We start from the raw sequence: 54,000 nt of genomic DNA, 5'->3' as shown, positions 1-54,000 counted from the left end.
TCACAGTTATGTGTGGGAAACTTACTGTTCGCTTTCCAGTGGGAACTAGTATTGAACATGCCATTCTTGTGTTTGACCACGCACTTCATCCTCGGCCTGACATACCCCAATTCTTTTGGCCAAACTTTGAGATTGTTTCAAACAGTACTCTGTGAAAGTCAGCCAATTGAGATATGCCTCGAGACTCTAAAGCTTATATCTGTTTTGGAGAAACTAAATCTACTCTGGGTGCGAAGTCGGTGCCGTATACGAAGCCTTCAAGTGCCACTGAGGCATTATTGTAAAATGTAGTCACAAAGTTTTGTTGTGAAGTTAAATGTTTTATTTATTCAAGGTCTCCAAACTTTACAAACATTGACATGCTCTTTGAAAGGTACAGATTGCTTTTTGAGCCACAAAATGGACACTAACGTCATACCTATGTAAGCAGTTCCTGCAGTACATTTTTTTTTTTTTTTGTTACCATAAACAAGATAGTTTACTGCTTAGTTTGCAAGACCAGTTTTTGTTGTGTAATGGGGCAACCTTTAATGCCCCTCTGAAATGCGTGACTAAGTCGCATGTGACGAGAAATTTTTGAAAATGCTCAAGTAATCAATTCATACTTGTAACATAACTTGTCACCAACTTCAGTGTCACACACACCTTTATATTCTTACTCAAATTGTTTCAAGAATAGCTACTTTAAATATTTCATGCCGCCTGCTTGTTCAGAAGTGCATAGCGAAGTATTGAAGTTAACAAGAAAGAGGGACGCATACATAGCTAGCACTGTGTTTGCATTCCTCTTTCTTCTCCCTGCCACTACTGCACTGTATACTTCAGTATCCTAAACCAGCAAGCCAGCCACTACATACTATCTCTATTGTTTCCTTAATTTTCATGTTTCCTCATGTTATTCCTTTAGTGTTACATCCCCTCACGGTTAAGCCACTAGCCAAGCTGCCCTTTCATTGATATCACATGTCATTTCTTGACATCACGAAGGACACAGTGAATATCACTGTATCGCTTAGCAAAAATAAGTAATGTAATCTAACGATAAAAATATTTCATTGAATAAAAATATGGGCATTTTATAGTACAAACCCCATTTCAAGGTTTATTTCTGGCGCCACCTCTTCGTTCCTCTTGCAATTCATGGAGATCACTAACATTTATGATTGCGTTCATTCAACTGATTATTCATATTTGTTATCATTCACATGCAAGCATTTGCAGTCATATGACTAAAATGTTTGTGTCCGCATGGCCTTTAATGAAGGGCGCACTTTGGGCAGCTTTAATTATTTCGAACTCGAGTGCCTCAATGCACAAAAGGGTTGTAATTTCCAGTAGTTGTGCGCTTTGGTCTTTTATTATATAATTCAAAGCTATAGAAGGCATAATTTCTCAGAAACTGGTTTCCAAAAACTATTACTTCAACTTACGCAAGGTGAAGGATCGGATTACCTGAAATGAAAAATAAAAAGGCAACAGCAGCAGGGAATTGTACAGTGTTTTCGGAATGTGTAAAACAAAGAAAACCCACATTTATTTCCTGTATTTCAAAACATCATTCAGGTCCAGGCTGTATGCTTAGATTTGAGACTATTTATTTATTTATTTTTAATTTTGCCATTCTGTAAGCTTCTATGGGTGCATGTATATAGCATTGCACTTTTCTCTCTTCCGGCTGTCATTTTATTTTATTTTTCAAGTTATGGAATCACGGGTTCGCAGTACTGAGAATCCCATCCCCAAGAAAATATCCTTTCATTTGGTTTTTGTTTTTTGCCCTGCTCATCTGCCCTCGACCAAATTTCTTTGGGAGACAAAACCTAATAAATTCTGCCAGTGATGCTGGTGATGCCCAGATGCAGAGAAGTCTTGTTAAAACTTTGGCTTGCGAACTGAGGCCCACTTTGAACCATTGTTCACGTTTCTTTGATACTGTGTACTATCTTCTGCTGATCGCTCTATCTGATCTAAATAATTGTAGTTAATTAATTCTGCTATTCACAAAACCCCTGCAGGTTCGTTTTCTGTGATTGAAAGTGCTTCAGCAGCAGCTAACATACGACAATTCTGAGCAAATGTGGGGTCATGTATATACTATACCTCGCAGTATCCAATCAATTTCATTGGCGGAAACGTTTGTCTCACATGTACAGCTCTTGTAATACAGTTAATTTCTGCCCGAGAATGAATTAGTATCAGTCGCCCCCGCACAAAAAAAAAAAAAAAAAAAAACTGCAGTGTGAATGCACTCAATTGCCAAGCACGTTTGGCTTCCCTATTAGGCACTGATGTCGAGCAGTCATCGAGAAAATCAACCACAAAAGAAGTTGGGCACTTCTGCCGGTCAGCGGCTTCGAGCAGTGAAGCCATAAAAGAGCTCAACCACAAAGCAAGTTGGGCATTTTTGTTGGGCAGCGGTGTCGAGGAGTGAAGCCATCAGATAGGTTGAAACAACGCCGTCCAGAATATGTGGAGCGGTATTTCAGTTACATGTCTGTTTCGCAATAAAACCTTTAGAAGTTCACGGGAACGTTGTCCCAAATATACAGTTTACTTTTATCTGGAGCACTGCCCCACATATACCTATAAGCGGTAGTTTTTTTTTTTTTTTTTAAATTCCGCTTACTAACCGGAACTTTATGTGGAAACAGATTAAGAGTGTAATTGAATGATAGATCCCAGGTATAGCACAACAACCTTCCAGTAAGGCATACATTATGCGTAGCACCTGCTCGCACTTTGAACCTTCAAGGAATAGAATTAAGCATTCGGAGATTTCGCTGCTTGTTAAAAGTAGCGGCCTGGGGAATCTGATCCAACGCACCTCAAAGGGACCCTTATAAGATGTTTGTGGTCGTATTCGAGTGGAACAAATCTTTAGAGCTGGCCTTTGTGAGGATATACTTTAAAGCTCCTGGCGATCGCCTGCTGCCGATTAGGGAGACTCTTCACCGTGTGTTATTAGCTTTTCTTTCCCGATGACGTCAAGTGGGTGACTAAACTGGGTCATCTAGTTGCGCCCTCTCTTTAGGCGCGCACAAATGACTCGAGTGAGACGGGGCGCGTTGGGGGGCCGCCGTCAGGACATGTTGTGTTTATTTTTTGTTTGGGGTATCAGCTTGTGCTGAGAGTAGGGAAGAGGAAGAGCACCATTTTTGATCGCTGATTTCTTTTATGTTAGCCAGTGTAACTTAATTCCTTGGTTGCGGAGACAACTGCTCGTGCTTATTTTCTGGTCTTTGTAGATATCATTCCATAGACCCTATAAAACGTGAGAGCCAGAGATGCTGTCACATTTAGTGGGATGGAATTAGTGGGATGGAAACTAATGGAATGGCAGGGTTTTAACGCGGTTAAAACGAATTGTTCAGCGAAAGCTGTTTAGCTCGATACAGTTGCTTTGAGTCAGCCCCCTTATGTTAATGCATTCTTCCTCATAACGTTCGGTTCTCCAATATGTTGGAAACGAATTAGCGTCATCTATGCAGCATTGACTGAACTTCATGGTTCAAATCCCCTATGCCAGCGCATTGATCCTCGTAAATCTCGGTTGTCCAATATGAAAGGAACCTACTGGCGCCATCTATGCAGAATAGATTAAACTGCATGCTTCAAGTTCTCGTCAGCGCCGCACTACAGTTTGGTTTAAGACACGCTGTTGCTACGATAGGCTCACAATGTTAAATAAAGGTCAGGTTTCGGCTATGACCCGACTTCTAAAGCTTTGGTCGCGAAGGAGAGCTTTCGATCTAAAGCTAAACTATGCCTATATTTCCGTAGCTCTTAATACAGAGCGGTCAAATGGCAGTTAAGTCACACACGTGTCTAGTCCTAAAACTACACTGTTTTGGGTATTCGAATAGAGGGTGATGGATGTGTCCAAAGCAAATGGCTTTGCGCACTGCATGTTGTCTGCGCGGACGATTTTATCAACTGGCACCCAATGACACTTCAAGCTGAAAGAGCCGCTATTCTTGAAACAAAAACATAGATGCGACCAAGAGTCACTTGGGACGTGAATAACCTGGAACAGGCTAAAACCGACGCAGGACGTAAAATGTGCTCTAGAGTGTCTTTGCTCTAGGTGCATTGAGGACAGATGTTGGTTATAATGGTGATACTGTGTCTCACAATTCATTCGCTCTGAAGTGCAAGTTACAGCTCGTGCCAGCGAACTGAGATTAAGATCTGACTGGTAAAATTTCCAAGGTCCCGCTTTTTGGCTAAATAAAAGGCGCTTGAAGTGCCTTTAAGATAATATCATTATTATAGGTTAAAGAAAATCACAGCACAACTGCAGAGGTCATCACAACATATCTTTTTATGCCCCCCGGTAATAAACATCGAAAACATTTTCAGAAGCGATAGATACCCTGATGAACATCGGGCGTACCACGCCATCCGTATCATTTCTATGGCTCCAAACACTGCAGAAATATATGTACGCGGGTGAATGGGCAGGAGAACAAGTCCAGATGCCAAACTGCGAACTGAACGAGGTACTCTGAATGTATTCAAAGCATTGTGTATCAGATTACCCTGTTCTGCGGGAAGCAATACATTGGTCAGACCAGGTTATGCGTCAATAACAGCATTCAAGAGCACGGCGCAACAATATCGGAGAAGTCTGGCACCAACGTTGCAGTTTACTGCAAAGACTGTGTTATATGCAAAGAAGAAAAATGTCCAGCCGATCCAGAGTGGTCTAGAATAATTCAGTTGTCAGTGCAGCATCGTCCTTTTCCGTGTGCGTCTCATCCGTGTCATTGTTTGCTCTTCTGTGTTTCCTATCCTGTTTAACCAACTAGCAAAAAAATACCAAAAAGCTAAGCATTGGACGTCAAGAAGCGGATCGTCCAGCTAGCCCACGAGACAGCTAGAACCAGCTGAACCCTGGCCTAAGGAAATGAACCGGACTGCTCGTAACACCTCGATCCCATTTTCCTGTTTCTATAATACTGTTTTTCCCACTAATGCGCAAAACTAACCACGTGTCTTCTCCCCCTAATAACCATTGAAGAGGAGGCTGAAGAGGAGAACTCCTTAACCAGAAAAGATGAATAGCTTTTGATTTGATTCGATCTGATTTGGTGCTTGATGTCTCTGGTGTGCAGTGCTTGAAAACCCGTTGACGACACAATGCACTGGCCGAAACTCATAAAATACTGTTCGGCAAGGCTTCTTTGCAGAACTGAATCGATATTATCATCATCTCCACCGTAATGTTCGCCTCTTTTGCAACTCACTAATTCATATCGTGGAAATTGTTCGGTTCATGAATGTGCAGTATATTTGCGATTCTCCAATGAGAGTGACGTTGAAGTGTCCGGAAGTGTCCACGTTGAAGTGTCCAGAAGTGCAGATACTCAAGATTTAAAAGAAAGATGCTGACCAAGACTTCGGTTTTCATCATGTGCACAAAAGCCGAAGTACGCCAGCGTCAGTGCACAGTGCATTTAAAAGCCAGCTAACCCAACGTATGTATGCGACCGTACTAGCAAAGGCACATGTCATGGGGACTTCTGTCCTGGCCCTTCAGAAGCTTCAACTCCCAGAGGGTAGAACGAATACGGAGAGTAAAATATTTTATATTTGTTCTGATATATATCTCGTGGTAGAGTGAAATCTGCATTCAAGAATCCACTTCTGGCGTGTGAAGCTTTACGACGTAGGCCAATGTTTTGCCGTTCACCCAGCTGTAGCTGTTGTCGAACTCCAGGACATCTGCAACGAGACATGAAATTCAACACACGAGGAATGAATGAATGAATGAATGAATGAATGAATGAATGAATGAATGAATGAATGAATGAATGAATGAATGAATGAATGAATGAATGAATGAATGAATGAATGAATGGTGCTCACTGCAAGCATTGGACTACTTTAGGTGTGAAGAGGTTACACACATTACTATTTCCTGCTATGAAGGAAGCTGCATTACAACCATGACCGTTTCAGTCCAGTTTTCTCATATATGCGTTTTCGATGCTCGCATACATTCTCGGTTGACCAGGTGGTTTGCATGCTTGACGAAGTGACCAGCGTAAAACAGTCTTAAAGTATTCCGTGTTGCGGGGGCCATTTTATCATCTGAGCTATAAACAGGAATTACGTCATGCATTTTCCTATAATAAACTACCTAAGTGAGCGGAGTACAAACCGTCATGCCTTCCATGTGAGTGACGCTTACAGCAATATAAGTTCAGAGAGTGGTTTGCATATCAAAACGAGCAAAATTATATACGTGATGCACAAGTGTATTCTGCCTTCTCGTAAATGGTAATGGCATTTTAGCATGCCAGCGATAATGAAAGCATCGGTTGGGACGCTGTTAAATGGTCTCTAATATTTTTTTTTTTGAAGGTTAAGTGAACGTTGATTAGTTTGAACATTTTTACAGAATACGTAAAGATACTGAGGAGGGTCCCATAGTCAGAAAGCTGACTATGGGACTATTACCGAAACGGTTACAGTGACACCCATGCAGTGACATCGAAACGCTGACTTTAAACTAACACCGAACTAGTGACACTTAAGCACTGAAATAATTTTTTTTTTTTTGTGGTGCAGAACAGTCGTAAATAAAATTAAAGTTTTGTGAATCTCAGCACGTGAGGGCTGCAGTACGAGTGGACCTGTCGAAACATCATAACGAGGCTAATGCGCTTGGGTAAATGGCAAAAGTTAAAAACAAACCAAACAGTCAAAGACAAAAACGGTAGAGCGGAGAAGATATGTGAGTTCATGATATCTAAAGTTGAAGAGAATACGATCAACATGGGCGAAACGCGTAATTCAACCAACTGACAACAGCTGAGGCGCGCGGGTAGAATGCTGCTAATTCCACTATAACGAAAGCATGCACGACCGGAAGCGGTGCAGACTAAGTTGGAGAGTGTAGAGAGAGAGATAGAGATACAAATAATCAGAAGGTGGGGTCTAACTATAGTCAATTCTTTATTCGAGGTCAGGGATTTAGCGACACTTCTGAAAACGACGTAAACTTGAAATATGAACCCAGGACGCAGTAGGAAACGTATAGGGGAGTGGGGAGGTGCGTACCCAGAGATGACATAGGCTGTACCTCGAGCATGTGATTTGGGAATGTGGATAGCACCTGTGTGGCGTTTTTCTTAAAGGAAGGTTAGGGCGAGGGCCATGGGAGTTTAGCTTCTGTTATGAGGCGAGGGTACAGTCGTCATTATCTTCGATTTCTTTCCCTTTCTTATTTTGGAATCGTTTTCGCTTATCCTCTTTCTAAACTTGCTGGTCTCTGGACATTCTTTTTTTTTTTTTTTTTACCACAAAGCAGTTTTCATTCGGGGCTGAAAGTGTTACGTAAGAAGAGCCCTTACATGTTCCTGGCTGTGCGCAATGCCAGCTCCCTTCCTGAGGTACATGGGCGCAGGCTTGCAGGCGGCGCAGGGGCACCAGGGCCTCCCCGGTGTGAAAGCGCAGTCCGAAGGCAAGGTCTCCGGCAGCGGTCTGGAAGCGCCAGCTGATGCGCACGCCCGCTTTTGCCACGTCCACCGGCAGCTCCCACCGATCGCGACGACCGATGGTGCGCTGCTTGGCTCCGTCTTCCCCGAATACGGAGCTCTCCGACTGGTCCGCACCTTCCTCGAAACGACCGCCGTAGTTCACCTGTTACCGAGTCAGCAAGGCGTCATGACAGGCCTTTGGCTAAATATCCATATGCAGTGTCTATAGCAGCTGCAGAAGGGAGAGGGCCTGAATTCTAATATGTGAAATGTATGGTGACCATCGGTCCCGCGCTAACTAGATCCCTTGAATGGGAAGAGGGGGGAAGGGGAAACTGTCACAGCAACACAACCCGATATGGCCATTTTCGTATATTCAAGTTAACAGGCTTGCGCAGCATTCAGTGACCGATAGGCTTGATGAGTATTTGGCTTTGTGTGTACATTGCATTAAACGATACGCTATACAGCTCATTCGGTGGAAAAGCTCCCGGGGTAGTAGTAGTAGTCGGCACCGTGTGTCGGAAATAATCGGGGGCTGCGTAAATGAATCGTGACATGGTGATTTGTAGTTCTAGCGATTGACGAGTGATGATGACGAATCAATGAAATCATTGTAATTAACTGATCAGTTGTTAGATTAAAGATATGAGAAAAATTAAAAAGGAAATGCAAAGGTGTCAAAATTCTCAGAATGAAAAATGGCAATGTTTGACGACGCCTATTAAAAATTAGATTTATGAGCACTTATCATTAACTTCATCCACATCTGTGATTACTCATCATCATCCTTCTTTTCACGTGAATTGAAGATTGATGAGGAGGGATCACAGATATGGATGAAGTTCACGATAAGTGCTCACACTTTTCCGCCCCGACGACCCAGCACCTCGACCACTTGTAAGCTGGCGACCGGGCTTTATTAGCACTGCCAACAATGGCTCAAAGAACGACCACCCACCCCGTTAGTGACGATGATTCACCAATAAGGATGAAGTTCACCTGAAACGAAGGGTGATGATGAGTAATCATAGATAATGAATTTCACGATAAGTGTTCACAGATTTTGCAGTTGATCCATTGCGGGATTGAAATAATTGGAAAATATGACAATTGCGTTGAAAGGTATCAACTGCTCAGAATAGAAAGCCATGTTTGCTGCTAAGTTCAGCGTGCAAAAATTAAAGAAAAAATAGAAGTAGTGAGAAAACATTGATCTATGTGTGTGAAAAGCTATAGAGTCATGCCCTTAATTACGGAGGTTAAGTGTGTTCCTAATTTTTTCATGCGTGTGCTGTGTGACTGTATGATCCTCCTTTCATTCCTTAGCTCTCATATATTTCCATATTTTACCTACCGCCTCCTTTCTGGGTGCATATAGTGGCAAGCCGCATACTTTGTTCTCGATAACCTGTCTGGCTTCTCCCCGTTAGAATAAAAGGAGTAAAGCATAAGGCACGAATCAGGTGCGACGAAACGAAGACTGCATTCACCGTGACTTCTCGGCCTTTCCTGATTACCATAACAACATTGCGCCTAAAATGGGAAATTGGTTAAACTCGAGTGACCTGCATTCCTGCTAGCTGATGCCTCATGTGAGTATGAAAAGAAAGGACGCAATAGGCTGTCACACGTCCCAACTTCAAGTTATGCGTCACGTCACAAATGCTGCGCGTATGAATTAAATCTAAGTATAGCTTCTTCATGTGAGGAATGCCGGAATATGAGGAATTCTCTTTTCGTTCCAAAGTCCTTTACAGCTTCAAAAGCTGTGAACACGGCCAATAAAATGCTGTCTGCTCAAATTGATTTCCCGGAAAGTCTGCTCTACTCTTCGATAAGCCCATTCGCTGCCGTAGTCAAGAACGAAAGCTCACTACAAGAACTCTAGAAAATGTACTGTTTCCGTTTCTTGCTTCTCTAGTTAAACTCATTCCTCGTTTTCATTTTTTACGTATACGACAGGGAAAAGAGGATCGATTCGTCATAAGAGAACCGTACATGCTGCTAACGTTCTTAAACATTCATCTTGAGCAAAAATCGTTCTGTACTGACTTCAGAGCTTTTTTATATTATTTTTATAAGAAGAGTACTCGGCTTTAATATAGGACGTGTTTCTTTGTGTGCCTCTGTCAACCTTCCCATTGGATTTAAGTGCAGACCCTTTGATCTGTGCTACCTACTATCCGAACCATATATAGCTGTTAAATAAGAGTGGTTAAAATAACGATATTCTTCGGCTCTATGTTTTCTGCCGGAACCATGGCCGTTTGATCTCATGGCCGAAGCACACACACGCAAAGAAAATCAAATCGTGGAGCTGTGAAACCGCTGTCCCTACCAATTGTAACAGCAAGTGGTCAACTGCAATTGATATGTACAAACCATGTGTCGGCACTCTGGATCGTTGCCAGGTCCCACTATGTTTCCGCCCCAGTGTGCTGGAAGCTTGTCCGCGTCCACGATGCTCAAGAGGTGCTCCTTCCACTCGTCTGCTGTGAGGAGATTCAGCACATCGTCAGCGCAGAGCCATTTTTTTTTTTTTCAACATGACTCTTGGGCGCACAACGTTTAATAATGGCTGGCCTCTTGTGTTCAGTGACGGGGTCAGTAATGACGGGTTACGAGCAAGCCCACCTTCATTTAATTCCGTCATGTAGTAAAATAAACATTGTGTAACCTTAGATATTTACCTTCCAGCTGATAAAGTTCGTAAGCGAAAGATCAGCGTTATGAGTCATTTCATCTAAATTGCTCATCCTTTCATCCCTTAATGTTCTAATCACATTATGTAGACGTTAACGTTTGTTTGTCCTTCTGTGGCTTCCTTTCGACCGAACATTCTGCGGTCGCTTCAACCTACTGTCCCTAGAGAGATCAGCAGTGACTTTCCAATACTCTCCCGCAACAGAGATGGTTCACTCAGGTTAGGATAATTTCTTCAGCTATTACGGTGCGAGAAGATGCACAGATGTGGGAGGATGGTTGATGCAACTTTTAATAGGGCTCATAATATGCTAATGCGACACTTTCATCGCGCGACACATGGGAAGAATGACCATACGGCGATGGATTCCGCCATCGTAATACCCACCTTTACCGAAAACTCGCACTTTCTCTGTAGTCCTCGCGGTCAAGAAGGGCCGCATAAGCTTCCACATGATGGGGAAAAAGTACGGCGCTGCAAGTGTCAATCAGTGAACGTATCAGTCAGCTTTATTTCGCCTTATATTTTTATCATATCATCATCAGGCCCCACTAGAGACATTACAAAAGGGGGGAGGAGGATACCAGGGTATTCAGCAGTCATACACGAATATGAATATAGAAGGGAGAAAACAAAGATTAAAAAGTAAAAAAAGAAAGAAGAGTTACCAATTTAGGTAGTAAAGTCGTCACATAATGTGGCAAAAATATACAACAATACAGATTGCAGAAATGGAAGTAGAACAGGCTGGCCAGTTTGCAGATCTTGGTGGCTGACAAAATTTTTATTTTGATAGGCAAAATTTTTATTTTTCGTTGAGATGGTCGATTAAGAGCAGCCTCAATCTGGAAGGATCAGCCTCAGTGACAATGTGCTCGGAGCGGTTATTCCAGCTTTCTATCACACGTAGAGCAACGTTTTTAGTGAGAGAATTTTGAAAGACCTTTACATCCCACCCTTCCTCATAACCTACCCTTGCTCCATCTTTATGACTCTCGGTCAACTGCAGGAATAGTTAATGGGACTATGACTCACCGTTTGCTGCTTAAGAGAATACAACCAAACGAAATTCCCGCCCTATTCTTGGAGGCACATATGGCTCTCGCGTTGAACCAGGTCTATCATGGCAACTACAGGTTTAGGTCATCACTGTATCTATTAGTGGAAGTGACTGCGCGCGAAACAGAATGTAGAGAACACCTTGCTGTGACGGTTGACACGGTAAAATTGAAAATTTCAGAAATTTCTATAAAACGTTTCGGCAGTATATTGCGCAAAGGCCCGCAAGTCAAGCAGCGTCCATCCCGCTTGTTTTTTGTTTGCCGATCTCACTGGATTCAATAATTCGATTTGTCGGAAATTACACTTTCATTCACTAGAAAATGATCTATTTATGTGAAATAAAATACCAGGTGATTTGAATGCACTTGCGTATGCAACAGTGAACCCTATCAGACCACGCAGCCGATCTACTTCAACTGTGAGTTTAACACTACAGAGCGTTGAGTCATCAGCGGACACTGCGGCAACCTCACGACTATCGGGACGACCTGCAGCGAGACTTCGTCGTTCTATACTTGTCGCCAATTCTGCTCCCTGCGCTCCTGCCGCTGCCATAGCATGTCAGGCCGTCCATCGCAGCTCTTCGGCAACCTGCTCCATTTTTCCGCGCACCTTCCAGGGCGGGGCGCAGCTGACTAATATCGATACGACAGGGCATTGAAGCACTAGGGGCGTGAGCTTGGTGCCTGCGCTGTGCTAAAGATCTATGGCTTGCACTCAGTACACACCGGACGAGTTCGCACGAAAAGGTCTTGCGCATGCTGTCGTGTCCTCAGTGTGTTACCAACGGGACATGCTTTTACCAAATCCTCATTTGTAATGGGCTTCCACATTTCGAACTCCAATTAATAAGGACGAGCTTTCGGCCTTCCTTCGACATCGTACGTAGAAATTGGCCTGATCTACTAAAATCGACATTATAAGGCAGCTCGTATATGTCGGTTGAGTCTATGATTGGCTAAATATAAAAATCTAAGCTTGAGCTGAGCGCTCTCCTACGCTCAGTCCACGCCAGGGGCTTCAAACCTCTGATAGTCAAGTATTGTGCTCCAATAAAAATTGTTCTTATAACGTGCGAGTGCGTGGATAACAGGAATATTCACCAACAGTTCACGCTCGTTAGTCTGGGGACTGAAACTTCGACCTCTGTGTTTAGTCGAGTGAACCACGAGCTCGTCCCCCTTCCTTTTTCATCGCCCTTTACTGAGTTGAAAAAGAACCTGTGGACAATAGAATACACGTTTCCACAGTATGTCTAGAGTTGGGCGGAGGCCACAAGCGGAATATTATGTTGGGTTGCGAGCGCCGAAGAGCAGTATGTTGGCAGTCGCCTTGAAAACAGTAGTTTTCATTACACTGCTAATGAACCATGAAACAGAATATATAGCGCTGAATCTTCATGTAGCATAGAGGGTTTGTCTCAGGACGAAATCTGTCGGAGCTGCATTCTTGCACAAGGGCATTGGCGCAAGCCTATATGGTGTCACATGTGGGAGCATGGTCTCGTTCACACGTATGTTGCACTCACCTGCACCTTACGCCTATATCTATCTACCTCATTCCCCTCCCCTTTTCACTGCACTGTCATGGACTAGCAGAAATCAAAGCGGGCAGTGGCGCGGGATGAAGCGTCATAAAATCCTGCCATATCACCATTCGTCATGTAACTCTAATCACTGGTTTGCCGTCCCGTAACTATATCGATCGTCCCTCATGACGCAATCTTGGTGTGTACGTTGAGCGATAAAGGTATCGGGACCCCTTTCTCTCAATGATTCCTTATTCGCACTTTGAGACTTAAAGATGCTCAGTATTCCGGTCAAGGGGCAAATGATGAGGACACCCGATGCCGGACATTTGCTGTATTGGTTTCAAATCACTTCAGGCCGAAACATATAGATTGCCATATAAGAGCACAGGCGGCAGCTCTTGAGTATCGTGAGAAACCGTGTGACGTTTGACCGCGTGCTCATGGGTGACAAAAAAAGAGCTCACCATTAATGATGATGCACTGCTCCAAGCACTCGGGGAAGTGGTCCTCCATCATCTGCAGCATGTCCGTGATCGCCTTCACGGCTGCTCTGCCAAAGAGTAAAAATTCGCATGATATCAAGTGTTCTGCGAGTGGCTATGGTGGCGTTCAGTGAGGGAAGATATCCTTACGCGTTTCAGCGCGGGAGCATTGAAGGCTCTGTTCTTGAGAAAATCTAGGAAATATATGTGAGGGAAAAACTACGAGAATGCCTCTGGCGGGTGATAATTGTTTGGTATGTGACTTGGGGGGGCCTGAGGGGTCGGTTGGTAGTGGTCATCACGAGACTACATGATAGGGCTGCGAAGGCAGGAGCTGCTGACTCAGCAAGCTCCTTTGATATGGAAGGAGAAAATGAGAATCTACTCCCCCCATTCCTAGAATCCCTTGTCAGACACGATACTTCTTGTTCACGGGGGTATATTCGTGTGGAGGGCCTGGTTAAAGGGAGTCTTTACATCTATGTATCATGAAATATGTGAGATAGTAAGGGCGCGTAATAAAGGATTAATGATTAAGCGAGGTTATGTACGCGAACAAAGTTCTACAAGGGATGCCGGGTACGGGAATCAGTACTTGTCATACCTTTAGAGGCGGAGTTGAAATGTACTTTTCTGTTTTCCTCGTCAGGCAAAGTTTTGTGAAGGTTGCCAAAAATAGCATTAATAGTACCTTGTGCACTGATATAACCAACACGCGCGTTTGGATAACAAGAATGCAATTATGACCCCGAAACGCGAGGGTCTCCGATTGAACGACCGCTCAGACAAAATTTTCAATGCTGCTCTATTTTCCTCTGACTAACTGTGTTAAACGTCTTCTTACGGTAGGTGGAAATGCGAGGTTTCGATCTCAGTGCCTATCGCAAAACTATACAAAGGCATAGCACACCGCGCGGTTTCTTCATGCTGATTCTGCAGATATTAACAAAACCAGCAAAATTAGCAAACTAGATGAAATGTCACGCCCCAAAAATGACACATTTGTTCATTTTCATCATGGTTCGTATTTTCGAGGATATCTGTAGATTTCTCTATAAAGAGATCTCTGCGCATAAGTTCCAGCATCTTCGAGTGCTTAATAAGACAGCACGTACTCAACTCCAGTGCTTCCACATCAACCGAGTCTGGAAAATCAATCCCTCTTATTTTGTGTCTTATCCCCTCACATTTGCTGGCCTGCGTGCGTTCTCTGCGCGTCCATTGAGAATAGCGCCTCATTTACGGACATGTAACACGAAGACAAAAAAAAATGTTTTGTTTACTACCAGTTCGCGCATTTGTAAGCCATACCAGCAACTCGTATTTGGACGTTAGCCCCCACCCGACCGTTCCGCATAGAAAAACGCCATAACACGAATAGTTAACGAACAAAGACATCTTAAAGAACAAAGGGGGCGATGATAGTTGCACCGACTGGCATAAGGAGGCTTTCGTAAGACTGAACTGTGTGAGCCACTTTCTCTGCGACACATTCACTTGGCAATCACCTATCGCTATGCATGAACAGCCAGATTATCGGGCGCAGCGCTAGCAAGTTGCGTAAAACACGAGATATGGATAAGTGCCTGCCGGCTGTCGCAATTTTCGCTGCTCCCTTAAGTTTCTTGGTGGCAATATGTTGCCGCTGGACAACTATATAAAGGAGCGGAAAACGTATTTTTTGTCCTCACAGCACGACTGCAGCAAATGCCCAGTAAGCATTCATCCATCCGCAACACAATAATTTCAACAGATCCTTACGCTTCAATTTACTTGCACGAAGCGACACCTGTCATGATAGAAGTACTTGCTGTAGGGCGAGTTGGTTCATGCTATTCATTGGAACGGCGCAGGAACATGATAGCAGAAAAAAGACGGATAGAAGGAGCACCTACTACCAACTGAGTTTATTGCGGAAGACACCACCTTTCTTATGACATATGTACATCAGAGATAGAACTTTGCAAAAGCAACAAAAGGAAACCCAGGAAATTATATTTCAAAAAAGTGCACATCGCATTAAAACAAGGCACCAAGACAAAAGAATTACGATAAAATTGCTGAATTTGAGGAACTGCACATTATTGTCAAAGCCAGAATAAGGCATCAAGAAGAAAGGGAAACACGATAAAAAAAAAAAAAAAAAACAATCTCAGTATCTACACGTGACCGTTTAAATAACCTGGTTACTGGTCGCTGAATTTTACAGGATTGGAGGAGGTAAGTTTACATTCCCATTCCAAAGAAAGGCAGTGACAAAGATTATTCCAACTACCGCACGATCGCGCTTATTTCGCATGCTAGCAAGGTGATGTTGAAAATCCTTCAAGGTAGGCTGCAGCAGTATGTGGATCGGGAGCATCCAGACATGCAAGCTGGGTTTCGCAAGGGCAGATAAACTAGAGACCAAGTTGCCAACCTTCGCTGGATCATGGAAAAAGCAAGAGAGTTCCAGAAACCCATCTACTGCTTTATTGATTATGCGAAAGCGTTTGACTGCGTAGATCACAGCAGATTGTGGCAAGCTCTCCAAGAGATGGGAGTTCCAATTCACCTAATCTGTCTCCTCAGGAACCTGTATGAAGGGCAAGAGGCCACAGTCAGAACTGGGCATGGTCTTACTGATTGGTTTCCGATTAAAAAAGGAGTGAGGCAAGGCTGCATACTGTCGCCCTGCCAATTTAACCTATATGCAGAGTGCATCATGGGGAAGGCCGGTCTGCACGAGTCTTCAGCTGGAGTGAAGATTACTGGAAAACGTATCAACAACCCACGTGGTTCCAGCTTTATGCATATTGCCGCATAGAAGACGACGCAAAAGATGACAAGCGCGAGCCTGGAAGTGAAAGAAGCTTGAACACAAGACTTGTTCTGGTCGACCATTCAAACCATCTATCGCTAGGTTCTCCTTGGTCTTCTACCGAGACGTGACACTGGTGGAGCGCGCTGGGGTATGCATAGGACTCCTTCCGGCAGTCCACAGCGGATCCCAAACATCGACTCGCCTGTCCATCGTGCTAGCCGCCGCCTTCTAGGCCTAGCGCCGGAGTACACTCATCTGCCGAACGACTCCTCAAACGCCCAAGTTCCTAAGACCTCTCAAGCCATGGCACATACCAATCCTACACCGGTGACTCTACAGAACACCAAGGTGCCAGAGTGCTTTCGCGGGGAAGCGTTTGAAGATGTGGAAGACTGGCTCGACCAGTTTGAGCGAGTGTCAAAGATCAACCAGTGGAGCGCAGACCAGAAGCTTTGTAATGTTTATTTTGCCCTTCAGGATAATGCTAGAACGTGGTTTGAAAACCATGAGGCCAGCTTATCCACATGGGATGACTTCCGCTGCCAGCTGGTCGACACTTTCGCGAGAACTGACCGACGGGACAATGCGCTGCGCCTGCTTGAAGTGCGCATCCAGAAGCCAAATGAGAGCGTGGCTATGTTTGCGGAAGACATGGCTCGCCTTTTTCGCCGTGCCGACCCTGATATGAGTGAACCAAAGAAGCTACGGCATCTCATGCATGGCGTCAAAGAACAGGTGTTTGCCGGCTTGGTCCGCAACCCCCCTAAAACCGTGAGTGAGTTCGTTAAGGACGCTACGGCTATCGAACGAGCCCTCCAAGACCGGTGCCGCCAGTACAACCGACCGGTCAACTGTGCCCCGACGACTGCGGCGGCGCTGACTGCAACAGATATGACCACTCTTCGAGACATCATTAGAGGCATTGTCCTTGAGGAGCTGCAGCGAATTACGACTACGAAGGCTCAGTCGTCAGGGGCCCTCATGGAAACAGTGAGGAATGAAATTCGATACGCCCTATCACCGTCCACACCATGCAACGAGTCTCATCCAGTCCACAACGCGGCACCCCTTTCCGAACCATACCACGCTCCAAAACCGATCAGCTGCACGGCCAACATTCCTGCAGCTTACCTCGAGCCGCAGCCCGAGAGCTATGCTGCGGTCCTTCGTCGCCCACCTCCAGACCACGCCCCACCGAGCTCACCGAACCGTCAGGAGATTCGGTTCCTCCAGGGGCCTCAGTGGGCGCCTCCCAGGCGCTCTCAACTGCGCCGAACTGACAGGTGGCGCAGTTATGACAGCCGACCACTTTGTTTCTACTGCGGACAACCTGGCCATGTGTATCGGTACTGCCGCCACCGCGAAGAGGGGCAGTCCTTTCCGTTTGCTTCTGCTCGCCGCCGCTTCGACACTGATTCTGCCCAAATCGACGACGACCCTCCGGTCAGCAGGGAAACCGAATCCCCGGGCTTCCGCCGCCGCTCCTCCCCATCGCCACAGCGTTATTCGCCGACGCGTCGCAACACTACTGGCGTTAGCGGACGGCGGTCTCCTAGCCCTCACCGGGGAAACTAAGAGCTGCAACCTCGCGAGGGGAGGTTGCAACCAGTCTAAAAGTGTCGAAACCCTCACCACCGCCGCAACTGCCGACAACCCGGGCTTCTGACGCCGCCGCTAACATTGACATTTCCGCACTACCGCCGAAAATGCCGTACCAGATGATCAGCCATGACGACGAAGCTAACAGCGCCGACCTTGCCGCGCTTCCGCCGCAAATGCCGAAAGGGACGATCAACCCAGATAATTTTGTTAGTGCTGACCTCGCCGTTTCCATTGATGGGCTGGCGGTACATGCTCTGGTGGATACCGGGGCAGATTTTTCAATTATTAGCCAGAAACTGGCCGACACCCTGCGCAAAGTAAAAACTGAATGGACTGGGCCAGTAATAAGAAGTGCTGGGGGTCAGCTACTGGCACCGACAGGGAAATGCACTGCCCGGATAGGAATAGGAAACGCGGTGTTTGTTGGCAGCTTCGTTATTCTCCCTGACTGCTGCAAAGACCTCATCTTGGGCATGGACTTTCTGCGTCTTCATGGGGCTGTAATCAGCATCCGTGACAGCATCGTTGCCTTCACCAATAACCATGAAGAGCTTGGTTATGCGCAAGTACCACTATTGCCCTTACGCGTCGCCAATGAGACGGTGACATTACCTCCGAGATCATGTTCTCTTGTTGAAGTGAAATGCGACGTGGCGCATACAGGCGATGGCGTCGCCGAACGGGCAGTTACCCTGGTACTCAGCCGAGGTGTTTCTATAGCTCGAGGGCTGGTCAACTTGACCAATGGGCATACCGAACTGCTGCTGACAAACTTCAGCGACGAGCGTCAGCAAATTCCGAAAGGCACAACTGTGGCCTTTTTCGACAGCCTCCCAAATGCGCAGCACTGTTGCTTACTGCAACAGAGAGGATCAGTGTGCAAGACACCCGTAACCATCGTTGATGTGAGCCCAAATCTGTCTTCTTCAGAGCGGGACCGCCTTTTGGATCTCATAGATCAATTTCGAGACTGTTTTGCTTCAGAATCGCGGATCGGCCAAACGCCTTTGACAAAACATCGAATTATCACGGATGACTCGATTCGCCCGATTCGACAAAATCCTTACCGTGTGGCTCCGAAAGAACGTGAAGCCATTCAGCGCCAGGTGGCCGAAATGCTTAGAGACGACGTTATCCAGCCGTCACAGAGTCCCTGGGCTTCCCCCGTGGTACTTGTTAAAAAGAAAGACGGCAGCTTACGATTTTGCATAGACTATCGCAAGCTCAACCAAGTGACCAAAAAAGACGTGTACCCTCTCCCTCGCATCGACGACTCCTTGGATCGCCTACGAAATGCACGTTACTTCTCGTCGATGGACTTGAAAAGTGGATATTGGCAAATCGAAGTGGATGAGAGGGATCGGGAGAAGACAGCATTCATCACTCCCGACGGATTGTATGAGTTTAAAGTCCTCCCGTTCGGTTTATGCTCGGCGCCAGCAACATTTCAGAGACTGATGGACACTGTGCTTTCGGGACTTAGTGGCAAACATGCTTGGTGTATCTTGACGACGTGATAGTGTTTTCGGCTACATTTGAAGAGCATCTACTCCGTTTGCTAGCTGTGTTTCAGGCCATACAATCTGCGGGCCTCACATTAAAACCCGAGAAGTGCCACTTCGGTTACGAGGAGCTGCAGTTCTTAGGCCACGTCGTCAGCCAAGAAGGTGTTCGGCCGGATCCTGAAAAGCTCTCCGCAGTCGCCAAGTTCCCAACACCTACGGACAAAAAGACATTGCGGCGCTTCTTGGGTCTTTGCGCCTATTACCGTCGGTTTATTGCTGGCTTCTCACGAATAGCCTGGCCATTAACTTCACTGACTCGTGACAACGCTGTCTTTCGCTGGGGTGAAGAACAGCAACAAGCTTTCAATGAGCTGAGGAGGCGTCTACAGACACCACCTGTCCTGGCGCACTTTGATGACGACGCCCCTACACTGCTTCATACGGATGCCAGCAACGTGGGCTTAGGTGCTGTGTTAGTGCAGCGCCAGGATGGTGTGGAAAAGGTAATTGCTTACGCCAGCAGGACCCTATCTAAAGCAGAAGCGAACTACTCGGCAACCGAAAAAGAATGTCTTGCAGTGGTATGGGCGGTTATGAAATTCCGCCCTTATTTGTACGCTCGCCCCTTTCAAGTCGTCAGCGACCATCACTCTCTCTGTTGGCTGACGAACTTAAAGGACCCTTCAGGGAGACTCGCGCGTTGGAGCCTTCGATTGCAAGAATTTGACATGGCAGTTATTTACAAATCTGGAAAGAAGCACACAGATGCAGATTGCCTTTCGCGAGCGCCGGTCGAACCTTCCACTATGACCGATGAAGACACTGCGTTTTTAGGTGTCATAGATGACGCAACGCTTTCCCAACAGCAGCGAGAGGATCAGGAATTGCTCCCTCTTATTGATTTCTTGGAGAAGCGAACTACGGTTGTGCCGAAGATTTTCGCCCGAGTAATCTCTTCATTTTTTATTCGCAACAACGTCCTTTACAAGAAGAACTTCCGTCCTGGGGGAAACAGTCTTCTGCTCGTCGTCCCATCGGTTCTCCGCACTGAAGTTTTGCAAGCGTGCCACGACGAGCCAACCGCCGGTCACCTAGGCTACACCCGCACGTTGGCTAGAGTACAGCACGGATACTACTGGCCAAAACTGCCGGCGACAGTGAAACGCTATGTACGTACGTGCATTGACTGCCAGCGCCGTAAATCACCCCCTGTAAAACCAGCTGGCCTACTCCACCCTCTTCAAGTGCCAGCGACACCTTTTAAGCAAATTGGCATTGACCTCCTGGGACCATTTCCGACGTCTACAGCCGGGAATAAATGGATAATTGTCGCCACTGATTATCTGACCCGCTACGCGGAGACCAAGGCTCTGCCAAGGGGTAGCGCCGCCGAAGCAGCTAGGTTCTTCGTTGAGAACGTTGTCCTGAGACATGGCGCTCCGGCACTTATTATAACTGACCGAGGAACTACATTTACGGCCGAACTTTTGGAAATCGTTCTTCGCCTCAGTGGTACCAGTCACCGTAAAACTACTGCCTATCACCCTCAAACCAATGGGTTGACGGAACGCCTCAATAAGACCCTCGCAGACATGCTTTGCATGTACGTCGACGTAAACCACAAGAATTGGGACGAAATACTTCCCTACGTTACTTTCGCCTACAATACGGCCCGCCAAGACACCACTCGCATGACACCATTCAGCCTCCTTCACGGGCGACCAGTAACAACTATGCTGGATGCAATGTTGCTCCCGAATGCCGACACCGATGATCTCGACCAGGACGCCGAGGAATTCGCTCAGCGTGCAGAGGAAGCTCGCCAACTAGCTCGTGTGCGGATTCAAAATCAGCAGGAGCACGATGCACAACGCTACAATCAGAGACACCGGCATATAATGTACGAACCTGGCGACAAAGTGTGGGTCTGGACACCTATTCGCCGCCGTGGACTCTCCGAAAAACTATTGCGACGATACTTTGGACCCTATGTTGTTCAGCGACGTTTAACCGACGTCACTTATGAGGTGATGCCAGACGGGGTGTCGACATCAAAGCGACGCCAGCACCAAGCTGACGTCGTCCACGTCGTGCGTATGAAGCCATACCACTCAGTCTGACCTTAACCTCCTACTACCTTTTGTTCTCATCGGGACGATGCTTCCTAAGGAGGGGGGCAAATGCCGCATAGAAGACGACGCAAAAGATGACGACAAGCGCGAGCCTGGAAGTGAAAGAAGCTTGAACACAAGACTTGTTCTGGTCGACCATTCAAACCATCTATCGCTAGGTTCTCCTTGGTCTTCTACCGAGACGTGACAATATGATAAGCCTCAATTATTTCCCTTTAAACTCAATATATGCCTTTGTCGATAAACTTTACCCCTTCCAGCACAGGTTTGCAGTTTTTTTAATTCTGTGCATTGATCGGAGAGGTTCCTACTTTCAATTTTTTTTGTTAACCGTTAGTGCTCGCTCGCTGTATCGTTGCAACAACGATCAGCCTGAGCGACGCTGCCGCGCCCGCATTTCAATGGTGTTAAGTAGATGGTTTCAGACTGGCACTCCGACTGAAGCTCATACTTCGATTTACTGAGTGCCAGTCTGCTGTGTGAGGAAAAGCCTTCTATGAATCCGCCTTTGACATAAAAACTTAGAGATGCCAGTTTTTCTGTAATTGAAGCAGGCAAAAAAGCAAGCTTTGTTGTCATTCCTAACGACCCAATGCACGTGAAATCGAAACAGGCTGTTGATAAGAATTTCAAGGCCATCGAATGTCGTCCTAACAAAGAAACCAAGTTGCTTTGAAATTACTTGATAATCTGCACTTAAAATTCTTGCGCAAGCTCGTAAGCTCATCAAGAAGTGGTGTTTTAATAGCTTTCTTTACTGATAGGACCCATAAACCTGAGTGTTCCTTGCGAGTCATTGTGTCAGAGAAGGATTCTTGGCAATGCCAAGTGTCTCAGTGTCTACAACGATCTCTTAAATATCTTATTGTAGATGACCCGTTCTTTATTAGGAACTCGGGCTCGATTATCTCTAAAATGGAAGCTGGATTGGACAATGCCTTCTGTGCGTTCTCAATATATGCAGAAAACCTGTATTCGTCTGTTCTCACGACTGCCCTTTACAGCCATTCTCATCATCATCATCATCATCATCATCAGCCTGATTATACCCACTGCAGAGCGAAGGCCTCTCCCATATTTTTCCACTTAACCCGGTTCTGTGCTAGCTGCATCCACTTGACCCCTGCGAACTTCTTAATCTCATCCGCCCACCTAACTTTCTGCCGCCCCCTGCTACGCTTTCCTTCCCTTGGAATCCAGTTTGTTACCCTCAGCGACCATCGGTTATCCTCTCTTCGCACTACATGTCCTGCCCATGTACATTTCTTCTTCTTAATTTCTACTAGAATGTCTGTAACTTGAGTTATTTCTCTGACCCACTCTGCACGCTTTCTATCTCTTAATGTTACCCCTACCACTTTTCGTTCCATAGCCCTCTGGGTTGTCCTAAACTTAAGTTAACTTACACTTACAGCCATTTTTGAAAGCCTAAATGATTTTAATGAAGCTAACTTTCAGAACATCATCGGGACAAACAGCGATCATTTCGTGTCCCTGCTTGAATTTTATCTTCACTCTTCTGTCATTGATTTTACCCAGAGGTTTTATTTGCAAAGAGCTTGAATCTGCATTGGTTCGTCTATCTTCCCTATTTTGACCAACATCGTTTTATCTTGCAAGCGCATCTGTGTGCAGTTAAACGGGACACGTGTCAGAAGGGTTTTTTTTTTTGCTTTGTTGATGATTATTTTGTTGTTTTGATGGTACCACACCTTTTATTTTAACGAAGTGGTTGCTGATGTTTTGAGAACTTTTAGAGAGAATTCTCAAGAGCTTACTGATGCAGCTCTTAGGAACTGCATCAGTAAGGCAAAATCCAGTTTCTGGATGTTCAGTTTGACTTCTTTAGTAAAGATCATTTGTGCTGGGTGTACAAACCCAGGTCCAAAAAACGTATCATGCCATTCAGCAGTGCCCATTCCAAAGTAGTGAAATAAAGCATCGCCATGACCTGCCTACAAGCCGCTTTGTCAAAATCCTGCAAATATGTATGCAGGCTGGCTTTGACAATCAGCTTCACAGACTGGACAGTGCTGGCTACCCGTGCCTTTTCGTAACAGCTGTGTGGATATCTTTGCTGCAAAGAATCAAGCTTACTTCCAACGGTGAGCTTCCACGTAAGCTGAATGACAAGAGGCATTTGGCGGTATTCCCGTATGTGCAAAAATTAGTGCACAAAATCAAGAAAGCATGCGGACGACATGGAGTGAACGTGGTGTTTTCAGTGCCACGCAAGCTGGGAAAAATTTACTCTGTGATATACAGACGACCCCTGCAATGTGCTTAGAGCATCAGCTTCGGTTTAATGAGTTCCAGTCTGAAGTCATATACCAGATACCGCACAAATGTGGACTTGGCTACATCGGTCAGATTGGCCGTTGTTTCAACGAGACAGCGAACTAGCACTAACGGTTAATAAAAAATAATGAAAGTAGGAGCCTCTCAGACCACTGCATAGAATGCAAGGACTGCAAACCCATGCCGGAAGGGGCAAAGTTTATCGACAAAGGCAGAGAGTGAGGTAAAAGGAAAATAACTGAGACTTATCATATACATAAAGCTGGAACCCATGCATTTGCACAACGTCGGTAAAACTCGGCGATCAGGAACTTGGTTTTTGTGCGGTCACGTTAGATATTGAAAATGTAACTTTTTCAATTTTTTTTGCTGCTCCCTGCCTGCCTGCCTGCCTGCCTGCCTGCCTGCCTGCCTGCCTGCCTGCCTGCCTGCCTGCCTGCCTGCCTGCCTGCCTGCCTGCCTGCCTGCCTGCCTGCCTGCCTGCCTGCCTGCCTGCCTGCCTGCCTGCCTGCCTGCCTGCCTGCCTGCCTGCCTGCCTGCCTGCCTGCCTGCCTGCCTGCCTGCCTGCCTGCCTGCCTGCCTGCCTGCCTGCCTGCCTGCCTGCCTGCCTGCCTGCCTGCCTGCCTGCCTGCCTGCCTGCCTGCCCGCCTGCCTGCCCGCCCGCCCGCCCGCCTGCCCGCCTGCCTGCCCGCCTGCCTGCCCGCCTGCCTGCCCGCCTGCCTGCCCGCCTGCCTGCCCGCCTGCCTGCCCGCCTGCCTGCCCGCCTGCCTGCCCGCCTGCCTGCCCGCCTGCCTGCCCGCCTGCCTGCCCGCCTGCCTGCCCGCCTGCCTGCCCGCCTGCCTGCCCGCCTGCCTGCCCGCCTGCCTGCCTGCCTGCCTGCCTGCCCGCCTGCCTGCCCGCCTGCCTGCCCGCCTGCCCGCCCGCCCGCCTGCCCGCCTGCCCGCCTGCCCGCCGCCGCCGCCGCCGCCGCCGCCGCCGCCTTGTTCTGGCTTTGACAGTCTTTCTGTTGGTGCCTTGTATTACATGGGATGTTTACTTCCTTTGAAACATCATGTTTCTGGCTTTTCTTTTGTTGTTGTTGTTGCAAAGTTCTATCTTTAATGTACACCGGCATATAAAAGGTAGTGTCTTTCGTAATAAACTGAGTTGGCGGTAAACGCTCTTTTTATTCGCCTTCTCTCCTGTCATCGTTTCCTTGCACCGTTTCAATCAAATGTAATGAGAGAGTGCGCAATGGTGCATACCTTGCCAGCTGTAGACTTGACGCAGGCTAAACTTGTCGCAGTCAATGACGAGGTAGTGGGTCTCCAGTTCTTTGTCTTTCTGCAGAAAAGGGTAATAAAAAGCAAGCTAAATATTTGATTTTCTTTTTTCAAGCCTCCTTGGCCTATTTCCACACACTGATTAGGCACAGAAAAAAATGCAGATATTTGCTTTGCTATGAGGACCGCAATTCGGTGGCTTACATATATCCTACCTCCTTAAGACGGTACGTCGATAATGATATTACATCTGGTGGTGGTATAGTAGAGATCAATTTTATATTCTTTGTTGTCAGGCGGTCATTAGTGGCGTTATAGTCGCTTGTGGTGCTGGTGCGTTCTTTTTTTTTTCATATTGTGTAAATGGGCTAAACTTGGGCTCCAGACTTGGGCTCCAGATTTAAAACTATTTCCTCACGTAATAAAGGCGCCTTAATGGTGGCGCAAGGCATTGAGGTAAATTGCACGCAGAAGGCAGATCGCTATAATTATTATCGATGAACATGCTGCCGAAACATTGCGATCGTACTAAACTGCCGCGGAATGGAAGTCCCGTACGTAATCCTTGTCGATTATTGGTAACCACAATCTTAAACATTGCCTGCTGCACTGGACGAGCGAACGATCATGCCATCGCATAACTAAATTTTTACCAGTAGTGGCAAGCCAGAGTAATTTTTTCTGTCTATTTCGTTCTGGAGTTTGATGAGATACAATACACCGCATTGATCCATCTCCACAGGCCAGTGGCGAAAATAAAAGACCCCTTGCCGCACACGGCAGTCTTCTAATTTTGGCTCGACTGCCTCAAGTAAAGCTGGCAGAGTTTATTTGTCCTGTTGTTATGACATTTAATACCTTCATTTATTTTGATGTGCGCACTGCACGATGCTTTTTTTTTCGTGCTCACTTCATTCTTATTCGTCATCTCATCAAGCAAGGTATCACCTGTATAGTATCTCCCAGCATGGGGTCTGCTCCTGTACATTTGCTGTTCACAGATGCACAAGCTGTCACTTTTTTAGATACCCAAATAAATTGAGCTGAATGGATGATAATTCGCTTGCTAAGACCAACAAAAGTGACTTTGCCTATTCTTAAGTGTGAGAGTATCATCAGCAGAGAGTACCGGAGTACGATGATCTGGCCCATGCAGGTAGCAAAACAATCCTCTTTCGTAGTCCCTGTCACATTCCACGAGGGGAAAAAATGAAGCCGACCTCATGCAACTATGAAATCATAAAAAAGGTCATTTTACGTTGTTAATTTCACGTTCTAGTGCTTCGCTTTGCAGCTGCGACCAAAATATCAAGGTAAACAATTCGTTCAAGCATTCCGCATGCTGTCATTAGTACTGGCTGTCCCAGCTGTTGCTCTCTGACTATTTCTTTTCTTTGGCAATGTTACACCGGCTAATGAGAGGCGCCGTTATGGATAGGAACGCATTAACTCCGCTCACTTGAATTTTTGTTTACCGTACATAGAGCTACTATATAGGCATAGCCTATATAGTAACTCTAACCGTACATAGCCCTCTGAAAACTTCCTGGTGGTATTTTCGCATTTTTATGTCGGGCTGATAAGCATTCTTCGGTATGTACAGTACCTAGGCTGTGTAGTTTAATTTCCAGGCACCTCTGCTTAGAATAAGCTTGCCTAGCTCGCAAACTGTGGCTTTTTGATAACTTCCTTAGCCGAAAGATTTTTGGGAGTCGCGACGCGTTGTCACAACTATGTATAGGTACAATTATATGGATGGCACCATTGAATGGCATTTTTTGCTTCATGGTGCATCGTGTTTTTCTTGTCTTTTTTTTTCTCAGCGTTCGCGTCTGCACGTGTGCGCAGGTAATCGTACATTTTTTATTGCCCAGAATTAACAAAGTCATGCTGGAGAAGTCTGTCCAACGTCGGATAGTTTTGTTCAATGTTAAAGACATGAAAATTATTAAGAATGTGTACGAAATTTAAAAACGTCATTACGAAAATAAATGAAATTAAGGGTCAACATTGAAAGGGGATACGAACTGCAAGGAAATAATGAAGAAGAGAAAATAAAACGAGAATCGCGTAGAATTATAATGGAATAGATTGATGAATAAAAGACGAATAGTACGCATTTCCAACACACCAATCCAGTTGGTCAACCCCTATTGTTTCTTTTTTTCTTCAGTGTCAGTGAAATTGCCTTCTGGTTAATGCTCATGCTGTGATTTCCTTTATTGGTCCCGGGCGTTTGTTTGTCACGCTAAAGCAATCTAATTGTTGCTCACCCCTTTGCACGCGGCCCTCTTGAGTGACTCAGCCTTTTCAAGCATGTAGACGCAGTGGCGCTGAACAACGGGCGGAGTCAGCACCGCCACGAACGCTAAGCAGCAAAAAGAGGAAAAAAGAAGGAAGCGTCAACACAGAAAAGTTTTTCTTTCTTTGAGGAAATCCTCAGATAAATTCAAAAAGCATCACTGCCAACTGCTGGTTAGACTGCTTAGACTGCTGTGACAGACCGGAACACAACATTCATTTTTTCAATGTTTTACTGTTATTAGTGTTTCTTTATGTTTTGTTTTTTCAATGCTTACTTTCTATGATTCTTAACTCCTTGGACGCAGCTCTCCAGAATAGAGAACTATTTCCGCCTAATTACATGTCTTGCTCAGATTAAATGAATAAATTAACTCAACTTCCGGGATTGGAGCTTAGAATGAAAGTCATGAAAACAGATTTTAGTCTGAGAGTTAATTGCACAAGTGCACATTCTTCATTTCTTAACTATCCCCGCCCTCCCTAGCCTTTTCGATTACTGCGTATTTTCAGAAAATAACGCAAGACAGGCTTTGAGCGCAAGGAAAATATGCAGAGCCATGCCTAATATTATCTGCAACGCGAAAAGGGTTAAGGGACTGCAGTTTTTTTTTTTTTTTTTTTTTACGCAAGCATGCTGTAGGAATATTATAGAAACTCATGTAAATTATTTTGCATAAGGAACCGGAGCAGGCTCCCGCTCTCATCGTTGTCGGTGAGCCATTTAGAGAAGTCCTCTTCCCTTGTTGTGGTTAGTCCAACTTCGCACAGAATCTGTGTCCTTGATGCCCTTGTCCCTGCACAAGTCCACAGCAGTTCAACAGTAACCTAATGTTCGCGATGCATACTTCGAGGACCGCTAGCTTTTCTTTGTGCAGCTAACACAACTTTTCACCTCCCCCGGGGCCCCAGTGGCTCACAAAGGGGGCTACTATTACGTAATAGCTTTTCGCAGACCATGCTGAGTTCGACTGTATACAATGCATGAAGGTTCACCTTTCATGTCGATTCCGGATGGCACTATCCACATGGGTCGCTCATCTTTACACGGGTGCAGGATGATACCGGGGAAATTCTCCTTGACTATCTGCGGACGTGAATGCAACGTCAGAATTCGTTACCGACCAGTCCAGATTGAATAACATGTCAGCAAGGGGGTTGCTTTAAATTATTGCGTTGTCTAACAAATGAATGCACAGTGCTTACAGCATAAGGCACTTTCGCTCATCTCGAGTTAAGCAAACGCAATTTGCCACTTCACAACTTTTTATCGAAATAAATTCACATGCAGAGGTATCGACATCGTTACCAATACAATAGTACAATGCCACCAAATGAAATGGTCTTGCCGTACACGTTTAAGTTGAGTCCACAGGCTTTTGGGTAGGTCCAAGTCACCTTTCTTGTGTTAGATTCATGACTCTTTCTGGTCAGCAAGTTACAACCAGCGAAGCCACACTTAAGACAGCGGTAAAAAACGAAATTAAAATAGTTCTTTCAGTACCAGCCAAGCACATATCTTCGTCTAATAAAAGTCTTTAGTGCGCTTATTAACAGCCGTTGAATCTCGGCTGCCTGCTCTCTCTTGAGAACATTCTCTGTCAGTTACTAATGCAATTGCTTTTTTTTTTTTCACCTAAGATCTGAAAAGAATAAGTATCACCTGAACAGGGCATAATTGTTTCCAAACGAAGACTGTGTGTCTGTCTGGCCGAAATATTACGCATTGTTGTGTGTCATGGCGCAATGCATACCTCGGGTATCTCGTAGTTCAGTATGTCGTCGACGCCATGCTCTTTTCGCCACTCGAGGTCCTGCGTACCAACGGCGGCAAAACTTGAAACAATTTTTTTTTTTTCACATCTAAAGGCATGTCTCCCCTCTGTCCGGCTCCTCGTTCGCGTACATACATGCAGTTAGCTATTCGCTAATAATCACTAATCCTTTAATTTGTGTCTGTATTATCCAACACATGCTCATTAACTAACAGTGGTGAGCTAACACGTTAAATGAATGGCCTGCCGACATAAGAGGGTTCGGTAAACAACCCCGGTGACACATTTGACGTACGGCTTGATATGCTTAATCTGCATCAAGGACTCCGTCACGGCCACCGCTAAGTGTTCGGGATAGCCCGCCGATCGAAGGCTCTTCGGCTAATTATCTTCGATCGGCAGGCTATCCCGAACACTTAGCGGTGGCCGTGGCGGAGTCCTTGATGCAGAGTAAGCATGTCAAGCCGTACGTCAAATGTGCCACCGCGGTTGTTTACCAAATCTTGTGGCAAGGCATACATCGGGCAAACTGGCCGATGTGTGAATGATCGGGCTGCAGAGCACAAGCGTTCGCTAACAGTCCAAATTTACATATACCGACATAAATATGCTGCCCCACATCAACCAAACTGCATACGTGCCTGTGGGGCCTAGAAGCAGCGTGTCGGGATCCACGGGTTCTGAAGAGCTTGCTCTCAAATATCACCCTATAACATCTCAGAGCCGAAGCGCGAGCGTCAGCTCCTGCAAACTCGGTCTGTATATGCGGTCCTGTGACGTCACAGAACCCAACGACCAGTCAGCTACGTCCATGTCACTGGCCAACTACCACCTGCCAGAGGCAAGTCCGTGATTATTTTCTCCCAACGCCAACGATACCGACAACGCCGACGCCAGGTTTCCTGAAGACTGTGGCCTTCAACACTGTCACGTTAAAGCAAAGGAATTTTCGCATCTTGTTATCTAAGAGCACTATGCTTACACGGTATGAAATTCAGAAAATGCATGCAGTTGTGCATAAATGTAAGTGGGAGATACTGGCTTCTTGCCTCCAAGATTTCTTTTTCCGGACATGATGTGGCCGTTTAAAGGATATAGAGTGCCTCCATACATGCCGGCTGGCTCCGAGTTGCGGGGGGAGAGGAGGAGCATCATTTACGACCGCTGATATGTTCAATGCTAATTAAGCTACCTTAAACATTTTTGCGTTGCGGAGGGGACTGATGGGATACCTATTGCTGGCGCACGTTTTCTAGATTTAGTAAATACAGTAGTTTTATTGCGAAAGCAATACTACTCTAGGTTTCTAGCCTGGAGCGTAGCGCGGCCGGCAGCCACGTCTTACCCACGTGACGCTATGACGTCACACCCCACGTGGGCTGGCAGGAGCTGCCAACTTGGGTCTCTCGTTTCACGTGGGACGGTTATGTCAGAATCAGCCTGCTAGGACCCTGGCATTCACGTTACCCCTATAGGCCACTAAGGCACGTTCATACGGCTTGGTTAAAGCGGAGTTTTATATGTGGGCTGAGGAAGGAGAAATGGAGAAGAAGAACGCTTGATCACCCGCAGCTACTGCATTCACTCAATATTTGGTTCAGCAGCGTGGAACCCTGGTAATTTTTTTTCTTGAGACATTTAAGTTGTTTTGTATGTTTGTACTGACAGACCTACATGAATAACAAAAAAGCGAGCTCGAGCGATATCTAGGACGCTATAATATACTGCTATCTGATCATCGTATTCCAGATGGATATACTCCCCTTGAGTTGCCCAATGTTTATTACTGGCGAGTGGCAGATAGCGGTAATTGGTGACGTTCGGGGAAGATGGTCATGCTGGCACTTACGTGACGGTACATGCGCTCAGCCTTGGCAACATCGAAGTCTCTCGCTGGCATCACAATGGTGCACATGCGAAATGTACAATAGGTATAGTTGTTATTGAGCTCTTTCACTTGTTTCAATATCAGAATCAAACTCATAATTTATTCAACCGTCGGATTGTCACACACAAATATGTAATGCAGAAGGATTTCCTGGAAGAACGGCTGATTGGGCGAGTTGGTGAACCATGATGGACAGTAATGTAAATTGCGCAAAAAGACGAGACAAAGAGGAGAAGTGGACAACGACGTCGTTGTCCACTTCTCCTCTTTGTCTCGTCTTTTTGCGCAATTTACATTACTGTCCATCAGGATTTCCTGGAGCAGAAAGCTAAATCGGGACCTCCTCTAATCTTGACATATCAATACAGGCTGGAAAAGTATGACTATTTTGTTGTTGTTTTCCCTGAAGTAGCAAAACGATTGGTGCCAGTTTTCTAGAAATAACATTTGCCCTTATACGTAAGTAATTCAATAGTTTCTCCAAAAATGTCCCCAAAACAGCCATAATTTGTCGTAGAAAACTACAGTAAGTGAATCTTACACAACACATGTTGATGACAGGTCGGTAAAGAAAAAAACATCACCTGCTATGTCTTCGAAGCTGGCTTTGTCGCAAAAAACGCCTTTGCCACGCCTTCTCATAAAAGCTAAGCGATTTGTGAAAATAGCCATTTTTTTATTAAGACGAGGTAGTGATTCATATGCGATGTTAAACTCTTCCCAGAGTGTCTATATATATTTTCCAGTAAAAAGGCGGTGAAAATACAACTTCAATTTGAGGGGCAACAATCAAAGGCCAAGGAATTCTAGAGCAGCAGGTATAAGGGGAATCAAAATTATTTGATTACTTAATTAAAACAACTACTTACCCAATTAATTAAGATTATTTGCCTCCATAACGACACAAACAAGCGTGCAATCGTGGGCTATGCCACATTATGTTAAAAACCGCCCGACACACATATAGAGCTCCGATTCAACCCAAACATTCTGAATCCAGAAGTCACAGGCTCGATTCCCACCTCACCTTCACACCTCATGTCAAAACATCCATATACGGTTTCATGGTGTTCCACAACTCGCCGATCAATCAATGCTCGGTCGTGTCTGCCCGAGGCAACATCGCGATTTCTCACTCACAACGCCGACTCCGAAAACGCCAACGCCGAAACCGACCCTGGATTTCCTGAAGAACGGTGCATTTAACGCTACTGCACAAAAAAGGCCGATACATTGCCTGATTTAACAGTACTTTCATGTGCGAGGTGTATGAGCACAGCCTGCATAACTGCCATATGACGTCACAGACGTCCGGCAAACCCAGCGGACTGATTTAGCCCTTCAAATACGGTTGGCTGAGACGGGGAAATTAACGCTACTGCGGTAAACAGTCTGCAACACTTCTTGCTTGAAATGTTTCCAGCTTATTTTTCACTACTCACACAATGCGCTAGCTGTCCTCTTTTTTTCTTTCTGTTCATACCTGCCCCATCTGTAGCCCAACTTGCTCTTGCAATGCTTCCAATGCTCTTTCAACGGAAGTGCTTTCCCGCACCATGTGTCGCACAGTTTTCCACAGCTGTGGGAAACGAAAGCATGCTCTAAATGCGTGTGTACTCATTCCTGGCCCAATGTCTATAAATTCAAACTGCTTAGTAGATATCGCTCAATCTTAATGTTACTTCGAAATATCAATTCGACATTCGTACCGCGAGAAGGTTACAGTCATCGAGCCGTTTCGATTGCGAGACAGCTTTCGTCTTTCCTACCAAACACTGTCTTTAAGAATTGTTTAAGTATTAACAGCTGTACCTAACCACTTCTCACGTATAGGGAAGGGTAGTGGAGGGTGCATAAAATGGTTCAACTTAAAATTAGGACAACGCTGCGAGCTAGGCAAAGTGTAACTTTAAGATATATATAGAAGGAAGTGGAGTGGGTCGGGTAATGAACTCGAGTTCTAGTCCAAATTCAGAATAAATGGGCATGTAAGAGGTGTAAATGCGAAGGCAGGATAACCGAGGGTAGTTAAAGGTGACAAAATGGACTGCAAGGGTAGGCAAGCGCTGCAGTGGGCGGAAGATAGGTGGGAGGTTTAGATTAGATATTTGCGGCGAGAGAGGGGCCACACTTGCCACATTACATGTTTCATTAAATGAGAGTAGGAAGAGGCCTTTTCCCGGCAATGAGCGTAGACAGGATAATGGCGGTGATGATGGTGGGGGTATAAGTATGGTATCGCATTGAATCGTATGACATGTCATGGCATGGCATGACATGGCATGGCATCACATGGCATGGCATGACATGGCATGGCATGAAATGGAATGGCATGAAATGGCATGGCACGGCACGGCCCGGCACGGCACTGCACGTACGGTATAATATGACATGGTGTAGTATGGTATGGTATGATATCTTGAACGGGCTGTAAGCAGTAATTCCCATTACTCTTCGTTGAAGTTTCTGCGAATGCAGTTTTTCGCCGCCATCGAAGTTCTCCTTTCCAAAACACAATTGTCAGTTGTTGACAATCTTATATGAAAAGACGCGTCTGTTAGGATTGTACGAAGAGCTACTACATTCATTCGTGTCCAGAAAAAATCAGTAGAAACTGAGGAATGAAAGCAAAAGCCATGTAACACAAGTACAAATGCAAATGTTTATGTCCACGTATAATCAAATACGAAAATGGGTTGGGCAAAAAACAAATGTGCCTACAGACCAATTGAGTGGCCCGCTAAGCCAGTCATGCCTACTGCAGCGAATATGATACATGGAATAATTACGCAAAAGTTAGCGCGCAAGATACCCAAGGCATCAACTTGACACCACTTACCTCGCAGCCAACGCAGCAAGAAGGCATCCGAGTGGGCTGGCTTCTTCACGTCTGCCACTGCGTCACGGAACTGCGATGAGAAACAATCAGCGAATGCTCAGCCAATGGAATTAACCTTGAGAAGTACATCTCAAGCCAACTCGCTTTAAGAAGAGGAAATAACATAATCAGGCTGGGATGGCAACGAATTGTTTATCTTTCTTTAGATCCTACTTCTCTCTCGTCCTCGTCCGCTACGGTGAATAGGCCATATGTTGCTACTACACTGTTAAATGCGGAATCGACTAACGAAATGAATGTGCACAGAAACAACTAAACGGGCATATCCTCTCATAGGGTCGGTATTTGCAGAACATTGGCCTTGTTGACGAGTACAAATTTAGGCACTGTGCATGTTCGTAGCCATTAGAACCAGTTCTAGTCTAACGGTGCAAATAATGCGTTCAGTGCGATGTTCATAATTATTTTTATGGCGCTGCATGTTGCTCCAAGGTCGCTGGTGTTCGAAATTGAAATATGTGCCCTGAATACATTCGTATGTATAGGCTCTCACCTTAGGACACTTGTACTTTCGAGACCATCATCTGTACCTTTTAATGGTCCGAAGAGCCTGTCTCAATTAATTGGTCTATGTGTATGTGTATTCATACTTTAAAAATGGATCGAGTTCAGGCTTTTTGTACAGATAACTCTACAACTAATAATTCTGCAAGGATACCTAATTTTTCTTCTAATCGCGAGGATTTATTTCGCATGAACCATATTCAATGCTTCATTTTTGTACTGAGCCACCACAAACTGGAACGGCCTCCCCCACGAAATCACTGCTACTACCTGCCCATCTTCGTTTTTGCAACTTGTATCTGACCATTCATTTTCCCCAATAATTATCTATCGCGATAGTTACCCTTTGTGTAAAAGCCCACTCCTTATTCAATGCCCATATGGGGGACGTTTTAGGCTAATAAATTGAACTGAACATTAGAGCCACTTGTATGACAGGAACCGAGTTAAAATGCAAAAAGTATGTCATTTACAGTTACCTATTTCTTGTTTTGCAGCAACATGACAAACTTGTGTTCTCTAAAACATACGAGCTTCACGTGGGCGCTTTACCGGCAGAAAATAGCATAGAATACGGTTTAGATCTTTATTTTTCTCCCGGTCTGCATGGAATAATAAAACCAGCAAAATCCTTTTTGCCATTTGTTACGATCCAAAAAAGTCTCAGCCAGCATGTCACGGGGAGGAGAAAGAGAAATGAGGGAAAATGTGGAAGGAAAGCGTAAGGTTAAATAAGTGGGAAGCTAGTATCCGTTCGCGAAAAAAAAGGCGGAAAATGCATGTAAAGGTGAAGTTAAGAGTAGTAAAGATGTTGTAAATCATGGTGCGTATATGACTAAAAATTATTTTAAAAATAAGCGTGCATTGCTACTCTTTCCAGAGAAAACAACCGCAATGCATCGCCGCGGCATCTTCGTTGGCGTAATTTATACACATACAGCCTCCAAATCTTTAACTGGCGTTCGTGACGGCCGCATTTTCTGTGGTTCTGAGCGTTACAGAGGAGCTAACGTGCTAAATTTTCAAGTATAAGCAAGTGCTGACCAAGGAAGGTCTTGCTTAATCTTTACCTCCTGGAAAGTTTTGTCCGCCTTAAGACGCAGGAACACAGAAAAGGAGGTCATCGCTCACGCCAGTCGGCTGTATTCTAAACAAGCGTCCAGTACGTGTCAGTTTTGCAATGAGGTTAGGCAATAAAAACTTTATTTTCGGCACTCCATCAGTGTGTTTATTTCTGAATTGTTCAAAGGCAGCATTTCGATGTTGGTCGAGATCAACTGCTCCGGCCCTTGTTAACTACATCGAGGACGCAAAAATATTGCACTGAACTTTTCTAATCCTACTTGCTGCTGACAGCCGTTGGCATGCGGTCCTATATATCGCTCTGTCTGTACCGCACAAAGCTATCTTATGCCTTTTGCTTGTTTACGCTCAGGGTTGCCAAAATGTGGCTTTATACTTTTCTTCGTCGCGCAAGATGCACCGAGATATATCTCGAATTACTGCAGCTACTCACGGCAGCTTCGACATTATTCCAGGTTGTTCTAGTCATATTTCGGCGGCTTTATCTAGACTTTTCTTCGGCGACTTTAATTTGGGCGCTGACGAGTGCAAGGAGCATTCGTAGCAAGACGATCGCCGACCACGCATACTGCTATCGCCACCATCGATTTCCGTGGTTCTTTTGTGGAAACAAGTCAGCCCAATGAAGAGTTAATTTAAGTGCAAAGCAAGGCTTTACGTTTGCTGCCGGTATTGTCGTCACCACCGCGAACATTATCAGTTTGACTAGGAAATTTCAACCTCTGCAAAAATACGTTTTAGCTGAGTTTAACTGTGCTTTTCGAAGCTCGTTGTTTTTGTTTTTGTTTTTTTTTTTTTGTTCTTTGTGTACAGAATACTTATTACAAGAGGTTCGAGTGAGTGCAGTGCCATAGGCAGCAAGACATTTAATCTGAACGTTCAAGAGCAGGTTCCGCGTAATATGGGCTTTTATCTTTTTTTGTATGTGTGTACGCTTCGAGCTTTTGTTTTGTTATCGTTAAAGAGGCCTATCGACAAATGTGCATTCCGTTCGACACAGGACACACTCTTATAGAGAACTCCATGTGCGATCCAGAGCAAGTTTTCTTTCTCCACGAAACAGGCGAGATGTTTAAATGGGCGATTTTAGTTTACATATTTAATTGGTACATTCGAATTTCCACTCCCGAGCTACTTGCTGACAGGTCTCGGCTTCCGTTCTGACAGGAAGCAGTGTTACGGTCACATGACCTTGCAAGCTCCCTCCATCATTTGCTCTTAGCAGACGATGCCAACCATCCGTCACCGCTGTACCCAGTTGGGAACGGAGCTCGGCTTTATGGTCCCTATAGACCCCTTATATACACTTGCTCCTTCGTGTATTCAGAGAGCGCTTAGAATCACCTGTTGGAATTGATGATTAGATTTCTTCTGCAGCTAGAAGGCATGAGCTGGCAGGCTCCAAACAGGCTGAGGCCGCTAAATTTTGGGTCACGTACTATCGGTAACCGAAGTGCCAAGACCCAGAACCAGCGAGAGCTCGAAAAAATGACTGCTGGAGGCGATAAGTTTTTACATCGTTGCTTCCGTCCCCGCTTGAAGGGAATACTCTGCGAATACTCTGGGAACGGTATTCTGATCATTCTCCTTGATGCGTGTACAGACGCTCCGGCAACCCACTTCAGACAGCTACTAGTAAATGTCAACTGCACGTTGCCGACGGCTTATGGAAATTGCGGCCATTTGGCAAGAAAGCTCAAGCATGTCGACTCATCGTATGGACTGCGTGAGGAAGCGCAGGCGCTTCCAGACAAACGCCCCTTGGCCGACAAAATTGACATGCTCTCCTCATCTCGCTGTACACCGTTTCGTAAGTGGTATGAAGCACAATGAATTTTAAAGGCGACCGGTACGAATAGCGATATCACGCAGTAAATGATTGTGCTCCCACCTTATTCTTGCGCAGTGGTCAATAGGTGCGTAGAAACATTATCATGTCGTACGCACCGTCTTCACTGGCCGATATCGCCCCTATCCTTTCGTAGTGCTCTAAGTAACTTATGAAACTGAGCATAACTGATTCTGGTGAGGCACAGATGCTCTTGGCCCCGTTGCGGCCTATCCTGGGGCCGTATTCTATAAAGTAATAACCATTTCATTTGGCCGGACCTCAGGGTGACGGCAGCAAAAGACGAATGCGCAGAGAGTGGCCGTTCTCAGAAATCCATCGTAATGAGTCACGTCTTCGACGATATCCACTGCCACTCGACGCACGTACCTGCTAACAACTGGATGCGTCGTGCAGCCAATGGCTAAGTTCAATCGCAAATTCGCCAATGGCCCGGTCGTTCTACTTGGACGCTCGAAAGCTGCGGCCGTATCACCAAATAACAGTACCCGATGCGAGAAGACCAAATGAATCAGGAATAGAGAACTAATTCTATCACTTAGAAAATACCACCCCCGGGCACGTTTGCCTCGAATAGACCATTGACAAACCGCTTTTGTAATGTTATGCCGTGGACATTAAAGCGAGCCTTAAGGGAAATATCAGAATAAGCAGCGCGTATAGAAAACTCCCCAGGATCAATTACTACCGGTGTTTCTACTTATTTCTTTTTTTTCTGCGTGGAAAGGTGCTTGCGTTGATGAGAAACCCATTAATGAATGTTCCGAAACTGTTTCACATTCGAAATGCTCACGAAACATTTAACTTTACTGACGTCACATTGCTGCGATTCGACCAATCACAAAAGAACAGCAGCGCAGATTGAAACCAAAACTGGTTAACCGGTCACGTCAACGATGGAGGGCCAGAGTCACCATCTCTCCGGCAAGCCGCGGCCTCTGCCAGCTCGTTATACCTAGGTTTATGGAATGATATCCCCGGGATGCACCATATTTCAACGCAAGACCAGTGCTTTCTGCTTCTTCTGGGACATCGCATGCCTTTGCGTCTCTTTGAACACGCGTGAGCGGACGGAATATGATCAGATTGCGGAAAAAGCTGCTCATCGCGCTAACGTTCGTATAGATTTGGCAACGACGACGTGGGTGCATGGCCTTCGGTGCGTTCTCAGCTGTCGTGAAATGTACTCGGAAACATCGAGGGGCCTTCAGAAGCTCTCGAGCAGCGATTGAGCTCAATGCATTGCATTCAACATCACGTAATAGTGGGAAATGCAACGCTCAATTCTCATCAAACGGCGTACACTGTGTTGTCGGTTATCGTGCGTGTGCGCGCGCGCGCGCGCACGCACGATAACCGTGTGTGTGTGTGTGTGTGTGTGTGTGTGTGTGTGTGTGTGTGTGTGTGTGTGTGTGTGTGTGCGTGTGCGTGTGCGTGTGTGTGTGTGTGTGTGTGTGTGTGTGTGTGTGTGTGTGTGTGTGTGTGTGTGTGTGTGTGTGTGTGTGTGTGTGTGTGTGTGTGTGTGTGTGTGTGTGTGTGTGTGTGTGTGTGTGTGTGTGTGTGTGTTTAACAAACCAAACTCTGGTAAGAATGGCCGCTGGCAACCCTTGTGATTGATTCCGCAGTCGGCGTTATAATTCATGCATTAGTGAATTGCTTTCTGTGGTTTGTAAGCAGAAAAGAATCAGAATTAGGCTCCGCTCAACTATCACTAACTGACGCCACGCTATGCTTGGCGCCGCGAGCTATAATAGTCTAAGCAAGATCAGCAGTGCACGGAGCCTTTTGACGGCTCCGGCCTTTAAGGGCACTCTGGTGGTTCATTCAGATGTTCTGGTTATAATCTCCTTCTGAACATTTTGGCGGTTTGTACGCCACCGAGGCCGCATTCTGGCAGGGCCGGGGGATTCTGTGGACGGAACTTAACTCGTGAGGGTGATTTGCACTGCGTGCTGCTGTGTCGCAAACAGTTCCGGATTTTCTCCCGGAAGCGTTGCGGCAAATCGAACGCTGATCAGCTGTGCTGCGCGCCGTTTTTGTACGTCAACGATATGTAATGTTATAGTGGCTAGAGAGACTTGCTTGACGCTACAGTGAAATCAGGGAGAAATCATTCCGTAGCTTTCCCGCAACCAACAGGTCAAAGAGAAAGTAGCTTTAGGCGGAGAAACTGCGGATTGGCAAGCCAATCACAGCATACAGCGTCGATGGTCATATGTCGGCAGTATATTCAAGGACACGGCCTCATTACCCCAGGTAAGGATTTGGTGCAATTATAGGTTTGTTTTCAATAATTTTAGCCGGTCGATTGATTGCGCCTTGGATACAACCGTAACGCTCGAGAAATTGTGCCTAGCCGTATCCCCAGCTGCAAATAAAGTGGCGGCGTAATATTTTCCTCTCCGTGTCTTATAGTTTTGCAGTGATTCTTGTTTATTCTAAACATTTGTGTTGCACAATAAAACATTGTAGTGAAGATTTTGGATAGGCGAAATAAGGCGCCTTTGAAAAGGTTAACTCGCTGTTGAAGAGTTAGCTGACACATTGGTAAATTTCCCTTCATCAGTTTCACGCCTGGAAATTCGATCATCGCCAATAGAAACAAGTGCGCGTCCACTATGCTCGCGCCGTCGCGCCGCCTAGCTCACGAGCCAAGCGTACTGTTGTACGTTAGCAAGCTTGTCTCAAAGACCTCGAGGGGCCCTCCGCACAGCAAGCGCAGCGAAATTTTGCAACATGTTATTGATATCCGGATTTGTACAGGCGCCGAAGTGATACTGCATAGAAATAAAAGCGAGGGAGAATCACATTGCCCTTGCTCGTCAGTGACGACCACAGGTAAATGGTCCTAGGTTTTGACCTCCTGAATCGAAATACACTCAGACGAAGGTCAGATGTGAAACCATCGCCAACCTTTCTTCCTTTCAGCGTCATGTCATTATTTCACAACGCCTTGTATGCATCTAATATAACAATGCAGCAATAAATGGGAGACACACTCGTACTTTGCTGACTTTCCCGACATGCAAAGAAGTTCAGTGCTGGCGATCTTGGTACGTCCAATACCACCCAGAGGTGAGCGACGACCGTATGCACGGCGAACGTTAGCAAGCACGGCGAACGTTGGCAGATGCGCGCGGACGACGTCCAGTTTGTTATCGGTTCTTTGTTCTACGCCGACTGATACAATGCGTTTAGCGAAAACTAGACGCTCGCCTTCATTTACTGTGCCTAGAATATACTGGCCAATATATTCTAGGCACTATACCTTCAATGAAACTGCGCGATAAAGGAAACTTGTTCTTGCGTCCAGGCTAATGATCACAGACGGAGTCCTTCCTACGGTCGCAGTTTTGACTGCTGCGCCACCGGTATTTCACGAAAATCGCCAATAGCCATCCGCAAGGAATACTCTTAGGTTAAAAAAAAAAAAAAAATGCGCGTCAGTTTACCGAACATTTTTCTCACGGGAAATCCTGCCTTGCGTTCGAGCGTCTAACGCATACTGCATGTTGATGACCTGCCCTGAGAAATGTTTCCTTTAATAAGTCAAGCGAGAGGCGATTCTATAATTTGCAGCATATGTGAATGTATGCTGCCCGAAAGCATGCGCATATCTTCATGAGCGCCTACTAACTACCCCCCCCACCCCCCACCCCCCTGCGCACGCACGCACGCACGCACACGCACGCACACGCACACACACACACACACACACACACACACACACACACACACACACACACACACACACACACACACACACACACACACACACACACACACACACACACACACACACACACACACACACACACACACACACACACACACCAAAACAAAATTTAGAAATGAGGGCTTTGCATTTTCGTCCAGCTAGCAGCCCGCATGAAGTGATCGTCGCCTTTTAACAGAGTATGAAAATCGTTGAGAGCTTGCAGTTCTGAACTTGCTGCGCACCCCGGTCACCTGCTGAAAGATACGTCGATCGTTTATCTCCGTCATCAGAGAAGAAAGTTGGGCTAGTTGGTGGGTTTGAATGCCTGACTGGAAAATTGCAATTAGCATGAAAAAAAAAAAAGCGAAAGCGGTAGACGGTAATCGACGGACAGCAAGCTAGACTTTAACTGATGTTGGTGGTACACATAAAAGAAAACATAAATCTACAATACCGCGTGCTCAGAGAACTCTTGCATACCTCTTTTCACCCCCCCCCCCCCCTCTGCTCCCTGCTAAAAGCTTTTTCTTACTTTTCTGCGCGGTATAAAACGATGCTTTCGGCAAATCTAGCTGTTTAGGCTACCCTGACTTACTATTTCCCTTCACTGTTCATTTAAGGAGTCGTAAGAGGTCTCCATTTTTCATATAAAAATACTAATTGATTTCTTCAGCAAACCTTAAATAGTGTCTGTCTTCATATTTTTGCATCAGTATTACCCCACGCATAATATTATTGATCGGGCAGTAACCTAACTTGAGTATGAGACGTGTCTTTACTGCAAAGCAGGAGGCAAACATGCAACACCAAGGCCGAGTGCATATGGACGATCAAGCCTGTAGCCTATTGAAAACATTGTATTTCCCCTTCGAAATGCAGTAGTTGAGTATGCTAGAACAGCTCTGCTCCGCTGACCTTCAATGGCAACGAACTACAACTCGTTATCGTGTGAATTTCCAACGTTACGCCAAACCAACGTCAGGCTTCGGGGGCTGTGTAGTGGGATAGGAAAAAAAAAAAAAAACATCTTTTTTTCCTGTCACGCAGCGCGGGAAAGCCCGCGAATGCAAATTTTATGCATCAGAACCCACTCGTAAAAAGATCATTTCGATTCAGTGCTTAAAACGAATGCAGGTAAATTATCCACGAGTTTTTTTCCTCATTGCTATTTTCAGTACACCTTGCTTTAAGTTTGTTTCTGTCTGATCGCTCACTTACACCAACATTTTAATGGATCTACGAGAGGAAATACCTGAGGGACGCCTATGTTTCGCTTGGGAGGTATGAGGTAAGGGAGCTAAGGCCTTCTTTTGCTGCTCCACATGTATTCTCTTTGATATACATAAACTTTGCGACTCGCCTAATCATTAATCCCTTAATTCGTGGCTAGATTACCGGTGGCTGATTACCGCCCACATACTCACTGACACACAGTCGTAAGCTACCTGGCCCTTATGCCTAGGGCAATCTGCCACAGGTAAAAAGCCCCTCTTAAACCAAATCGTGCAACGAACTGCTTGCATGGACTAAGGGTAGCTCTTCGGACTAGGGATCGATCCTACCGAATAACATTTTCGATTTACATCTCACCCTCTCACCTCAAAGACTTTAAACCCGGTTCGCAGCTTCTACTGACTTGGGCCTGTCGTGTTGTCCTGTGATAGTTCACTGCTATACTGTAATGCAGCGCACAATATGTCAGACAGGCCGGCGCCTTAATGTACGGCTGCGTACATTATTAGGACATGGACGACGGGAAGCAATCTTCCAATTCATTGTATAAACAATGCAAGGGGTGTGATCCGTTGCTGGAGCATACGCACGTTTTGCAGATATAAGGAAAGAACGCCAAGAGAAATCTATGAAGCTTTTGTCATTCATATCAGAGGACAGAACTGTGTTGGCTAAGCTTTAATTGCGCTCTAGGAGATGGAATTGATTTACCCTAATCCTCATAGCTCTTAATATTTGCATTTTTAGCGATATTTGATTGACTTAAGAGGGAAAAAAAAGGAAACCTGTAATTGTTGGCTGATGAAGGCGAAGAAAAAAGAAGCAGTGTGTTTCAGTTGACAGTGTCACTGCGAGTACTGTCTTCCTCCTGCGTTTTTGTTTTGTGTACGCTGGATTAGAGTGTATCAATAAACTATCTATACCGACTAGCCCGAATCATTACCGTCCAACAATTTGTCCCGTGATGTTACACAGCCCTCCGACCAATCAGTTACCGGCCATACTACTTTCCTATAACCCTGCAAGAGGTATGCTTGTCATTTTCTCGCCCACATGCAAAGGCCGACACCTGAAATATCGACGCTCAGTTATCTGGAAAAAGGGACCTTCAACGCTATTGCATCAGTTAGAAAGTCTAGTGCATTTTGAACGCCATTTCACATATCTGGACTATCATGTGCGACGTAATTAAGGACGGCAGCGTTCCCCCGCCTTGAATTCCTTGGAGCGCAATGCATTGTCGGTTTGCCAGTTTCTTGCACCCCATCCCCAATGAAATCGAGTCAACACAACCGTTAATAAATCCCTCGAAGTGCCCCACTGTGGTGACGTAGTGGTTAGGGTCCTCGACTGCTGTCTACAAGGATGTGGGGCCGCGGCAGCCGTTTTCATGGAGGCGGAAATCACGGCGAAAAGAAGCAGGAGAAAAGCAGCCCGTGTGCTGTGCGATGCCAGTGCAAGTTAAAGAACCCCAAGTGGTCGAAATGTTCGGAGCCCTTCATTACTCCGTCGCTCATAGCCAGTGTCACTTTGGAACGTTAAACTCTACAAACCAAACCAAACCAAACCAATCACACGAAGTGCTCAGCAGCGGAGTGCGGCTGCACCGATGGTTCATTTTTCTAAGCATGGCTTGGCTAGGTTATGCGCCGGAATGAGGATAACGGAGAGCATAAAAGTTATTCAATGAACAGTTATTTCACTTAGTAATACGCGCATGAATAACAATCAGTTCATTTTTCTTTTTTAAAGCATTTTCCCTCTGCACAATTACCTCTTACATAGAGATATAGACGAATAATGCCGAATCCACACTATGAACCTTTTGTGCCAACTGATCGCCAGCTTTAAGACCTAAATTTACATTCATATAGTTTAAAACACATCACAGGTAGCTTTACGTGTTTGACATGGACTGCTGTAGTAATACTTTTATGGCTATAGAGTCCGCTGGTCGGTAGGGGACCTGCAAAAATATAGAATAGAAACTTCGGTACAGTAATTTGTGGGGCTCACCTGAATTAGCAACCATGCTTCTTTAATCCTCATGAGCTTCCCCCTTTAGAAAGCCTACCTGATTCAGGGCAGCCTGCTGGCGCGCGCTCAAGTCGCCCAGGTATCCGCTCATATCTCCAGCCGCTGCAGCTTACGCCGTTGTCGTGGGAGCACACGCCGCGCTGTGTCAAGCACTCGATCACTGCTCGGATGCGACTACGCGCCGCCTCCTACGATCGCTGCGCCTGAGAAGTGGCGGATGGATCCAGCGCCTGACGTCACAAATCCGTTTTGCTGCGAGCGCTGCCGACAGCGCTGCGCGTCCCGGCGCAGCTTCGAGCCTGCTTGATGCCGGCGCGTTGCGCAGCTATTTACGCTACGTATCTCAAGAGCTTTGAAAGCTGAATTCGGTGTATGTACGATCCACTTTTAGCTTTAACACGGTCACTGCTTTCAAAGCAGCATTGCGTCGGATGCAGGCGCTTATTGAAGCAAAGCGACATATGCACAGTGGGACGCGGAGGTGATGCTTCGCATGGCCTGCCGCCTAGCTTTGTGGAATGGCCGGGTCGGACGCAATGAGGCTTTGAAAGCCGTGGTCGTCTTATAGCTAGAAGTGGATCACCCTGTACATCAGTCAATAGCCAGATTCGCGCGGATAACAGCACGTATAAACAATCTGTCAGTCTGCTGTTAAACCTTCTGTTTTCTACTAGCGCCTTTGGGCCAGGCAATCACAAGAGGTTGTGTTACGGTAGGTCTGACGCCTCGAGTCTAACCAAGCATGATATCCTGCATGAGAAATGCAGTACGTAGCGTTAGAAAGGTCCGTCTTCGGCCAACGACAACTTGCGTTATTAGCGGTTCGCTATCGACTAGAGCTTTTGGGCCAGTCAATGCCACGTAGTTGGCTATAGTCTGTTAGTGGCCGGTGCTCGTGCGCTAGCAAATATTATTACTTTGTGGCAGGATGGCCAAAATGAAGATCATTGTGCACACATCTTGCTGGCTGAGATCGCCAAGTTGTATCCACGAAACCGACGCATGCCTTTAAGCACAGGGGGTGGCAGGTGTGTACTCTTGCGGAAACATGTCATCAGCTATTATTTGTTTATTGCATGTCGTACATACTGCGGGTGGATGTTTGTGATAGATGCCGCATCCGTGTCGTTGACTTATATGTTAATTTAAAAGCCTAGAATTTGAGCATCTCCTCTTATATTGATGCTCTATTTACAATGGCCCCATGGGTGCGGGTAACTAGAGGAGCAATTGAGCGTGCACTATTACCTGGCCGCCTGGGAACAGCGAACAGCGTATAAAAGTGGTACAAGTGCACAGCTAAAGCGCACGACAACAGCGTTACACTGTAGAGCTACGCTAAAGCCTTTTACGGTAGGCAGTTTCAACGTAGCGTTATCGCATACCGCTACCAAATGGCCGCCACTCTTTCACATCGTGTGGCGGAAGGGGCCCAGGGGGAACAAATCCGAGCATGTAGTGTTGATCGATAACTGTAGCGATATCCTTTCAGTGCTGATCGATAATTGTAGCGATATACTGCAGTGCTATACCAAAATTCTGTAGCGAGTTTCTTTCCAAACTGCGATTCACTTTCGAAACGCGCCAGTTGGGCCCGACAGCCTTATAAGCAGAGATGAGACGGTTCGTGCGCAGTTGGTGTTGGAGATGGGTGTAAGCAGCAGGTGCAAGCGCGCAACTGCTATTGAAAAAAATAGAATCTGCTCCCCTGTAAGCGGATCGCTGCATGATGAAACTTTTTTCGTTACACATCGCACTTGTGATGGCTGCGATGGTGCACTAAAAACGCAGCACAGAATAAAAGTCATGAGGGGCTCTATAAAAAGTTAAAGCCAGTGATCCAGGTATCCTTATTTCCGCTGCTACACTGCTCGCGTATCAGGTTCTCCGAAGGGAAAGATACTCGAGAAGAACGCAATGAGCTTATGTGCGCGTAAAGTTGTTTGTCAATAATCACCGTGTACTCAAAACAGAGTGTCACGGTTCTGCAAGCCGTTTCATGTGGAGGCGTACCTTGAATACGATTAGCAGCGATTGGGCTGCTAGCGCATACAGTGGCTCCAATATCTTGATTGTTTCACGGAGATCCTTTATTAAAAAGTGAGGTCTCCTGCTTGTCATTTACGCAATGTCGAGATTGGCATTTGGGTTTTATGAAGCCGATCGAGACCGCGTCACCGGAAAATCCGGCAGCATTATCTTCCTTTGGTGGTAAGTTCGGTTAGTAATAAGGGATATTCTTGGTTTGTTTGGTTTGGTTTGTGGGGTTTAACGTCCCAAAGCGACTCAGGCTATGAGAGACGCCGTAGTGGAGGACTCCGAAAATTTCGACCGCCTGCGGTTCTTTAACGTGCACTGACATCGCACAGCACACGAGCGCCTTGCTTTTCGCCCCCATCTAAAAGCGGCCGCCGAGGCCGGAATTCGATTCCGCATCCTTGGGAACAGTAGTCGAACGCCGTAACCACTGCGCCACCCCGGCAGGGTAAGGGGTATTCTTCACTACTGGCCTTCATCCTTCTGAGCGAAGGAGGCGACCGACGTGCAGTTCAATTTATGTTGTGTTATTTTGCGACGATAAATTCACAACTGGTAACATGGCTATATGTACCATGTTTTGTTGCGAGACGGGAATATGTAATGCGTTCATCATGAGATTACCAATTCGCGGATAGCTTGTCAAACAGAGGTTGTGCTGCTAAATCTGTTAACGGAAAAGCATGTTTTCTGGGCTTTGTTTCCTGCAATATTTCTCCTCTTGCATTGCCCTCTCGATTTGTAGGCCAACCGCGTGAATTCTGGGCCTGTAGGAAATGCGTGCGGTATTCTGCGCAGGTTCGCAAACATGCCTTGTACACCGCAGCTGCCGTCCAGAATTAATACAGCAGCTGCAAAGCAGCCTGTGCTAACGATGGATGTCAACCTGTTTTCCGGCAAGCCACGAATCTGAAGTGAAAACTCAGGTGCAAGGGAGGGTTCTTGAAAGAGAACATATACAAACTTAAAATGGTCCAGATAAAAGCCGTCCGCTTCATCTTTAACGCGTGTCGAAGCTCCATATCACCTCCCTTTCCGATGACTAGTAACAACATATCAACTTCAGCCGACAGGAGAGCACTTTTAAGGCTTAAATATCTTTATTTACAGTATTCCAGACAACTCAACATGAAACCTGTTCCATATCTAAGGTCCCGGTCCACAAGACAGACTCGTTATGTTCACAGCCATAGCATTTGCCCATACTTTGCCCGTACCAACACGTTCGAACACTCATTCTTCCCGTGCACTATCAATGCATGGATTTCATTGCCTAAGTGTGTCTTTGCGGCTCCTGACAGCAATGCTTTAGAAGAACGCTTTTGTCACAGGTATCGAGTTAATGCGGTTCGCCCTCTTTTTCTCTGTTTTCTTTGATTGTAGCCTTAGAACGATGGGTTTGCTAAGCCGATGTTTATAGCATTGTATGTTTTTATGTATGTTCCCTCCTGCTTGGACTTGTTGACTGCAGTATTTCTAAATAAATAAATAAAAATTATGGACAACAGTAAACCTCGGCCTGTAAGAGTATGAGCCGATAAAGATAATAGCTTCAGCCTGCGGATAGCCTTGCGTCCCCTCGTTCGTGTACATGTAGTTGCGTCTCAGTGGACCGCAAGGGTAGCTTAAGGACGAGATATTTTAAAATGAGCGCGCGCAAACAATCCTTAGCTGCAGCTTCTTCCTCTTCAAGCACACCGCTCATATACCCCGTCATAATCGTCATCGTCACGAGCGATGCGTCATTTCCCGCCCTTTGCTTCGATGTCGAGAACCTATCAGACACCTCATGCTTTACATACTTTACATCTCCTAAACGTTGGAGAACGACGTATGAGGTCTGAAATATCAACGCAACCGTTTTCGGAGAGTCCACGTCTGCAGATAGGCGTCCAGACCCACCCTTAGCCTCCGGGGTAGTACATAACATGTCCCCGGTGAAGGCTGTAGCATCGTATATTATAGTCTTTTTGTTGTGCCTTTAGTCATATTGGCTTTTGATACGCACACGTGCTAGTTGCCGAGGTTCCTTCTTTTCGTGCATACCACTCGCATGCATGAGCCACGAGTACGCTCGTGGCTCGCGTGTTGGAAAAGAAGGAAGTCCCAGTGGCTTCTGACCCGCCCTAGTTGTCGAGCTTCCTTCTCTTCGAGCATATCGCTTGTGTACGCGGCAGGTACGAGCGAAGAAAAGAAAGTTGTAGCATAAGACTGCTTGAGGTTGCTAGAAACGCCTTGCTTTTAAGCTCTCCTGGGACGACAAGTTCCTGCACAGATGGACATAAAGACTTTTCGGCGCTTCCTGGGGCTTTGCGCTTCATACGTCGATTTATTGCTGGCTTTATGTTGACTGGCCATTCTCTGACACGCGACAGAGCCGTCTTTCGCTGGGGTGAAGAACAACATCAAGCTCTCAATGAACTCCGGAGACGATTACAAATGTCAAGTCTTCATACGGATACAAGCAGTGTGGATTTAAAATCTGAAGAAAACATTTGACAGAAGGGGAATTTAATTTAATTTTAAGGTAAAGGTCAATGATTCCAACCAAGTTCTTTAACAGAAAATCCCGATGTTTCGGAGCTAACTCGGCTCCTTATCATGGTGTGATTCTTAGCGAGGTGCAGTTGTCTTTTTAAGGCCTTGTGACGACGACCTCCGGGTCAGTGACACCTGTCCATGAATTTATGAAGAGGGAAGGTGCCCAAAGAGCGATTAACATTTCCCGGGTTTTGCTGAATATGCCACGACTCGAGTAAAAGCCTCCTGCGCGGATTAGCTCCGGTATCCAGTGTAATCGTTCTGTCAAAGTCAATTTTATGGTCTCATGTCTCGCTGTGTTCGACCACCGCGCTGCGCTGACTGTGCATTTGTTGGACGTCCGCTCTATGCTGTTTAATTTTTTCTGCGAAGTTTTTCGTTTCTTCAGCAATGAGGCTGGATAGACAAAGCAGGGTATTCTGCATACAATGCCTTGGTTTTCTTTTTCTTTTCTTTTTCTTTTTTTTTTTTGGGGGGGGGGGTCCTTAGAGCGGGCGGGGGAGGAAACGTCCGATGGTAGTGGTCGGTTTGTACATTTCCAGTATTTAGTTGCAATGCTTGCATGCAGAGTCAGGGTGACGGGAAAAAGGTGATTGCTTACACCAGCAAGACATTTTCTAGAGCAGGAGCCAACCACCTTGCACGTCCACCAATGCAGCGTCTCGATAGGCCTCTAGGATAGCTTAAGGACAAGGTTAAGTGGTCGCGCTGAATTTTTTCTCTGCGCACTCGCTCCCTTTCAACATTGTACAGGTCAGCTACATTACCTGTGTGTATACACATGCAGGATTTGTGGAGGGAGGTTTAAGTTGTAGACACGCACATTAAAAGAACCATAAAAAAAAATCATCTTTTTAGTTAGGAGCCGCTTTGAAAAGGGTGTGTGACAGATATTTGCAAGGAGCTGTATGCGGCTCGCAAACCAGAGTCTAGATTGTTTCATTTTGCAGTGTTTCCGCCGGATTTGTTCGCAGTGTGCGGATTCATACTGTTCAGTTCCTGCTCACAATGAGTTCTTTTGGCTGGACATATATGTAAGCCGTGACTACGCCAGCGGATCTGGCGATTAGCTTTGGTCACTGCTGTCATTCCTGACGTCACAGGGGTTGCCCCCAGTCGCAAGAAGCAGAGCAATGAATAAAAAAAAAAAAACAGATATTCACAAAATTACGCCTCCTTTTTCACATAAACGGGAAAGCGTGTCTTGGTAACCTCTACCTCACTGGGTATTGCTCAAGATCGAAAATGTAGATATTTACTAAAAGGAATGAAGCTTTTGAAAGGCTTGGAGCCCGTCATTAACTTGCTTTCCTTCTGGGTGGCAAAGATCAGCATGATTTTTTTTCTCTAATCGACAGAAATTATATTGTATGTGTGATTGACAGTCAGCTGGTTTGCACATATTTATTTCGGTGCCGCGATTTCTATATTGTTCGTGGAGCTGTTTCGACTACAAGTCTGCCAGGCTTTTTTTTTTTTCATTTAATAAGATTTTTCTGTAATACGCCTGAAGCAAATCGAATTGCATTATGTCGAAGCTGGGCCCCCATGTAGAGTTTCGCTTCTACTAGGCGGGCATTGAAAAGTTTTCCTAGCTTCACTGTAATTCTGACGGATGTTTTTCCCGGACTAGATCTGCCTCGTTAAAGGAAATTCGGCTTCAATCAACAATGTATCTCCTTCGTGCCAATTCTACAGACCTAGCGGAGGTAAGCAGGAGTGGAAGTTTTCGCACTAACACTATCTCCTCTGGAATATCAACTTTCTACACTGATTATATTTTCGTATCACATAATTTTAATCCACATCAGTATCACTCGACCTTCCTCTAAGGGGCTGCAAAAGTCTGAAGACATTTCGAGTTTGGCTACGTTTAGCGTACGGGGAGAAAGTAGTAATCCTTATTACATTCTGCAATATTTACGTCTTACACTTATGACCAAAAACATGTACGAGGAGCTTTTCAGCGAAAGGGAGTCGAGTGGAGTGGGAGGCTTATCCTGCAGCGCCCCGCCACAGACCGCAGGGCAGACTGCCGGATAAGCGTCGATTGTCCTCTATTCGAACGGGAACAATGGTGCGATTACGTGCTGCCTTGGAGCCAGCACATTCTCCGTGGCGAGTGCAGTGCAAGCAACGCTTTTCTTCGAAGGAAAAGAGAGCGATATAGACCGGAGGCGGGGTTGTTTGGGCATTCCGCGTGACCGTTAACTTGCAAACCTGAATGCCGACGACAGAAGTCGAAATTAGATTGGGAACGGCGCAGCTTGTTGTACAAAGAGAAAATGCTATGGCTAACGTTTAAGAGCAGGAAGGGAGTTGCGTGAATTAGAGAACGAGCTTGAGTTAATGACATTCTGGCGGCAGTTAAGAAAATGGACTTAGGCATGGTTCCTGTTCTGAGCATGTAAGTGCTACAGAATGAATTCCAGAGGAAGGAAAATGTAGCTGAAGGCGGAAGAAAGTCAGCTTGAGAGAAGCGATCAGGAAAATTTGCCTGAGCCACTGGAACAGATAATTGGGCAAATCATTCGGAGACAATTTCGTTCTGTAGCAGTCGTAGTCTTGGTTATGATGATGGCGGGAATGAGCATAATATTAGGAGTAGGGGTGATGAAGTGGCGATGATAATGTGAAAACGAAGCAACTTCGGCAGCAGGAAATATATCAAGCTTCAGAATTTTGTTAATAGTGAGGCACTTTCTTCACGATATAAAGAAATCTGGTCACGCCACAAGCTGCCAGAAGGTGACAAGTTACCCACTTTCCGGTGGCAAGCAAGTGGCCACACTCCTTACGCGATTTTGCTGGTGTGGCAGCTTTAGGTTTACCACCCGATACAGCCGACGGTATAAGTATGGGCAGCGACCATAGTTCATAACCACGAAGTCGCGCGAAATGCATCGCAGGACACGGAATAAAGCTGAATGAACTCTCGGTATTGTTCTTGAACCCTCTCCGTCTAAGTGCTCTCCGGGGAGATTGGAAGGAGGAAAATGAGTACTATATAACGTTCCCGTTTGGTCATGCGAAGATAAACGACCAGTAGGAGACAAAAGTAAATACTGAAATTGCGCCACCAGTAGAGATAGAGAACAGAGATGTACCAGAGGGGCGCAGTTTCGGTTAGTATTTATTGAGAAAAAAAAAACGAACAGTACTTTTATACATGAATTAGCGTAAAAACTTTCATTTGTTGGCCCTTACGCAAATTATAGTCCGGGTGGAAACCTTTTCACATGAACGGAATCGAACGCGAAAAGGAATACAGCTCACTGAAAGCATCTCAATATCTGAAATGCTCTTTCATCTTCCCACATCAATCAGGCACTTTTTAAGCGCACGCATTGTATAGTTCCTCCCAAGACCAACCCCCGACATGCAAACTTTGCAGGTGAGCTACCCCAGTCTTCAATTATTTAAAAAAAAAAAACTTGATTGCTAAAACCAAGAAGAGTAGACTTTTCCTGCGTTCACAGAACTGCGAAAAATGTAACAGAAAAATTGATTTCAGTTTAAAGCAGAGGCAAAATAACATAAATACGTTAGAAGCAACAGCTAAACAAACACATTGTACACAGGCTTGGTTCGTTTTATGGGATTTAATGTTCCAAAGCGACTCAGGCTATAAGGGATGCATTAGTGAAGAATCCTAGAAATTTTGACCACCTGGGGTTCTTTAACGCACGCTGGCATCGCCCAGTACAGAGGCGCCTAGGCACCGATGCCCTCTTATTAGTCAATTACTAAATGATGTTGCGTTAGCTAGCATCTGCAAGGCTATTAAATTATACATATGAGCGAAAATTATCAGAAAGTGGCTCTGCAATCAAAAAGTCAAGGCTGGCCGAGAAATTTTTCTTACTCTGGCAGTCGAATTCAAACCATAATAATTCACCTTCCAGGCATGCATTTCGTTATCCGCGAAAGCTATAGCAGTTTTCGTGCTCTTGTCGCTTGTGTGCTTAATTTCCGTGGTGTCACGCTCGTCCTTTCCCCATTCCTCTTTGCCTCGTCTACTGGCGAAGTTTTTATTTTCAGTCGTCGGCTGATCGATATCTAAGGTACATTTTTAGTGTATTGTGCATTTCGACGACGCTTGATACCCAACAGAAGAAAGTTCTGTAGGTCCTCAGGCTGCTGTGAGTCACTTTGGGCTGGCGGCGATATGCACTGCGTCCGCAGCACCCTGAAAAGAGGGATGGGGTATATCTGGAAACAGATGCTGTGGTCTGATCAGATTTTTCTCCGACTCTCGTCCACGACGCATACGTTGCACTTCAGCACACACGGTAGCAAGTAGGACTGTGAGTGCCGCGGCTCACTCTACACACTTCGATTTCTATTACTGCTGTAGAGGAGAAGCGATAGCCATTTATAGTGGTCATCAGTATAGAAAATATTTGTGTGAATTAAGACGAAACCTCGAGAAGATCAAAGGCATGCGTAGGGATACCACCGCTTTTGCCACAACGCCGCCGGCAAAACATTTGAAAGTTCTTGCGGCACAGCACCAGCTACACACAGGGAGAATCTGAGTTCTCCGTCGATGAGGTCACGGCACGTCCGTAGTATGGCTTCGCTGGCTTGAAAATCGCTAACATTTCTACTGAAAAATTGTGACGACAACGCGTGAAACTACCAATAGAGCATCCCAAATGAGCCATCAAACAGTTTCACGCGGTGCCGATCCTTCTTAGACTTAATTGTCGACTGAAGTGTCCACTTCATGAAAATTGCTGACAGGCATGAACATTTCGGTTGACAGTTTTTAGTCACCGTCTTAGAGGCCTGTGATGCACCTTTGGCTGTAGCCGATTATAGATAGCTCTATTATTCTGACTAATGACCCATCGGGTATCCTTAAGTGAGAGGTGCGCTAAATCTCCTTCAATAAGTCAAGAAGCTGGTGTTGTCCTTCCCCAACCTGTTCAAAGACGAATGCAAGTGTAGGATCGAAACGTACCCTTAGAGCAGCAGGCAATAGACGTTGAAATAGACCAAACGCATTTTCATCACTTGTCACATGCCGCACATTCAGTCTTCCTTGACATCAAAAATGATGACGCTAGCATTTCGCATCCAACACATAGTAGCGTATTATTTTTGTTCATGCTCGTTTTTTTATTATTGACAAGCGACAATGAAAATATGCATTATTTCTTCGGCATCAGCCGTTGGTTCGAGATGCACGAAATACGCGGTGATATCAATTGTGAACACCATGGCACCGCACTTATTTTAGCTGCTGCCGTTGTAGAAGGCGC

The 54,000-nt window shown here is 45.8% G+C and overlaps 1 protein-coding gene across 1 annotated transcript; it reads right to left on the bottom strand.

Moving 5' to 3' along the window:
- Positions 1-5,575: 5,575 nt before the first annotated feature.
- LOC146207345 (SEC14-like protein 2) lies at positions 5,576-44,323 on the bottom strand. The gene is made up of 12 exons (XM_084586474.1): positions 44,193-44,323; positions 33,672-33,741; positions 30,794-30,837; positions 28,924-28,983; positions 28,166-28,256; positions 27,142-27,236; positions 24,851-24,929; positions 13,249-13,329; positions 10,579-10,665; positions 9,870-9,979; positions 7,359-7,647; positions 5,576-5,724 (listed from the first exon to the last, which is right to left on the bottom strand). The coding sequence occupies exons 1-12, from the start codon at positions 44,244-44,246 to the stop codon at positions 5,633-5,635; spliced, it is 1,152 nt and encodes a 383-aa protein (XP_084442600.1). The 5' UTR covers positions 44,247-44,323; the 3' UTR covers positions 5,576-5,632.
- Between the last annotated feature and the right edge of the window lie 9,677 nt (positions 44,324-54,000).

This window comes from Amblyomma maculatum, chromosome 1, assembly GCF_055883805.1.
Source record: "Amblyomma maculatum isolate TAMU_Amacu chromosome 1, ASM5588380v1, whole genome shotgun sequence".
Classification (NCBI taxonomy): domain Eukaryota; kingdom Metazoa; phylum Arthropoda; class Arachnida; order Ixodida; family Ixodidae; genus Amblyomma; species Amblyomma maculatum.
The sequence above is the reverse complement of the archived record's forward strand: the minus strand, read 5'-3'. Positions and strand labels throughout refer to the sequence as shown.

Bases quoted from the DNA above. Each gene is read 5' to 3' on its own strand.
- LOC146207345 (XM_084586474.1), bottom strand. From the start codon at position 44,246: ATGAGCGGATACCTGGGCGACTTGAGCGCGCGCCAGCAGGCTGCCCTG. The intron at 33,742-44,192 runs GTAGGCTTTCTA...TTCTCATCGCAG, and splicing joins AGCAGGCTGCCCTGAATCAG to TTCCGTGACGCAGTGGCAGA. The intron at 30,838-33,671 runs GTAAGTGGTGTC...TTGTGATGCCAG, and splicing joins CTTGCTGCGTTGGCTGCGAG to CGAGAGACTTCGATGTTGCC.